Consider the following 72,089-nt stretch of genomic DNA (forward strand, 5'->3'; position numbering starts at 1 on the left):
AATACCCTGCAACTCAGGAGCACCCACATGTCATGCACGGTTTGCATCTGGCTGCCAGAGGCAGAACGAGCAAGATACACATTTGTTTAGTGTTGTGATAAGGTTCCCACCTGTACTACTTTTTCATTTGAGAGTGACTCATTTGCATTATTGCACACCTTTCCAATATTATGACAGATATTATCCTGAAAAGACTGGTGCATTTAGCTGAGAAAATACCAAAATACTGATGAATGTAAAATTCAAATTGGTTTTATTTTGAAATTGTAAGTGTTTGGTTTTGTGAAAATGCAGACATTTTCTTCACGTGAACTCTGTGCCAACAAAGTAGAATTTTAAAGTTTAAATTTAAAGGTTATTATAGGACTATATGTGGGGTTGTACATGGGCCCTGAGCTGAAAAGTGTTAGGGTTAGGGTTAGTGACTGTAACATATCCACAAGCTGATCGCTGTCATGAACCTGCTCAGTTAAAATGAACAAAGTTTCAGTGGGATCGCCACATCTGTCAGGAGTTGAAGACCTTCACAGCGGCTGTCTCGCTCTCTGCTGCTGTTTCGGCATTAACGTCGGCATTACCTAAAGCCGCCGCCGCCACTAAAGAGCAGCTAGAGAAGCCCTGTTACTATTTCATGAAATTCCTGTTTACAGGCGGAGGGCTTTATTGAGATCTCATGACAACAATATTAAAGATTACATGAGTAGGATGATTGCAGGTCTGCACCACGGTGCCTTTGATGTGTCGGGAGCCTTAAATAAACATGAGCTTACCTTGATAAGAGTCTGCCGCCGACTGCATGTCGGTCGCTCGTCCCAGCCGTTTCTTCTCGCTGCCATTGCTTCAATAAAGCAGCTCCTTTCAAGAACCGCTAACAGCCAGATTATGGAGCATGAGAGAGTATCAAAACTTAATGAGTGAATCAGTAATCTGTCTGACACACATTCTGTTTATAGATCAGTTAATGTGTCAGTGCAACAATTACAACGATGTGCGCGTTAGTAGGACAGGAAGACAATAAAAATCAACACAAATGATACTTCAGCAAGACTTTGCATGAGTATGGTTGGTCGAAAAGATCAGGAATAAAACATTTGACGACCCAACGCTCACTTGGAAGATGAGTGGGGTTATTGCTGCAGCCAGCTTTAATGTGACCGACTAAAGTTTGGAAAAATGTCCTTTGAAGGCTAAATTTTGTTTTGGTTGTTTAGCGAAACGGCTGTCAAAGTTTCTTCCCCTGCTCCATTCAAAGTTCAAGAATATGTCCGGTATTCCCTTTGACGTGGATTAGTCTAATTTGATATGAGTTTTTGGCAGAGCCCCAAAGAGGTCCCGGTGTTTTTGTGCACATCAGAGCATGTGGTTTTCTAGTAGCTTTAGATTTTGATTGATTTATGGCAGCGTTTACTTTCGCCACCCCTGCTAATGGCGTCTCCTCCCTCGTCGCAGGAGCAAACTGTCTTTGCTGTTTCGTGTTGAAGCAGTTCGATTCATACCAGCTTAAGTTCTGCTTCATCTAACCTCATTGTTTCTTTCTGGCATCCGCGTTCTCGTCAGCATCTGGCTGCTTTCCAAGGCTTCAGCGCTCATCTCTGGCTGCCCTGTCCCTCTCCTGTTGCCCCGATTGCCCCCCCCCCCCCCCCCCCCCCCCCCCCACTCCTGTCCCGGCCTTCACTGCAGCCCGATCTTCAACCCCGCTCCCGTCACCAGCCTTTAAGCTGGACCCCGACCCCGAACCCCGACCTCCTCTCCCAACCCCGGGGTCCCGGCTTCTGGCCCACGAGCTTTTTCACCTTCTCCTCCGTCCCAGCTGCTGTCGCCTCCCCGGCCGTCCGGCCCAGCATGAGAAGCCCAGCAGCTGTTGATCAATGGGCAGCCCGGGCCAACGCCTGCCCGTCCCCTCCCCTGACCTCCTACCCCTACACACACACACACACACACACATGCACACAGATGCACGCACACACTCCCCAGGGAGGCAACAGATGGGGGTCAGCCAGAGGAAAGGGGTGTGGCGGGCTCCGAAGGGCTGGGTTAGGTGAGTGTATGTGTCAGTCCTGCTCTGCGTCCGTTTATGTTCGTCAAATGGTTTATTCCACAATCAGAGCCAGATTCACGCGTTTTCTTTGTGTGCGTGTGTGTGTGTGTGTGTGTGCATGTGTGTGTGTGTGTGTGTGTGTGTGTGTGTGTGTGTGTGTGTGTGTGTGGGGCTGTGGCAGGACATTTGCTAGCCGCGTGTCTCCAGTATGGACAGGTGTTGGCGTCAGCAGTGTCCAGACTCGTTTCGGCAGCTGTTGCCACCCCCCCGCCCCCCTGCTCCCCCCCCCTTCCTCCCCCACGACAGATGTAGCCACACCACCACCACCTCTCAGCGTTTTTATGGGCCCGGCCTGTTTTGACTTTAAATATTTGCCCAGGAGGCGCTTGTTCTCTTCAGAGGCCCTGAAGGAAAGCGGGGCATGTTCACGTCGCGACACACTTTTTCACCCAACAGGCTCTCGCGGAATATGCACACCTACGTGCACCCACCCCACCCCAACACAACACCCAGCCCACCCCACCCCTCCGCACTGCAACCCATGGATACACACACCTGTACGTGCAAAGGTTGAGGGCTGGTTCTTCTTGTTTTTGGACTCAGCAGAAATAAAAACCTGCTATCAGACAAGACAAATACGCTGGTCTGATAGCATTACTTTAGTGGTCCCGATGGTTAAAAATTAGCAGACAGCTGAAAAGAATAAAAAAAATAAAGAACGTTTTAGAACTTTGATTTCATTCATGGGAAATGAGAGATGTAAGTATTCATCCTCTCATCTAAAAAAGGGAGAAATCATATTAATAACATTGTGCAAATCATCTTATGAGTTATTATATGAAGAGTGGCATAAAGAAAATCTTTAGAATTTGTAGTAACTGTGGTCAACATTGCAATAATGCATAAACAGGACAGAATTTCTTGGAAATAAAAGTGCTCGTTGCAGGTTTTGTGCAGTTTGCTTATTAACATTTACATGCTAGTGGATGGGATGGCCGTTTTCAGTCCTGGAGGATGCACACTGTGCTCAAGTGAGAAGATAAGTTCCTGTGCTGGGAATATTGAACTCCTCACGCGATGGTTCATATTCTGTCGGCTTACATTTGCCTCTTTCCCGCAGTTGCATTCAGTCAGTCAAAGTGAATTCGTGATTCGCTCTCATCCTGCTACATGATATTCCCTCCTGCTATAGGTCTGACACAGCTGCACGGCAGATGATGGCAGCGAGCAGGAATCAGACGTTCACACAGAAACAACGGCAGAGACACGGAAGAGGCTAAAACTAAGTGTCACAAGGTCACACGGGCGATGTAATATTGTGTTTTCCACAAAGATAAAACTGCGCCGAAGTCTCCGGCGCTCCGGCTCGTGATCCGTCGGAAGGAGAGGAAGAAAGAGAGCGAAGTTGGAGAGGAGTGTCGGTATAAAAGAATGATATACAGTTGGGGTTTGGAGTTGAAAGATAATTAGAACAGCAGTGAAGGATTCTGCTGCTGATCCCAGAAAAAACACCTCCGCCAGCTGGGTTCAAAGTCCAGGAGGGAGAAAAGACAAGGGGGGAGAAGACAGAGAGAGGGGAGAGAGAGAGGGACACGGGAAGAGAGAGAGAGGGAGAGATTTGGGGATCTAGCAGAAGAGTGGTGGAGCGCACCTTGTTGTGCCATCTGGGCCGACTTCCCTACCACAAACACACACATATCTCTCCTCCTCCTCCTCCTCCTCCTCCTCCTCCTCCTCCTCCTCCTCCTCCTCCTCCCAGCCCATTAGGATGGAGGATTAAGGTGGTGGCAATTACAAGACGCAGCCGACAGGAGCGTACCTGGCAATACATTTAACTGTCCGGGGACGAGAGGGCGAGGGGGGGGAGGCAGGTCGGCAGGGGGGCGGCAAAGGAGGAGGAACAAATGAGATGGGTGGGGAATGAACATTAGTAGAGGAAAAAGGACGCACACACATACACACACACACACACACACACACACACACATCATGGTTATTGTGATAGCAGCAAAAAGAAACTTTCCTCGTGGCCAGCTCAGTCGACTCGTCTTCAAAAATGGCAGAATGAGCAAGTAAGTGCCAAACAGATGCTTGTACAATTGCTGCCATGCCCCCCCCCCAACACACACACACACACACACACACACACACACACACACACCCTCCATACTCCCCTGTACTTTCTCCTACCAACTCTACTCCTCAGTCCTCACTCCCCTCCTCCTCCTCCACCCTCCACCCACCTAGCGAGCTGGGGGGGGGGGGGGGGGGGGGGGGGGGGGGGGGGGGGGGGGGGGGAGTACAGCTATGGATGGCGCCCATATGGCCGCAGCTGATGGGGGTGATTGTCGGTATTGTTCACTTTGTCAGCGATCCTGGGGATGCGGGAGAGAGCTAATGATAATGCAGAGTGCAGATGTGCTCCGGAGCAGCCCAGTCGTTAAGCAACAACAGCTTGTGTTTTGTGTGTCCCTGTGTGTTTGTGTGTGTGGACAACTCAGTGTGTGTGTGTGTGTGTGTGTGTGTGTGTGTGTGTGTGTGTGTGTGTGTGTGTGTGTGTGTGTGTGTGTGTGTGTGTGTGTGTGAGTGAGTGAGAAGGAGAGTTACAACCACAGCTGCCTACAAGCATGTCTGGCTTCTTGTGAAGACCCTCTGGAAGACCTACAACACATATACACATATACAAACCGCTAAGTATACGACACACACACACACGGGACGCCTTAGCAGGACACGCAGAGTGCAATCACATTTTAAATCTCAAAGTTTCTGATTTGATAGTGGTGGTGGTCAGATTTTTACTTTTCAATCAGCTGTATACTATTTTTTACCTTTCTGTGCAGAATTTGCATGTTCTCCCTGCTCCCTGTTTCCTCCCGGCACTCTGACATTTTACTTCAGTCCCATAATCCGGGGGAAAAAAAAACGGCTTGTTAAAGCGATACTTCAACATTTTGACAAATTGGCCCATTTAGCGCAATTCCTTAGTCATTTCGAACAGCATACTTCCTTTTTTTGTGAGGGCGAGCTGTTGTTTATTCAGAGGCGAGTCGGGGAAGGTTTTCGGGACGGACACAATGGAAGTGGATGGTATTTTTGTTCCCCCTCGTCAAACTCATCAAATACACAATCCAACAACCCCAAAACACTTTGGTGGACACGTTATAATCCACACATTCACTACGCTGTGAAATATTAATGCAAAATTACGAGATTGAGTTGTTTATGCGAAGATTGCTAAGACGGAACTACTTACTAAACATGGCGTCTGGGCGTAGTGATTTCAAAAGAAAAAGTAGTTCCCAGTATTTGCTTCAGTGTCGTAACGCTACAATATTATTTGTTGGTGTTCCACAGCGTAGTGAATTTGCGGATTATAACGTGTCCACCAAAGTGTTTTGGGGTTGTTGGATTTTGTATTTGATGAGTTTGACGAGGGGGAACAAAAATACCATCCACTTCCATTGTGTCCGTCCTGAAAACCTTCCCCGACTCGCCTCTGAATAAACAACAGCTCGCCCTCACAAAAAAAGTAAGTATGCTGTTCGAAATGACTAAGGAATTGTGCTAAATGGGCCAATTTGCCAAAATGTTGAAGTATCGCTTTAAGTTAAATATGTGTGGATGTGTGAGCAGGAGTCTGTTTCACCTGGCATATAAATTAATGACTTACTGCCCTGGCAAAAATTGGTCAAAAATTCAATTCAAGGCTCTCATAGTACTATGTAATATGAATTCAAGAAGTCAAAGTTAAGAAAAAAAATCACAAAAATTAAAACTGAAGACTTATTTCCATCTGTTTGCTGCTTCTCTGCCTCTCAGAGTAATCAAAAGACACAAGAAAATCAAACTCACTTTATATTTCTTAAGCCTTATCAGCCGAATACAAGGATCTGATGTAATGAAAAGACGCTTCTGGCCTGATTTGCTGTGGCTCCTGACGGCCGTTATAATAAAGCTGAGTTTCTCAGTCAGGGAGGTGGTGAGACGCACAGGTCGGCTCCACACGGCGATGTTTCTGTAGTAGGAGAAAGACGCAGCTGGAGTTCAGTTTTTGAGGCATTTATCTGTTAAGATGTCAAAAACGGAATATAAAAGGGAAAAAGGAAGAAAGGACAGACAGGCTCTCTGAATCCACATGAGCCGCTCCATCATGACCCCTTCGCCTTGTCATGACTCTGAATTTACCCACCGCTCCACAATAACCTTTCATAATACACGTCAGTAACAAAGCATCGTAATAAACTTTGATAACTGATAATGGTGACTGGTGTGCGTTCGCCTGCAGCTGTACTGTCAGTCAGGAAACTCTGCTGCCATTGGTGTTAACGAGGGAAACCATCCACTCAGAAAGTGTCAACGGTAACAATAATTAGTCACAGAACCGCTTTGTTCTTTAACAGTACAACTCAAGCTGAGAGGAACTGGATTTTTTTTTTTTTTTTTTTTCAAATATAGAGCGTATGGAAGAACTTTGTGGCCCTTGTTTAAATGTTCTGTCTTGGTTTGTGTTTTCATTCGTTTGTCTTTTTCAACATCTGATTTCCTCATGGCCACTGTTGTTTCTTTGTCAGCCGTTTTTTGGGATTTTGCCTGTCTGGTTTCCTGTTCCACGTCTGCGTTCTCGAGCAGTTTCTCTCTCTCGTGGCTCCTCCAATCCAACCTGACGTTGCATTCCACCACCACGTCTATAAGTCAGCCTGTCCTCTTTGGTTTCGACCTGTTTTATTTCTGTTGAACCTGTGCTGCTTATTCTCCTCATTCTGATTGTCTTTTTTAATGTATATTTATCTTTATTCATACAGGCAATCTTATTGAGACACGTTCTCATTTACATGTTAAAGCACAGCATAAACTTTCTACATTCATTACATAACGCTGCAGACAGAGTGAAATGAAGACACGAGGACACCTTTGCTTCAGTCTTGATTTTGAATGTTGAAAACGACGTTTGGATCCTGGATGCAGGAAGAGCAACAAGGCCAAGCTGACTCAGTGACCTGTTATAGAAACCAGTGTAAGAAGAAAGATCCTTCATCTGAATGTCATTATATTATGTGCAAAGTTTCAATCATTTGTTTTCATTGACAGTAAAAATGGAGATTTAATGACAAAATGATAAAACTAGCCAATTTGTTTACACATTAGTAATGTAGCAATGATTAAAAAAATACCCAAGCAGCAGGAAAGAAAGAAAACACCTCTTTCAAAGCTCCAATGTCTTCTTCTGGTTTGTTTCTCCTCTCCTCCCTCCTCTCCTCTCCTCTCCTCTCCTCTCCTCTCCTCTCCTCCTTGTCGTCTTCTTCCCCACCACCATACAGATGGTCCCAAGCTGCCTTCAATAATCCAATGCACAGCCATGCCAGTACACCCCAGGCTACACCCCTGATGCTACACCACTCACACACAGAGACAGTGCCAGCTCCCTAGGCAGGACCCCTGTCCCTCCCTGGCCCAGATCGGACCGCTTTGGTTCAGTATGGAGCGCTAACACTGGGCCGCGGGGCTCTACATGGGCCTGCAGGGTCCGGCGTTGGGGCCGCAGTGGAAAGAAGCTCGGCGGCTTGGCTGCCGTATCGTTTGATGATGACTGTTATTATTATTGCAGAAGCTGCAGAAGCCACATGTGTGTTTTTTTTTATTTTTTTTTCATCATTTCACGCCTCGTCCGGAAGATAGAGACGAGAAACTTCCGAGGAGGACAAATAAGTGATGTTGAGTTTTGCAGAGGAGGCGGACGAGAACAGGACGGAGGTAAATAAAGAAACAGGAGGGACGGAAAAGGAGGATGGATTCGCAGAGGGAGGGATGGACAGAGCGTGGCGGATGGGGGGGAGGGATGGAAGGAGGGATGGAAGGAGGAATGTGACAGATGGGTCGTGCCTGGCCAGAGCTGGGAGGGAGCGGAGAGGTTGGCATCACAGGGTGAGAGAACACACACAAACACACACAATACACACAGAGACAGCACGCATACATGCGTGTGCGCCGCCGAACTCCTCTCATGCACACTCTCTGCTGTCAGGAGTGTTTTCGGTGTCTTTCCTTGTGTCAAGAAAACGTCGACCGTATGATAAATAGACAAATAAATGGCGCCGTGGACATGTTTCGACATATTGTCTGCATAAATTGAGTTTCTGCTCCTGCAATCAATTTTTCTCCCTGGCAGGAAAAGATAATGGATTGATACGCTGAATCTATTTGTGCTTTTTAGCTTCAAAATTTATCAAAGTCGACCATGACATCGACGAAATGTTGTTATAGGGAACTCGACAGACTTCGGACATGAAGGATCACTAAAAGAGCAATAACCTGTTCGAAACTGGACGCAAAGAAGTTTGCATGTTCTTCCTCTGCGTGTAAGCACTTCTGCTGCCATCCCACACTCCAGAGACATGTGTTTGGGGTTCATAAGTGAGTCGGTGGCGGCCGCCGGTGACCTGCTCAGGAAGTAGCCTGGCTGGTATCGGCGCCGCCGCCCCGTCGACCTCGCTTGGATGAAGCCGTATAGAAGATGGATGCAGCAGAGAGGAAGAGCGAGCGAGCGGCGGCGGTGCCAGCGCGACCGTGGTGGACTGGTGTAAATTTAAATGTTTGAACTGTCTGTGCTTCTGACTCCTTGTGTAGGAGGGTGTTTTCCTTATTTATTCCTGAGGTTTCACTTGGTTCCCCGGGCCTTTTGTGAATTCCTGCTCGGTTTTGGTAAATCCTGAATGTTTACTTTCTGCCCTTTTACCTTCATTTTGTCTTGTTGGTCCTCCGGTTCATTTCTGTTAAAACAGCGCGGTACCGGGAACCGCACCGCCGCTTTACATCCAGCCTGGATGCTCGGTGTTTGCGTTCCTTCTAATTTTGTGTCATGCTTTAACTTTTTTTTTTTCTTCTTCTTTTTAGACTAGATCCATTTGTCATTTGTTTTGGGTTTTGGTCTTTTCTTCCTCCTTCCTGCAAATATTTGCACAGGTGTGTCATGTGTGCACTTTTTTCTCTGACAGAATTAAGTCGAATTACACACCAGGCGTTTTGTTCAGAGTCGACCGCGCCACACAGCGCCGGCGATAGACTTGCCTTTTTGTTGCCTTTGTTTCTCTTCAGTTTCAAATCTTAAACATTTGAACTTTGAAGTTCAACTTTGCTACGAGCTGACGGCCGGAGGCCAGGCACACACTGCGACTTATTTTCGCAGATTTTGAAACATTTTTTTGCGTCTTGGGCGGCGCTGCGACGCGACAAATTAGACCGTGAAGCCTGTGATAAAATACGGCGACACATCAACGGGGTTTTGTGTGTGTGTGTGTGTGTGTCCCTTTTATCAAGTCTCTGCTGTGCCTCAGTGGAACGACAGACATGGCAGTGAACTTTCCTCTTCCACAGCGCCACAGCTGGATGACTGCTGCTCACTTGTCGTGTGTGTGTGTGCGCGCGCGCGCGTGTGTGTGTGTGTGTATATATCTCAGCAGATGCCCGACGCACACACCCACTGAACGGTGCTGTAGGAGCGACGCCTCCCTGCGTGACCCCCGCCGTCAGGTCACCGCGTCGACGATAAAACGCTGAGTTGTGCGAACGTCCCGGTGCCAGCAGTTTCCACCAACACCCCGAACACACCCTGCTAATGCCCCTTATCTGGCAGGCACACACAGCTGGGAGAGGATGGCAGCGGCGCCGCCGAGGAATAAAAGGAGGAGCTTTAATGGCTCCGTGTGTGCAGCTTCATTGTTGCTTTAACCCTAAATCCAATTATGCTTTGACTCTTTATCCCAAATTGCATTTGTCCTCAATTGAGTCCTTATGATTGAAAGATTTGTCCCGATATCTCCATCCTCTCTCTCTCTCTCTCTCGCTCTCTGTTTTATTTTTTTCTTTCTTGGTGTCTCTTCAGAGGAGAGTTCATGGCTGCTCTCCCTCCAAACAAGAGCCACACAAAGGACAAGTACTGTTTAATCCCATCGCAGCCCAGCCCTAAAGACAGACCAGCTGGAGGCCTTTGTGTGTCAGTGTGTGTGCTGGATGACAGGTTATATGAACCTGTGTTACCACCACTGTTGCATGTGTGTGTGTGTGCTCTTGCAAGTGTGTGAAAAACGCAGGAAAAAAAAATCCTTAATGCGAGTTTTCTCTGCAGATATATAGATTATATGAGTGTGTGTGTGTTGTGTTTGTGCACGGAGGGGGTTGCAGGAGGGGTGACTGGGGGGCCCCCCTCTCTCACCGACACACACACACACACACACACACACACACACACACACACACACACACACACACACACACACTGATATTCAAGTTCGAGTTGCGTCGCCTTTTGTTTTCGGGCGAGTGGAGGCGGGGGAGGAGGGCGCGGAGGGGCCGGCTGGATGGATGGATGGGTGGCTTGCTGGGACACTGTGCCCCCCGATTTCCCAAAAAATCCCTCCCCCCATGTGAAGCCCTCAGCCCCCCCCCCCCCCCCCCCCCCCCCCCCCCCCCCCAGCCAGTGTAGTGCCACTGTATTGTCTGCTTGCAGGCGGGCCGCTTGTTGCTCGCCTTCTGTCCTGCTGTGCTGAGTGCCTGACAAAAGAGCTCTTTTAAATATGGAGACAATCCTGGATCACTTGCACACACACACACACACACACACACACACGTTTGTCGCCGCTTTCCTCTTTTTCTCCCTCCGTCAATTCTTCCTCCGCGGCGAGACCTGGCCTGGGAATGTTTCCTTTTTCATGGAGAATCAACAAGTCTCAGACATGAAAAGGATACAGGAGGCTTTTCTCCCCCTCGGTGCTGCGTAAGCTTTGAATGAATGCCTTTGTGGCATGGTCGTCTTGTCGAGGCTAAAAGCTGGAATCCTGTTTGTTATGGAGCTTTTGTTCTTACTGTACATTTAATCTTTTTTTTTTTATGCACAAGGAATCAAAAACACACAAGAAAATGAGATATTCTTGGTTTAAACTTCTTTTTTTTTTCTCTCTGGAGATGCATGAACATGTGTGTCTGGTATGCTTTAAAGAACAATTTTTAGATGTGAAACATCTGTCTCGAGCTGATTTTTGGAAGTTGAACCCAAGTTTAAAGGAGGCTGCGCTCCCAGCCAAACCTGCAAGATGTCGGCTCGGAGACGAGCAGAAATCTGGCCGGAGGAACACGACACGACAGTCAAACATCAGGACGCTTCCACATGTCCACATGACACTCTTCTCTTTATCTCCTCCTCCTCCTCCTCCTCCTCCTCCTCTCCCCCTGGTATGAGAGCCCTCCCTGGCAGCTTGGCAGAGTCCGCTCCCTCACGCAAAAAGCGGCAGAGTGCAAGGGGCCCGGGCCCCAGACAGGAGCCCAAGCTGGTCTCAGCCTCCCAACATGTTGAGCTGGCCCGCCTTGGGCACAGCCAAATGGTTCTGCAGCTGCCCCTTTGTCCCCCTTCCTTAAGTAAACAAAGGACAGAAACAAATTAATGACCTACATTCACAGCAAACCTCGCACGGCCTCCTCGCGCCGCAGAGCCGGAGCGGGAGAAGGAGAGCAGTTGTCTACAAGCAGATGTTCACTCACAACGATGCAGATTGCAATTAATGATCGCCGAGCAGCGCCGGGCCACAGGAGCGGGCTCATGTATCTGCCGTGTCTGAAGTGACAACTGAAAGCATTGCTGTGAGCAGGTAGCTCTCGAACCCTGACTTTTTACATCATTTTGATGTTTTTCCTGCAAAAAAAAAAAAAGATTTTTGACAAAAACCTTGAATTTATTTAATATTCAAATAAATAAAACCATAACTGCCTTCTTTATTTTTTCCAAACGCCTCATTTTCAGTAACTTTTCTCGAACTCCGCTGTAGCCTTTTCCAACACTTTGAAGTTTCTTAGACGGGGACGCGAGTCGTTCATCAGACGGGGAACAATGTCATAAAGATTAGGGCTGAGCTTATCGTGTGAGTGTGCGTCGGGGGCTTACCGAGGAGACCATCTGTGGCCTAATGAACGCTGCTCCTTGGCCTCGGAGTGTAAGGGGCTCTTAATGCATCTGTAAGAGCAGGTTTACCGAGCAGCCAGACATTAGCTAAAGCTGATTTCTTTACTGGAAAACCCCGTGCTTCAAGACCTTTGGAAGGAGTGTGTGTCGCAAGGGATTGGATCTTGACAAGCTGCCGCACTTTTTATTTCTCCTCGGCCGGCCCTGCAGATACACCGGGACCGAGCACGGCGAGCGCGCGCGCAGGCCGTGGCACGCCGTGTCCAAGCGCGGCTCGCCGCAAGAGCTTCGAAAGCACACCGACATGTGCGCACATGCACATACGTAACATCCACCCACACTGCAAGGCGGACAGGGACAGGATGCCAAGGCCTCCTGCTGCGGCCCCTTCTGCAACCTGTAAACCCTGCGTCGCCGCACAAAGCCGGCCTTCTCGGGGAGAGATGTGCAAAAAAAAAAAAGGAAAACCAGCCAGGAGCGTTTTCACAAACACAAAAATAAAAAATAAAAACTTTACACGTCGGGGTGAATTTCAAGATTCTTATAATTTATTGCAGTTTGCACACAATTTAAAAATGTCAACAACAGCACGCCAAAAAATTACAAAACTAAACACAATTAGAATTTACTCCCCTTGAGAAAAAAAAAGAGAAAAAAAAAAGTCAACCCAACTATGATTGTCAAAGCTAAAATGACTAAGGGAACAAAAAAATAAAAACAAAAATAAAAATAACGCAAATAAAACTTGTAATCTCAAAAGGGAGCAAATATGTCTCAATCAAAATCATCTTTTTTTCTATTTTTCCCAGACAGTGATTGTCCTTTTTCAAAACAGACTCAGCCATTTCACGCCCCACCCAGCTACCCCCACCCCCCCCGAAACCCACCCTCACCTGCTTTTCCATAAACTATATCCTTTTTTTTTTTTTAACGTGTTTTTCTATTTTTAACCCTCGCTTTGACCCCCATCCCACCCCTTTTTTTTTAAGTTTTCAAGTAAGCACAGCAAAAAAAAAAAAAAAAAAAAAAAAAGAAAGAAAAAGAAAAAGACTAAGGAACTGATGGAGATGTCTTGTCGGAGTGGTTTTACTTCACAGCGTTACTCCACCCCACCATACTCACTTTAAAAAAAACAAGATTCAAACAGCCCGGACTACAGCAGTTAAGGCGGTCAAGTACAACCAGAGGAACAGAGTAAATAAAAAAAAAGAAAAGAAAAAAGAGAAGGGGGGGGGGGGGGGGACAAAAAAAACCCAGCAGTAATGATGAAAACAACAGCATGGAGGGAGCCCATATGCAGACGCGCTGCCAGTGAAGAAACAACGTTTAGAGACAGAAACGAGACGACGTGGTGCAAACTGCCGCAATGTCACCCGCACTGTTGCATTGGCAGAGCCTGTAGGTGCCACCAGATGACGGGGCGGCGCGCACAACCACCCCCACCCACCACATGCACATCAGCAGCGGGGGCACGCACACACACACACACGCACGCACGCACACACACATCTGTGTGAGGAAGGGAAGGGGGGAGGCGGTGGGAAAGGGTGTCAAATGTTTTTGGATTGTATAAACGCTTGACCTTTAATTCGAAATTCAAAAATCTGAGATATTTTAAAAAAGGAAATGAAGTACAAACTGATGTAGCCCCCAAAAAAACCCAAAAACACCACATTCACATAGAAAGAAAAGGAAATCCAATCACAGGATCCGAATATAACATAAATGTTCTGATAAATTCCATGAATTTACAGGGTCTTAACAACCATTTCTTCATGCTACACAGTATCAAATACTTCCATAGCATCGGAAATGTTTCTTCTTCTTTTTTTTCTCAATAAAGGCATCTTTTCAGCACAATAAAAAAGCTGATTTCATGTCTTTTAGCTTTAAAAGGTGCATTCAGGCATGCCAATTTCTCCCCCATCTATCTCAAAAATAAGGACTGTGTTTGAACACACACACACACACACACACACACACTCACATAGAGAAATTTTTCGACACTGGCTGCGTCTAAACGTCTGGATGCTCCGCCCCGACCCGGGCGAGTCGTCCGGACCGGCTGGGCTCGGCCCGCGGCGACGGATACCTGACCCTCCAACCTCTGAGCGTGAGGCTCAACTCCCCCGGTGTCCTTCACACACTTCAAGCCAAGCCACGAAGAAAAACAAAAAAAACCCGGATCCGTGGAAATGTTTGATGGCTCGACCGAGGACACGAGGAGCAGAGAGGGAAAACAAACGGAGACGTTAACGCCTGAGGAGGAGGAAGAAGAAGTGCTGGGTGGATGAAGATGTTCAGTAGGTTCAATTGACTGGTGCTAACCAAGTCTCACACACACACACACACACACACACACACGAGATCACACACAGCGGCACACAGCAGATCAGTGCATATAGACACAGGCTTAAAAATGCTTCATCATATCGCTTCAACATCCGACGGAAACACGTTCGGTAACATTCTTCTAAGAGCCCAGCGACAGACCTGCGACGAGGAGGAATTACAAAAAAAAAAAAAAACCAAAAAAAAAAATTAAATAAAAACCTTTCACTGTTCAGACCCTCGCCCGACCCTCCCCGATGCAAAAACCACAACTCAAAGAGGTTTAAGACAAAATCAAATTCTCATGCATTTTTCTCCATAAGTTGTGAGAATAATATTCAGTTTTTCAACAGACTGCACCGTGAAGAAGTATTCACAAAGAAAAGAAGGAAGGAAAAAAAATAAAAATAAAAAGAAGAGGAAAAAGCCTGTTGTCAGATATTTGATCAATTACAATGTGTACAGTAATACAGCAAATTCACATTTTCATCTCAAAATATACAGGTTCTGGACGTCATGCAACAACAGCAGGTCCCATTACAAAAAAAGTAACAAAATAATAATATTATTAATAATAATAGTAATCATTAAGTTAAAAAATTGTAAAGGATTAAAGTTTAAAACTATAGCGGAACAATATACAACAACCTTAAATTAAATACCTTTTCAACAAGAGATGTTTTAAAGACTGCCAGCTAGATTTAAGAAAAAAAAAAATCTATCCATAACAATAATAATAATTATCTGTAAAGGTCTTTTCATTTTTAGAAAATACTTCAAATTGATTGGAAGTGAAAAAGGAGGCTGTGCATTGCATGAGTGCCATCGGTTAGTCTGTCAGTCAGCTTCCCCCCCCCCCCCCAAAAACACACGGCGCCGAGCGGGGAGCGCTTCGCCAGCGACACCTCCATGCCAGTAGGAAAGAAAAATCAATACACACACAAACACACTCACACACACTCGCGCACGTCAGGTGAAATTTTTGCCAGAGTAGTGCAGTAACGACGCGGCGCGGGCACGTACGCACACACACGCATCTTCAAAGTGTGTGTGTGTGCGCGGCGACGGCGGCGAACTCGTGGTGATCACAGTACCCGTTTAGTGTATTGTAATGCTTTTTTTTTTTTCTCTTCTTCTTCTTCTTCTTCTTCTTCTTCACTTCAGTGTGTTCGACCTGAACTCCTGCGGCGGCGTTCGCCGTCTGTGGGACCGGGGCCGAAGCGCGCTGGCCGGCGCCGGAGTGTTGTGTCTGCGATGGAACACAAACAAGAGCGAAAACTCTCCGAGAAGGCGAGACATTCTCGCCGGGACCCGTCGTCCTCAGACGCAACTCGAACCACCAACAGAAGAGAGACTGACGCCAAATAAAATAGAATTAAAAAGAAAAAAAAAAAAAAAAATTACCCCAAATAGCAACAACTGAAACAAAAACTCAGTAGTAACATTTTCATGTGCTATTAAAGTGCAATTGAATGAGATGTTGCAACAAACAAGAACATGACTCACTTAAACCCCGAATGTCAAACTCTGCCACCTCCCCGCCGCCTCCCCGCCGCCTCGCCGCTCGCCCCTCTCTTTCCCTTTTTGCCAAACCCAGCGGTCCGTCTCTACTTCCACAGTTCCTGGGAGCTGTCTTCGATCGCCCAATCCCTGACATTGGGCAGCGCCAGCGGCTCGCTCTTCACTGACAGCGAGTTGACCAGTTCGCAATGGAACTTGCGAATGTGTCGGTAGAGGTCCCCGGACTGCGTGAAGCGCCGCTCGCACCACTTGCAGGCGTGCGGCTTCTCGCGCGTGTGCACCACCGCGTGGCGGCTGAGGTTGTGCGAGTACTGGAAGCTCTTGCCGCAGGTGGTGCAGGTGTAGGGCTTTTCGCCGGAGTGTGTCCGCTCGTGGCGCTTGAGCGTGTACATGCAGGAGAAGGTCTTGCTGCAGATGGTGCAGGTGGGCACGTTGACGTCCCCGGCGGGCTTGGAGCGGATGCCCTCCTGCTCCCGGAAGTGGGAGCTGAGGTGGAGCTGCAGGATGTGGGGGGAGGGGAACACCTTGTTGCACAGGGGGCACATGAAGATCTGGGTGTGCTGGGCCGACAGCATGTTGGAGACGTAAGGCAGCAGCGAGCTATCCATGCTGGCCGCCTCGGCCTGGGCGCGCTCGCTCTCGCCCCCGAGAATGTCCTCGTCGTCGGCCGAGGCCGGGGCCTTCTCCTCCCGCTCCAGCTCGGAGGCCAGCGACGCCTCCCGCAGCGCCGACAGGTGCGCCTCCAGGCCCAGTCTCCGCTGGGCCGACAGCGGCCCGCCCACGCCGTGGTGGCCCAGGCCGCCGTTGGCGGTGGGGACGGTGGCCTTGGCGAGGCCGCTGTGCTCCATGTCGTAGTCCCCGCCCCCCAGCTCGTCTTCCTCGTCCGAGGCCACGCCCCTCTCCACCTTCACCCTCACGGCCAGCGGGCTCTGCAGGCTGTCCGGCGTGGCCGCCCCGCCGAAGTAAGACTGGTGGTGGTTGCTGTGGTTGCTGCCGGCGAGCGGCTTGACCGACAGGTCCAGGACGCAGTCGGCCGCGTCGTTGGACACCCTCCTGCCCCGGTGTCCCCCCCGGGAGCCGGCGGAGCGGTGGGACCTCTGGGACAGCGACCCGGTGGAGCTGGTGGGGCTGCCGGCCGGAGACAGCAGCTTTCCCCCCTCCCCCGCGCCTTCGCCGGTCTGCGTCTCGGCCTCGCCGTGCCCGGGGCTGGCGGTGGCCGCGCCCGGCGTCCCCGCTCTGTCCGCGGCCGGCAGCCGCAGCCACAGCGGGCCTCCCTCCGCCTTGGCCTCCTCCTCTTCGTCGCTGTGCAGCAGGTCCGCGGTGGCGGGCCGGCCCGTCGAGCCGTCCGACAGGCTGTCGGCCTTGTCGGAGCAGCTGGAGCCGCCGTCGTCCTCCCTGCGCGTGCTGTCCGCCTCCGCCGTGGCCTTCTGCTTCAAGCGCTTCTTACACACCTTGACGATGTCGTACATGTGCAAGTAGCTGGCCGCCGCCAGCACGTCCTCTACGGGAAGGTCCTGGAACTGCAGCTTGCCCTCGTACATGAACTCCAGGAGCAGGGAGAAGGCCGGCGCCGTGACGATGTCGCTGTTGAGGTGCACCACGTCTCTCTTGTCCAGCTGGTCCTTGTAGAACAGGTGGAAGTACATGCTGCAGGAGGCCAGCACGGCGCGGTGCGCACGGAACTGGGCATCGCCCACCAGCACGGTGGAGTCGCACAGGAAGTCCTGGTGCCGCTGCTCGCTCAGACACTGGAGTAAATGTCTGCTGTGATCTGGGAACTCCATCCTGCCGTCCTCATAACCTGCAGACGCAGAGACACGGAGACATCGAGTGAGGAACGTCAACATCTGTTCACCTCAGCTGATGTCCTACTTCCATACCAACAGTTATTTCTTAAATTTACATGAATTAAAAATAAATAATAATAATAATAAAAAAACTTAAACAAGAAAATGTAGAAATGGAAAAATAACACAAAAAATATAAAAAAATAAATGTACAAAAATCATACTGAATAAGTCAAAAGTAAAAATTCGAACAGTGATAATTGTTTCATTTCCATCGTCGCTGGCTTTTCTGTTAAGAGAATAATTTCCACTGATTTATATAAAATGACACCATTTTTTTAAAAATCAACAAAACGTCGAAGTGAAGAAAACACCCACAGACGCCGAGTGAAAACACCCGCAGCGGAGGAAGGTAAAGGCAGTGAAAACAGCAGAAGATGGGGGGGGGAAAAAAGGGACATTTTTTTCACCCGGTAAAAAGTTAACAGAATGTTACTAAAAATTACAACAGATCACGCAGCACAAATACTGTACGTATTCTCATGCACTGGGGACGCTGACCTGTGCAAAGTCATGACTATTTACACACAATCACAGCGTCAAATACCAGAAATAATTCCTGCAGTCACAACAGATTCCTCCATCGCTTTGTTTCTGCAGTAATTCAGCATTTTACGCAGAAAAACGGGAGAAAACAAATAGGTGTAATTTCAAAATGACCACATTTACATTAATAACAAGCGATAGCCAAGAGAGAGATTAGAAACGGCAGGTGAAGCAGCAGCGACAGATTCTTCTTCTTCTCTGTCTCTGCGCTCACTCTGTATCTCTCTAACTCCTCTGCCTGCACTCCTGGATTGTCGCTGCTCCTACGCTGGTTATTTTTATTAACCCACTTTGGCCTGGCCTGGCACAGCCCTTTTAGGTAACCGGCTTTCAGCTGCACACGCTGTCCTCACGTACACAACATACACAAACACACACACACACACACACACACACACGCACACAGCTCCAGCCTACCTACAACCACCTCCACAGGCTAAGTCGAGCAGGAGAACTGGCCAATTGAAACAGTACTGTCAAAAGCAAAACAGCTTGTCCCTTGTTTAACCTGCGAGCGCAGGCTTTAGGTGTAAGATTAGACTACGGGGGGGGGCGGAAAAGGGAGGAGGAAATTTAAATGCTGCCCTACAGGTGTGCTCAAAAGAGAAGCTAAAAATTATAAAGCCGATAAATTAGAGAAGAAATAACTGAGAAAAATCTCTGCTTGCTGAAAGCAAAGAGTAAAAAGAAATTCGCGAGAGAAACAAAAAAAGAAGGGGGAAAAAAATAAACAAATAAATAAGAGTCCCACCTGTTAACCAAGTCGATTTGTCCTGCCTGAGAAAATACATTGGTCCCGCTCTGCACTGTGTTAACCAAAGCAGTTAAATCACCTCATTTGAATGAAGCTAAACCAAGAATGTCAGCGTGTGTGTGTGTGTGTGTGTGTGTGCGTGTTTGTGTGTGTATGTGCGTCTGCCTGGTGTGTATGTGTGTGTGTGCTCGCCCTCCGGCTCAATCAGACTGCTTTTAATGAGGGGGACTTACGGAGGACAAGGGTGTACCACCTTCCAACCTCCCCTCCTCCTCCACCTCACCCCACCCCTCTGTCCAGTCAAACCCCTTCGCCGCCACCGCCGCCTCCTCCTCTTCCTCCTCCTCCTTCCGCACACACACACACACACACACACACCGTCCGTCACTCACACACTCCTTCTCATCTGAATCTTGCGAGGAAAAACCCCGCACATCCGCCCCATAGTCGAACCTGCCCTCTTCCTCCACCCCCTCCACCTCACCACCACCACCCAGAAGAGAAGATTTACAATACAATCACTGTAAGTGCCCTGCTCGTCACAGCATCAATCCTAATCCTTAAAGATGGCTAAAAATAAAGACGCCGGTGGCGGCGGCGGCGGCGGCGGGGAGGGAGCCGACGGTGGCAGCAGCCCGCACGCCCGCCCGCCAGCCCATCACCCGGCCCACCCATCAGCCCGGCCGGGCCGCTGGACGCAGGCAGAGAGGGAGAGAGAGGGAGAGAGAGAGGGAGAAAGAGAGGCGGGGAGGGAGAGGGTGAGGGAGAGGCTGGGACGGCCGGGGAGGGAGGCTTACCCACATCTGATCCAGCTGACGGGGGCCATATGGCAGCTGCTAGCCAGATAAAGAGATTAAGACTAGGAGGGAGTGCGATTACAGCTGTCTAGCCAATTCAGGCAGCTCAAATCTGCAACTTCTAAATTAGTCTCCTCTACTCCAGCCGACAGGAGGGGGAAAAAGTGGGCAAAGCAGACCGCACATGCTTTCAAGTAATTTTACAGCGGGGTCAGAATCAACTGGATGGAAAAAGCAGATTAAATAATAAGGATTAAATAACGTATTTTACTACGGCACATTTTTACTACAAAAGTGTTTATTGTATTTTCTCAATTTTGACTAATTCCTTATTAAATATATTTAAAAAAAAAAGTCTGACTTAATGCGATGAATGAACTAAACACAGAAAAACTACACAGATCATAAAATATATATTCTTTCCACACTTAAATTAACAAGTGTCCAAACAAAATGCCTGACAACACAGAAGCAGAGTTTAAAACGTGGCTTTCTGTCTCTGAAACACACCGGCGAGTCTTCCCAGACTGCAATTACCCCTCAGATAGGCAGCAGCGCTCACTACTTTCCCCGTTCACCACTGAGGCACTCTCACACAGTTCTCATACTGATTTGACACTCCGGAGATCCCCAACAACAAAACAAAATAACTACTTCGCTACTCAGGACTCTCCGGCTCTCTCCTATTTACACACACAGAGGCGCGCACGCACACACACACACATACACAGACTCACAAAAACAATACCTGCAGCAGTATGCATCAACTTGATTAACTCCACTGTAGCAGAATAGCCGGGCTCTCTGGCTGGGAATGGCTGTGCACCTCTCTGTGTACGCCTCTCTCTCTCTCTCTTTCCTGCTCTTTCTCTTCCTTGCTCTGTCTCTCTTTGAATCAATGAGTGGGTAGAAGAAGAAGAAGAAGGAGAAGAAGAAGAAGAAGAGGGAGGCAGAGCAGAGCAGAGCAAAAAAAAAAAAAAGCTCGCTGTTCAAACTGCAAGGGACAGATGCAAAGTGGAGGAGATGTTGGAGGGGGAACGAGATACCACCTCCCTCCTCCTCTTCCTCCTCCTCCTCCTCTTCCTCCTAACTGGCGCTGATCGGCAGCCACAAACACACACACACACACACACACACAGACAGACACATATACACACACACACACACACACACACACAGCACTAACTCTCCCAGGCTGCCGCTGAGACTCACAATAAAGGACTGGGGAGGGGTGGAGGCGGCGGAGGGACGGAGGAGGAGGAGGTGGGGTGGATGGCAGCCTGTCAGCTGCTCTGACATCATCCTCAGATGGAGATGCTACCTCCAGCTGTGCTCTTTCTACAGCCATATGCTGCCTCCTCTACACTCCTGCCACCAGACTCCTCTTTCATTCTACCAACACCGCACAACTTTGTCTCTCTTTTTCCCCCCCTTTATTTCGCTTTCTCTGGGAAAAAATACACACACAAAAAAAAAAAAAAACACAGTGTCTACTAAACGCTGTGGGATGCTGATTTGGAGTTTACTCACCAAAATTATTGAACCCCATCCGCCCACTTGCCACCAAACTGCAAAGTTTATTTATTAATTTATTTTTTTTTAATAATTCGGAGTAAAAACTTTCTCCAAGAGTTTCTGATTTTCTTCAAACACACCTCGCTTTCTCTCTCCTTCCAGTAACCATAAACAAAGGCCGGCACTGCACATTTGCAACTGACAGACTCATGCAGCTGATATTGTTTTCCACTTCTTCACGGTTCAGCGCCACAGCCTCCCCGGTCTTGTGTTCATTCATTCACTCCCTCATTCATTCATTCATCCAGCTATCTGTCTATCCACTCATCTGTCTGTCCATATATCTAACCCCCTGCTCGGACCCCACCAACCCCTCCCCAAAAGAGAACCAGAAGAAGAAAAAAAAAAGGAAACAATGAGAACAAGACTTAAAGAAAGAGCCCAATGAGTGCCAGACAAAAGGTACACAAGGCTTTAATAAGCCGGGGAGAAACTTCTTACAGCTGCTGTATTTCGCTTTCGATTTATGGGGAAGTGTTTGGATTGAACTGTGTGAATTTTACAGCATCAACTCGAAACACATTTTTCTATTTTCCTCCGCTGCCCGAGCGTAATTAATGAACTTATTAAAATATTGAACGCTTATCCCAGCTGCGCGTGGATGTGGAGATATTAATTATAGTTTTTATTTTGGTTTGGAGCGCGTGGAGCATTTATGACTTAATTATATATATTTAGGTGTAGTGTAATTAAACTTGGAAAAAAAAAACTAGTTATCCAACTTGAAGTTATAATTAACTTCACCGCTGGAGTTTTGCGTAATTACGCACTGTTTTTTTAAAAAAGTGTATTTATATTAATTTCCACAGCGCTCGTGTGACACATACAGTTTGATTAAAAATAAAAACGAAACAAAAAAAAAAAACAGATCTTATGCAGCACAAGTTTTTTTCTTGTTAAATTTCTTCTGTTCGGTCGCGGTGGAGAGTGTTTCCAAAGCGAGGAAAAGGTGCGTAAAAAAAAGTCATGTGTCCGCTGATAGACTGAACAACACGACGGGACTGCAATTCATTTCTCACAACACACACACACACACACACACACACACACACACACACTGGAAAAGAGGAGAGCAGACACACACACACACGGAGACACAGTGACCCACGCAGCTAGCTATAGCCCGATCCCAGCTAACAAAAGTGCGGCGGACAGGCTCCCATATTGAGCTATTTACAGTTGTTCCGGAGGCCCCGGTGCTATGACAACAGCTGCTAAAACACCGCGGACACACGGCGAACACAGCAACTATTAATGCGTGGAGGCGACGCGGTCATGCTAAGGAAGGTTTAGCTACTTTTCCCCCTTCGCAGCCCACCCGCTCCCTCTCCTCAGCCTCCTTTAATCGGACTCCGGTGTTAAGAAGCAGCACTTACAGACAGCCAGGTCCGACGTCTTCCCCGCTTCCTCCGTCAAATCCCCGTCTTCTCTCCCCTTCCGACGCCAAACTAGACCGACTTTGGACTAATTTCCATCGCAGGCTGCCGAGGCGAGCGGGCGGGCAGGCAGGCGGAGGGGGACGGGGAGTCTAGCACTCTGCGGCGGCCAGATGTTTCCGAGCTGTTGCTGCTCAACTCGGGGCTGGGAGAGGAGGCGAGTTGACTGGCACGGCGCGGAAGCCAATGGTACCGGCTCGGAGGAGAGCGAAGGCAAATTGGAAGCGGCCCTCCACCGGAGGAGAGGGAGGGATATGTCTTCTTCTCTTCGTCGGCGTAGGTTGACGCCGGGCAACAACAGCGGCGGCGGCGAGCACGCAGCGAGGAGGCAGGAGAGGAGGAGGAGGAGGAGAAGAAGAAGAAGAAGAAGAAGAAGGAGCGGGGCCAAACCAACTGGTTCTGCGAGTCAGTGCAGGCGGACTGGCGCAGCGCGGCGCGAGAGAGTGGAGGAGCGGCGCGAGGCGCGCTGGGTACTGTAGTCAGAGCCGGGAGGAGGGGGCGCGCGCGCGTGTGCGTGTGTGTGAGCGCGTGCGGCTTGGAGTGTGGAGAGGCGGAGCCTCCGTGAGCAGGTGCACCACCTTGATAGGAAAAAAACAAAAAAACAAAACAAAGCAAAGCAAAGCCTGCTGCTTCCAGTGGTGAGTGGAGGAAGCATCAAACAGCTGCTCCACCTCCACATCAGGGTGTCTCTCACACACACACTCACACACACACACCTTTTTAATCCTGAGTGGTAAAACAGTGCCACATTTACCTTTAAATGTAAAGTTTAATCCCAGGGGGAAATGACTTTTTTTTCACATTTTTAGCATGCTGTGGACAGCCACGTAAGGGCGATGACAGGGGCCAAGGGTCATGCTCAGGGAGCCACAGTGATGACCTTCTGGATCCTCGATGCCCAGCCAGTTGCTGTCCTTCGTGCCAGCATCGCCATCATTCCTTGTTTTAAAAAAGGAACAGTGTTTTCATTATTTTCCAACCTCCATTGTTCAAGTTAGTACAGATAAAAAGCAATATTTCTAGTTTCGTTATGATCATGAAAGAAGAAGACTACGTTGTTTGAACTGAACGTATGTGCAGATAAGAAAGGCTCCGTACATGCTCACAGATCGACAACTGCTTAATTACAGTAATGATCAGTGATCAGTTCATCCATTCATAAAAAAAAACATGGGAGTTTTCTTTGTTGCTGAGCCCACATGCTTCCAGACAGCAGTTTAAAAAGTTTCAGGGTTTTTTTTGCCACTCATAGAAGCCATTCACACCATTTTATTGACAATTTATTTACTTAACAGATGCCTCGTAAACAAAAGTGCATATTAATCACCGAAAAACAAAAAGCGACAATAAGCTTGATGTAGCAATTGCTTCAAACAGTCACAAACTATTTGATGAACTTGACCCAGATTCTGATGATCACTCCAACTGTATATGAATATTATAGGAAACAAATAAACACATGAGTCGACTCATGCTTTCACTTTATCTAAAGCAACATCCACTTTTAGGGACTGAAAAAAGCGAACACACCTCTGAGCTCCGGCCAAGTTTTAGAGTTTTAGATTAAAATACGCGGCAGGTGTTGATGCATTCACCACTTTTGAATGGAAACTCGGAGTGCGAGATGACTGTGGGTTTGAGGCTGACGCTGACAGATGACCGGAGCCGGCCTCAGCTCCGTCAGCTGAAAACACGGAGCCTCAGTGACTATGAAACATCTACGCTGTGTTCATTTCCTCCACTCCACAGCTGAATTGCCACCCCAAATCAAGATTTACAGTTTCTGAAGTGAGTGCTCAGAACAAAAGCTGAATGAAAGGAATAATGAAAAGAAAGTAACTCCTCATGAAATGACTAATGTAGGCCAAACGGCAGCCTCGCATACAAAAAAGCTAACAAGCTCTCTCGCTGGCTGACAGGTTTTTAACACCCGGTATATCCTCCGAGAGAATCGTGACTGGCACTTTTTCTGGGAGACCTATGACTGGCGGAGCCTTTGCTGGAGTAACACCAAGGCTTTGTGTGGTAAGGCCTGTTTAACCTGTAAGTGGCAGTTTACAATAAACAGGCTGTTGCGTGTATTCACACTGGACTGGTCTGCTCCGCCACTGACAGCTGAGTAAAAATCTCACAGATCCTTTTGTTTATCTCTGCACAACACGGGACCTCACACTTTATCCGCAGCCTTATGTGAGATTGTAATTTTTTTTCATATATTAGCCTATGTTTTGATTTTTTAGATTTCTGTTTTACGGTGGCTGTCTTCGGCGGTGTGAGGAGCTGCAGAGCCGGAGATATTTTGGCTGCGAGTTTCCTGTTTGACATTTCAGAGAAGACTACACCAAATCTAGGACACAGAGCAACGTCAACAGCAATCCCCCCCCCCCACTCTGTCCAGAAGAGAGTCACTTAAGGGGGAAAAAACGTTCAGGTGCGCACACAAGGCAGAGATTCACAGCGATACCAGGAACACAAGTTAATCAGATAATAGTCATGAATGGAAAAACCTGAAGGAATTCTTGCATATATAATTCCGGAGATCAGCTGTTCCACCCTGTTGCTGTAAAATCATATTTAATGAGTGTTTAAAATCCTCTCAGATGTGGGTCACTGGGACAAAAACCTTTATCAAATGTCTGTCTGCCTGTCATGGGAGCTTTTGACATGAAAAAGTTTGGGCAGCTCTGGTTGCCCGAGTGAGCCTATTTACATCCCGTGAACCTGTCCCAGTAAACTAATTGGCGTTACTAATAGATGGCTGGATGAACTGCGGGCCTGTATGGTAATGAATTCACACGATCTGGTGTCATAGCTGAAGGACTTGTTAAAATGCAAATGAATGATGACCCTGTTATGTGTCTATCAATTTGGGGGATCCGTGTTTCCAGCGCATTACAATGAGGCCCTTGTTTCACGCACAAAAATACAATTAGGCCCACGGGAAGGAGCGGTTCACAGAGGGGCCTGTACAGAAAATTGGATTTAAGGACAGGCTTTTTTATTTATTTTTTTTCAAAACTATCAACTAATTTGAACAGTAAGTGTAAAATCATACAATCGTTTTGGGGATAATTGCAGATTCCGCCGAGCGTCAGGCTCCCGTTTAGAATAATCTGCTCTCGGCTTGCAGCGAGACGTGACATGTGGAGGATTCGCCTCCCTTCAGAACTGCTGCGTTCTGTAGCTGCTGCACGTGAACAAAGATGCTCTTCAAGATAGCCTTGAATGCACTGAGATATCATCTGAGCGCTCGTGTGTGTGTGTGTGTGTGAACATATGAATGCCTCAAGAGAATCCCGTGCAATCCTCCCAACTTCTCTCACCTTTCCTGTGCCCCGTCCTCTCATCCAAACACTGTTCTGCCTCTGACAGAAGCCAGAATTCGGCTGTGCACGACAGAGTGAAAGAGAAAGAGAGAGAAAAAAGAAGAAAGAGCAAGAGAAATACACACCAAGTTTGATGTTTGAATGTTTGAAATTACTACTGATTCATCCTTTCAACATCTGAAAACTAAAGACAAAGCAGAAGGGAGAGAGAAAAAAGAAAACACATGAAAAGGCCAATATAGAGAGCGCCGAGCTTGATTTATATTCCTGTTTCTTCAGCTAAATCTGTTTGATTTCAGTGTTCATTTCAGACCTGAAACTGAGAGGGAATTAAACGCTCTCACTGGTTCTGACACGTTTTTCCACTCTCCGCCTCTGGAGGGCGCTGTGGATGCCACGATTCAGACCGCCGGTTCCCTCCACTTTCAGCTCAGTTTGAAGGGAATTGATGGGAAATGTAATTTATTACGATTATAAAGGCGTATGTGTTGCAGGAGCTCACGCACGGATTAAAAACATCGGATACTTCTGGAGGAGCTGCTCACTGAGCTTCTAAATAATGAGGTGTATATTCACTGCATCAGGGAAATGCTTCAAGTGCAGTACATGGAAATTAAAATCTATGTTTTTTGTATTTATTTTGTATCTAATTAAGATTTCTATATCATAATTTTCCTATGTATCCGATTTATACGAGTATAAGTGCTCATTTCCCTCTCTTCACTGTTTGCAGTGCTTAAAGTGTTTGATGTTAATACTTTACTTTTTATTTTAGCCCTCAAAAGCTGTTCTGAATGCAGCTTTTTGCTGTTGTTGTTGTTGTTGTTGTTGTCTGAAGCAAAGAAAAAGCATTTTGTGAATCTGGCAGGTTGAGTGAAAACCTCTGGCCATACCTGAGATATTACGACTGGATGCTTCACAGGTTCTGGCTCTCCTTGCCAGCATTAATTACATTTTGCTTGTCAACATTTCCCTTTTTTTCAAAGGTTTTGAACACAGACAGCTGTTTGAAAACAACTCTCCAGCACCTTTGAAAGGGATTCTGATGAGGAGACTTATTTTTTTTCCAGAACTGAAATCCAAAATAAATCATTTTTCCGGACGTGCTGCGGATGATTTACCTGAAATATGCACAGCGCTTGGTTTAACGTTAATTAATTTGACAAACGTAATGACACACAGGATGTAAGGAAATTTGTGTTTCTTTGCCGTAACTATGCTTCTTTGCAATGAATCTCATACCTTTGGAAAAGAAGTGATTATTTCTCTTTAAAAAGGTGCAACATATAAGTATCATGCATTTGTGGCATGAGCAGCAGAGCTGCATAAGCAGGTTAGCAGTCGACTCTTGTTTTGATGCTGACAGACTCTTTGATTTACACACATTTAGTGTCCTGTTTATATTACACCCTTTCAAGAAAAAAAACCCCCTAAATCCTTCCATTTGTTGCCAGTCAGCTGGGAATCTGACCTCCAACTTCGGCAGATTTGAGAATCAAGACGTTGAAGCCTCTGAGCACTCGGTGTAAATTACTCAGAATGAGCTAAATGTTCTGAGTGGAAATGTTAATTTGCAGACATATCTCATCTGGTGAATTGTTCAGCTCAGTTTCAAAGCAGCGGGGTGCAAAATAATGAAATAAAGCCATAAAAAGATGTTCACGGGGGCCAGAAAGTTATCTCATTATCGTCCTTCTTTTGTCAATATCTTGAGCTAAACATACTGGTCCTAAGTATAAATCCGGGGTCCGCTCTGACTCCATCTCTCACTATTGGGTCCCCTTCGAGAAGAATCGGCGGTTGAGACTGTTCAGTACATCTACTGCGTTTCTTCATCATGTTCCTCCTCGTCATGTCCCACAGCGTCCCCCGTCAAGCCCGTGGTGACTGCTCGCAGGACGGGAGACGCTGGCTGGCTGGCGGAGCAAGAGGAAGGGAGAGAGGGGGGAGGGGGGGCAGATGTTTGAATCTCAGCCCTGGGGCGGTTAAGATTAATCCATCCTCCAAGGCAACGGCAGAGACAGAGCGTCTGAAATTGACTGTCAGTAAAATTGGCTGACCTCTTTCTTCACAGCATCCCAGACACTTTAATTCTCTCTCTCGCTCTCTCTTTTTTTTTTCTCTCTCTCTCCATGCCAAGGTGTGCAAAATTTCCCTCACCCATCACAGATCCCTGGAACAGGAACGCAGTTGGAAGAGAAAGAACACTGAAACCGGGTGTGCGAGGAAATAACAGAGATTATGCACACCTGTCAGATAAGGTTAATATTTAGAGTGAACGTGGAGGATGAATGCGTCTTAAAAAATGTTTGGGCTGTAACGAGATGAAAATGTTTGCATTAAAGTTTGTGTCGGTTGTAGACTGCATGTTCTCACTATGCATGCATGTTTCCTCTGGTTACTGTCACAGGCGGAGGGTTTATTGTTCCAAAATGTACTATCGTGCAGGATTCTATCAATGCAAGGTTTGACATTTTTCTTTGAAATGCATTGTTTCATTAGAAAAACAGTTCAATAATTCTTCGTAATTCAAAAGAAGCAAACTTTACTCTTCAGTTGGACTCCGGCAAACAAAGTCAATACAAACTGCAAAGCGTTTCCTCCGTGACACCCGACTTGGTTTCAGCTGACAGAGGGAGGAAGTGCGTCCATATAGCTTAATGATTTGATCATCTGGCCCAGTGTGGCTGCTGTTGTAGGCGGTCTGGAATGCAGCCATTTTGACTGAGTGTAAAATATTCATGAACTATCAATGGTTGCCCATCTGACTGGCTGGGGAACAGCTGCTGGGTCTCTGTGCCTCTAGAGGTGCAGCATCTGTCCATTTGAGGACCGCGAATGTGTGTCTGTGCGAGTGGATGCTCGCCTTCCACATGTGTGTTTTTGTGCGCCTTTCCAGACATGCATGTGTGTGTGTGTGTGTGTGTTTGTGTCTCTGTGTGCGTGTGTGTGGAGAATGCACATCCTGATGCGTGTGTGTATGTGTGTGTGTGTGCATGTCTCAAGGGGACCAGACATCAGGAGAAACAACTGTGTATTTAACTTGCTTATCTCCAGATGGTGGAGGATCGTTTTGGAGATGATCAAAAAGCAAGTCTCAGTTTTATCATGATCTGTAGGATCTGTCAATCAAGACACACACACACACACACACACACACACACACTCACACACACACAAGCTTGTATAAATGCAATACGCACATGCAGACACAGATAACCACAAGTGGCGAAGTTGTCTCTGTTGAGTGTGTGTGTGTGTGTGTGTGTGTGTGTGTGTGTGTGTGTGTGTGTGTGTGTGTGTGTGTGTGTGTGTGTGTGTGTGTGTTTGATATGTGAAAAGGAATGAGTCTTTTGAACAACTGAGGCCTCTGTCATCTTATACGAATTTGCATCCCGGTAGCAGCACATCATCGTCAGTCTGTGTGTGTGTGTGTGTGTGTGTGTGTGTGTGCGTGCATGCCTCTCTGCATGCATGTGTGTGCACGTGCCTGAGATTCACACCCCTTTGGGTGAGGCTTGCAGAGAACTGTGCAGCTTTGGCTTTGGTTGTATGATGGACATCTGGAAGCTAAATTGGTTAATGGCGCCTCCAAGCCAACAGCCAGCCGCTGAGCTCAGAGAGGTGTGTGTGCGCGTGTGTGTGTGTGTGTGTGTGTGTGTGTGTGTGTGTGTGTGTGTGTGTGTGTGTGTGTGTGTGGTGGGGGGGCTACATCTGGCCAGCTGACCCACAGACAAAACACTCCTGCTGGACACTTGAAGAGGCTTCACCATCCAAATTCATTTTTCGTGCCGTCTTCAGAGGATACTCCAGAGCAAATCGAATTTGTTTTGTTCAGGCGGACTAACTGCTGCGTTCAGGACCATAAAGAAGCAGCATGTTCGACTCGGATTCACACAACCCTCTCCACCGCTGCACGCGACTGAATTAAAGTTAAACTTTGCGTGTTATTGCTGACATTATTGATTTGATGAACTATTTTGAAGCCATTCCTTCGATCACATCCATCATTTATGTGAATAATTTTCCACACTTACAGTATATATAGAATATAAGAGCTGAGCCGCATAAACTGCTGTTAATCTCCACAAGCTCCAGACAGTCCCGGAGAAAACAACAAAGAGATATTGGTATTTTTGTGCTGTCTGTGGATGATTTCTTGAACTTCTAATAATAATGACAGGCTTTAAATAAACAGTGTTTCATTTTGGTCATTTGCTTTAGAAAACTGACAAATACGACAGTGTGGTGGATGTTAAACAATCAAACCTTAAACTGGACGTCATTTTGAATCAGACACCTATCGCAGGCCGTGTATTATATTCATATTCATGCTGAATTCTTCGTCAGTAATTTGTGTTATTGTAATCAGTAATGTGTGGGAAGTGAAAAAATGAATGCATAACCATTTGCAAAAAATCCAACAAGAAATGTATGCTATTCAAATAATTTCTCAGCTATTGAAGGAAATGATGGTATGGAAGGAGACTATGATTCGAGGTATTAAAGCATGCATAAAATTATAGTGCCCTAAAACAGGTTGAGAAAATTCAACCATTTTCCTTGAAATATAGCAAAACACTGCAAAGCTTCACACTTTTATGGAGCCCTGAACACTAATAACCAAAAATACCAACCATTAACATCAATTAACTTCAGATTTAATGGTGATTAAACACAGTATTACCATGAAACTCTAGTATTTTAATGCAAATATTTATCTACAGCGTTTAACATTACTTCATTATGTAATCTGACAGGATCATTTTTGAGTATTATAGTAACAGAAGTGATTCAGTAAAGCAGCAATAAAAGGAGTCCTGGGGGTATCTGTGGGAAACGTTTTCTGGTAAACATTCGGACCAAAAGACCCCTGAGTGCATTATTCTAATGACACAAAAGCAAGCTTTGAAGCAGCTGTAACAATCCATAGCAGAAATGTTGCATACGAGGATTTTAATGACGAGTCTTCGTCGCGTTTTACATTTGGAACAAAAAACAAAAACAAACAACCCGGCTTTTAAACTGAGTCCCGTTGATGTTTTATTGTCCTGCTTGAACACAACTAGAACCACGCGTGCAGCATCCAGGTATGGAAACAGTCGGGTTTGCTGCAGCTGCTATCTGTCCAGGCAGAATTCACATGCAAACAATGTGAGAGGGAGGGAGGGAGGGAGGGAAACGCTAACATGGACAGAGCTTTAAATAAATACAAACACAGCAGATGCAGCCCGGTCCAGGCCAAGAGAGCAAAAACAGCAGTGTGATCTCCTCAAATCTTTATTGTGCGATCTCAGAGATCATGTTAAAATGAAACGAGCTACTGTAGCCTCTGTTCTGCCTGCCTGCCTGCCTGCCTGCCTGCCTGCCTGCCTGTCTCTCTGCAGTCCAGATGTCAGAGGAACTTGCCAACAGCTGCGGCAGGAAATGAGCCCCCAGGCAGTGAAAAGGCTAATACACTTCCACACAGAGACACCAAAACAAAACATGTGTGCGCGCGCACACACACACACACACACACACACCGGGATGATCTCAGAGAGACAGTGGATGACGGAAACTGCTCCGAGGATGACGCCAAAGCTTTGCAAGGCTTTTCCTCCAGATCAGTCAAATCTTTCCACGCGTGTGTTTGTTTACACCTGAACTGCTGTTTGTGATTGGACTGAGTTTTTCCTAAAACATTTCTGTATCTTCCTGTGCCTTTCTTCCCTTCTGATTTCATCAATTTTGCGTAAAGTGTGTGTGTGTGTGTGTGTGTGTGTGTGTGCATGGTCGATGGCACGCCAGCCTGCCAGCCTGCCTGCCACAGCGCCAGCCCCCAAGCCAGCGGGAACATTTGCCTTGTGGCTCCAATTCCCAGGAATGCCTAACCTGCGCCAGCTGTTGAGAACATGTTACCTGTGCCAACAATGTGCCGGCTCGGCCCACCACATCAACCCGCCATTCTGTCTCCATCTGGGAGCGAGATTGGATTTGCGTGCGTGTGTGCGTGTGTGTGTTTGTTTGTGAGCAGCTTTACTATGTCTTTAACTCTTCCCACATCTGTATTTGCATTTGCATCTGCATGCATGAAGGCACAGCGTCTCTTGTGTCGAGCGCGCAGAGCGCCAAATCATACACCAATGTACGGAGGTTCCTAATACGGTGTGTGTGTGTGTGTGTGTGTGTGTGTGAGTGAGTGTGTGTGCGCCTCCATCTGTATGTGGCTGGGCCTCCCTTGCCTGCATCTGGAGCAGCATTGAAGAGGCTTTCCAACAAGGCCAATGGCGGCCGGCCTGCCAAACCGTCCAGATGTTAGTTCTGTAAGCCTCGGGCTAAATGGAGAAAGCCACACGCTCATTATTCAAGACTAGTAAATTGCAGCCGCCTTTTTTATCCAGCAAAAAGTGAGACCATAAAAGAGAAAAGGACGGGAGTGAGAGAAAGAGGAACCAGATGAGAGAGAGAGAGAGGGAGAGAGAGAGAGAGAGGGAGAGAGAGAGAGAGCTTCTCAGCTTAATTGATCTTTGTACTGCCAAAAACAATAAGAATCAGTGGTGGGAAGTAACAAACTGCAAAGGGATCCCACAGATATTCTAATGGGTCTGTTCTTTTAAGTTTGCATTTGAGTGGCGCTTTCTTTCATTTGCTTTGTTAGAATGGCGTGTCGTGGTTTTCGCTCACACCTCACAGCGACAACACCTCTCTTTAGGGTTCGCAGGTTCTCCATGTGCCTGTGTGGCTTTCCTTCACCAACAAAATGAGCCGCTGCTCCCTTTGACCAGTCCCGGCTGCAGTCTGTTCCACCGCCACACCTCTGTGATTTGTGTGATCATAAACCATAATAAAAAAAGTCAGTATTTGTGTTTTCCCTGTGAGGAACTGGAGATCTGTCCAGGATGGAGCGGTCAGCTGGACTCCAGCTTCTCTGAGACTTTAACCTAAATATAGTGAATGACATTTTGTGACTCATATGGATGAAAGTAACTGAAATCTATGGCCTTATTGATGAGAACTCTTTTTTTTTAAAAATTGGTGCCAGTTGGTGGCAAATAATTCAGAAAATCTGTCTTTAGTTCCACAAACCCTGTACAGATGGAGAGGGCGCATCATGTCTGTACTATAGGGTTCTGATGTTGCTCTAAGTTATAAATAAAGGCTATTGAAGTTATGTTTTTCAATCACATTGTGAATCGCGGGACTTTAATTCAATTGGCCTGAATGAAATGTGAACAGTTAAATCTAATTTCTCAGGCAATTAAGAATTTAAACATTTTCAAAAAATGCAGAGAAACTTTTAATAATATTTTATTTTGTGCATTTATTCAGGAGCAGTATCGTAACTGAAATTAGATGAAAACATTCAGTGGAGGTGGGGAGCTGCTGACCTCAACTGGGGATATTGTTGGACGGTGGAAGGAATACTTCGAGGACCTCCTCAATCCCGTCGCCACGTCTTCCGTGGAGGAAGCAGAGGCTGAGGTCTCAGAGGTGGACTCGTCCATCACCCAAGCTGAAGTCACTGAGGTGGTTGGCAAGCTCCTCGGTGGCAAGGCACCGGGGGTGGACGAGATTCGGCCTGAGTACCTTAAGTCTCTGGATGTGCAGGGACTGTCTTGGTTGACACGTCTCTGCAACATCGCGTGGCTGTCGGGGACGGTGCCTCTGGATTGGCAGACCGGGGTGGTGGTCCCCCTGTTTAAAAAGGGGGACCGGAGGGTGTGCTCCAACTATAGGGGGATTACACTCCTCAGCCTCCCCGGGAAAGTCTATTCCAGGGTACTGGAGAGGAGGATCCGACCGATAGTCGAACCTCGGATCCAGGAGGAACAATGCGGTTTTCGTCCTGGCCGTGGAACAGTGGACCAGCTCTATACCCTCCATAGGGTGCTCGAGGGTTCGTGGGAGTTTGCCCAACCAGTCCACATGTGTTTTGTGGATTTGGAGAAGGCATTCGACCGTGTCCCTCGTGGTGTCTTGTGGGGGGTGCTCCGGGAATACGGAGTCCGGGGCCCCTTGTTAAGGGCCGTCCGGTCTCTGTATGACCGGAGTAGGAGTCTGGTCCGCATTGCCGGCAGTAAGTCGGACCTGTTCCCGGTGCATGTTGGACTCCGGCAGGGCTGCCCTTTGTCACCGGTTCTGTTCATAATCTTCATGGACAGAATTTCTAGGTGCAGCCAGGGGCCGGAGGGGGTCCGGTTCGGGAACCACAGGATTTCATCTCTGCTTTTTGCAGATGATGTTGTCCTGTTGGCTTCATCGAACCCGGACCTACAGCATGCACTGGGGCGGTTCGCAGCCGAGTGTGAAGCGGCAGGGATGAGGATTAGCACCTCCAAATCCGAGGCCATGGTCCTCGACCGGAGGAAGGTGGCTTGCCCCCTCCAGGTTGGTGGAGAGACCCTAGCCCAAGTGGAGGAGTTCAAGTATCTTGGGGTCTTGTTCACGAGTGGGGGACGGATGGAGCGTGAGATTGACAGGCGGATCGGTGCAGCGGCTGCAGTGATGCAGTCGTTGTATCGGTCCGTCGTGGTGAAGAAGGAGCTGAGCCGAAAGGCGAAGCTCTCGATTTACCGGTCAATCTACGTTCCCACCCTCACCTATGGTCATGAGCTTTGGGTCATGACCGAAAGGACAAGATCCCGGATACAAGCGGCCGAAATGAGTTTCCTCTGTAGGGTGGCTGGGCGCTCCCTTAGAGATAGGGTGAGGAGCTCAGTCACCAGGGAGGAGCTCGGAGTAGAGCCGCTACTCCTCCACATCGAGAGGAACCAGCTGAGGTGGCTCGGACATCTGTTTAGGATGCCTCCTGGACGCCTCCCGAGGGAGGTGTTCCGGGCATGTCCCACTGGGAGGAGACCCCGGGGAAGACCCAGGACACGCTGGAGAGACTATGTCTCTCGGCTGGCCTGGGAACGCCTTGGGATCCTCCCAGAGGAGCTGGAGGAAGTGTCTGGGGACAGGGAAGTCTGGGCATCCCTGCTGAGACTGCTGCCCCCGCGACCCGGCCCCGGATAAGCGGTAGAAAATGGATGGATGGATGGCATTCATAAAAGTACACAAAAGTACTTTATACTTGCATCAATGTGAGTATTTGTAATTTTCTAAAATCTGAGAGTGGCTGTCCTGCGTAAAATAAAGGCTGCAGGTTAAACCTCATTGATCGGCTGATTGGACTCTTGTGAGGGGAGCTGATTGATTCTAATCTCAGAGCCAGAGGTTAAAGCCCACCGCTCCTCCACTCTCCTTCCATCACTTCCTGCCGGCCGGCACGCTGTGGTCCACACCTTGGTAAACACCAGAAATAGTAACATGTACCAGCCCTGGAATCTGCAGGGGAAACGAAGGACGAACAGTAAAAGCGTCGGCCTGCAGTCTGGAAACATTTCACTCCGGTTTACTTTCCGAGCTCAACCTGGCCGTCAGATCAATGCCGCCAGTTCAAAAATGTTCACAGACATGACCGCGGCGCTGATTCCTGTGATTTAAACGTGAATGGACTTTGGACTTTGTGAATGACATGGGCTCCGCCAGGCGCTGATTAGATATCTCACCTCACTGAGGAGGTCAGGGCTTGAATCCTGGCTGGGTTTTTCTCTATGGAGTTTGCATGTTCTTCCCCACCTGAACAGTGGTTCTCTCGCCATGCTCTGCTTTCCTCCCTCCCAAAGCAAGACGTTTCACTGAAAAGAGCCCATGTACAGAGCTGACACCGGCTTTTTCTGTGTTAGTTTTACATTTAAAATGAGTATATCTTGAAAGTTGAATTATACTGTTGTTGAAATATACTTTATTTATACTCAGGATGTTAAAATAGATCTATACATTTTTTGACAAACCAAAAAACATAAAATAACTCAGAAGATTGTAAAAACATCAGGTTCAGTGAGGTTATTTACCCCCAAATACTGAGTGCATGTTTTTGAAACTTCTGGACTCACGAAAACAATTTTAACGTAAGCAGATGGACGTTCAACTGGAAAATAAAATCTCAGACTCAAGGTCACCCTCTGTCCCGTCCTGTAAGCCCCGAACCCTGCAGATTCCAAACAACCGAGAGACGACATGTCCCCATAATCACCGGAGCGATGGAGAAAAATTAGCTCTGTGTGTGTGTGTGTGTGTGTGTGTGTGTGTGTGTGTGTGTGTGTGTGTGTGTGTGTGTGTGTGTGCATCTGTGAGGTCACTTTAGCTTTTTTGGTCAGATCCATGTGTGTGGACTTCCACAGAGCTTAGAGGAGCCCCCCCCCGCCCGCCCCCCCCCCCCCCCCCCCCCCCCCCCCACCCCCACCCCCGCCCCCACCCCCGCCCCCCATATGGCGAGCCGCCTCATCGGGGCAGCATGCAGCGGGACCCTCCCCTGCGCGGGACCTCCAGCCAGCCATCAGACTCACCGAGTAAACAACAACTGGACACAGGCTAACCGCGCTGTTTTATTTAGACAGAATATAATTATCTCCTAAATCTGTGACGCAAGTGCACACACGACCTCGGTATAATCTATTTCTCACGTGAATTACCTCGGTCATATGTCAGTATTTATATTTTCACTGGTATCCCAAAGTCTGATTACCATTTTTGTTTTCGTCAACAAACCCATGAATGCATTCGGAGCTCAGCATTTATGACACTGACAAAGCTTTCAGTTGATGTGACATTAAAATGGGACAGTGCTGAAATCTGCCTGCATTCACGCATTTTTCATAAGGAGCTCGAACTGAAACCAGCTGACCGTAACTGAAGGTAGGGTAACACGGACAGGCATGCTCAGGATCACACACATGGACAATTTATATGCAGAATCTAAACTCGAAACCATGCTTTTGGCCATTAGGAAGAGAAAAAAACATACAGGGAGAACATGGAAACGCCACACAGGAAGGTCAAACCATGGATCGCCTCACAGTGGGGTCGCTGTGCTAACCATCCCCCCCACTGTGCAGCCTTTCCGACTTCTTTAGGAGTTAAGAAGAAAAAACAAATCAAAAGAAAAGCCGATTGACAGTGTTTGCCGTGTATTCCCCACATCACGCTGCAATTTCCCATCGCACACAGCCGAGAGAACAGTTTGGAAATAGAAGCTTCAGAACGGACAAAAAAAAAGAAAAGAAAAAAAAAAAACATGACCGAGAAAGATCTCCCCCCATGACAGACATCTTTCTCACATCTGTCCCCCTCTTCCTGCACACAGATGTTACACAGCAGTTTGTTCAGAGAAGGAGAAGACGATTCCTCCTGCGCCTCCCCGAGGAGCGCGTAGCCTGGGGAAAATCACATTTACACATAAACTGTTAATGTGTCTCTGCCAGAAACCAACGTGCACGTCCGTGCATGCCAGCGTGCATTCGTGTGTGTGTGTGTGTGTGTATGTGTGTGTGAGGACAAAAGAATGTGTCAAGGAGGTGCAGACTAGAAATATATTAGGAAGTGGCAGGATTGGAAACTGAGGGTCCTTGGGGACCATCAAAAGCTTTGAAAGCGTGTGTGTGTGTGTGTGTGTGTGTGGGAGGGGAGTTGCCGCCGCTGCTCTTTGTATCCTCTGGCTGTGCTCAAACTGTGTGTGTTTTTGATGTTGATCTCACCCAGTTGTTGGAAAGCCAAACACAGTCTGTGCTCCCAGATGTTGACAGATGTGCAGCACATAGCCTAACTTCCTCTGAAACTTGCACGTACAGTGACACACACAAACACACACACACACACACACACACACACACACACACACACACACACACACACACACACACACACACACACGGAGCGGCGACCGTAGCACATATCCTTCCGGTAGACTCACTGGAGACGGCCTCCCTGGCCCGTGTGAGGCATTCAGCAAATACCGCAGCGTTTCCTAAAAAAACCCACCTCGGCCCCGGCGGTGAGCCGCCGCGCTCCTCAGGGACCGGCGTCCTCTCCGCCCGCTCCAGATGTGCTGTGACTGTCTAAAACACACGGAGAGGGCCTCATGCAGATGTGTTCGGCTCACCAGCAGACTCTGGATCCAGCGCAGCTCTCCCTGGTGGCTTGCAGTGGTTTTTGCACACAGGCAGCTGTGTTCACGCAGAGAGGACAGGGCTGGGGTTAGTGGGGGTGGTGGTCGTCCGTCTCAGATCAAGAGGGGACGGCTCTACCAGGGCTTCAGGACTAGTTTTTTCCAGCCCGTTGAATTCAAATGTCCATTATGACCGGCAAAAAGCAAAGAGAGGTGTTGTTTTCATTCATCAAAAAGACCTCACTGAAAAACACTCATCTCAAAACCACTTTGTAACTGATTCTATTTTTTAATGGGTATGAAAAGCATTACCATTGATAACCTATGATCTGGGATGCATGTGGATGTAATTACAGTAAATACTGGTTAGAGTGAAGTGATTTCAGATCTGTTTTTCAATCTTTATCCATATTATCTGTGTGTGGGGAAATATATGTTAAACTTTTTCTTTGGGGTGATTGTTTACTCACTTACTCCAGTTTTAAATTCCATAAGAAAGTAATTAAAAAATATTCCCTTAAAAGTAAAGATTTGGCTAAATGTTAAATTAGTGAATTAACAGTTTTACTCTTAATGTGCGGATCATGAAGGAAATTGTATACATCTCTAAGAGAATAAGAACCTGGAACAAATAAATGTGCCTGTTGTTTCTGCACTGCTTGAGACATGTATCTTACATTTTGAGTGTTTTATTTTTAAAATTCGACGGTTTATGTGTTCATTCATATTTCAAGGTCACGCCATAATGACAGCAGCTGACCTCTGGAACAAAAGTTTTGCCCTCTTCCTCCCTCTCTGTCTTCCTCCCACTGCTTCATTGACTGAGCCGCAGAGCTGAATCTGCACTGACGGCGCCCGGCGGAGCTCCAGCATGCAGCTGGAAGGGAGCTAATATACATCTGAGAGTGAGACAGAGAGAGAGAGATGTTCATTTCGCACCGCTCGGAGCCCGGAGACGTTTGGGGAGGGCTTCCTGACTGGCTCCCTCATGCAGTTAACATCTGCCTGCACACCTTCATCAGCACTCGGCAGATCAGGCAGCCGAGGAAAAACCGCCCAAGTCCTCTCATTTAGTCTAGCCACTCTGCAAACAAGCGGCCTGGTCCTGATCCTGAAATATGCACTCTCATTCTCACAGCCTCTGCCAAGCGGCTTATGACGCCACCGTCGGGCGTCAGAGCAAACCTGAGCGGAGTATCAAGAGCCTTCGCTTTGTGGCTCGGCTCGCGCTTTATCGCTATTCCTACACGACCGGGGCAGCTGCCGCTAAGCAGCGGTCAATCACATAATTGCTCTTACCCCCCTCTCATAAATATTCCGGCCATCACATGCTGTCTGAGATACTGGAATTACAGCCTGCTGACGTCGAGGCTGCGCATAACTTTCATCTCAGTGGGAGGTTCAGAAATGAATGTGGTTCAGAAGTTTTCCAGCTTACAGTCTGAAGGCCTGTGAGCTCCTTGTCGCGTATGAAAATCTCTATTGTGCATTATAGGAGGGAATAAAAAAACTGGATAAAAGGAGCTTCAAAGGAGAATTTGTATGGTTGAATGAGTGTGAACTGAATGCGGAGCAGAGGAAGAACTGCTTACTTCCAGCACAGAGCAGCAGCAGCAGTGGGATGTAACGCAAACTACTTCTTCTAGGATGTGATTTTACTGATTTTTACATAAATGTACACCTATTTACTTTATTAATGTTGAAACAATAAGTTTTCATTGAGTATTGTCACAATTTGAATTGATTTTGAAGCCTCAATCCATTCATCGACCCATCAATCCGTCAGTACATGGCTCTTTATCCACTTCGGGAGGGCTTCGGGGTGCTGGAGGCAGTCCCAGACGACCAGGGCCGACGGACAGATCCGCTCCATCACAAGGCAAAGACACAGTTCAAGAGTCAGCAGTTAGCTTCAACATCCGAGCTCCACCCAGAAACTCCTCCTAAACCCACCCGGCAATACGAGGTGACAGTGCTGAGCAACACTCTGCGCAAAGAAAACATTTTGAATGCTTTTGATAGAGGATAAGATTCTGGTTTTGACAAGGACAAGTCCTGCTTCATCTCTAAAAAAAAAGTAGCCTCTGAGTAGTTTTTCTCTTCCCGAATGCTTGTCTGAGAAATGTTTTGAACATGAATGTTTTTCATTGCGAAATAGATTTTTTTTTTTTATCTTTCAATTGAGTACAATTCAGGCAGTGTGATAAAAGTTGCACATGAGAACAAATGGTTCAGAGCTTTTTCTCAATGTGAGGGCGCAATACTGCAATGTCTTCAATCTGACCTTTCTTTTATTTGCTTAAAGTTCTTCTTAACTGTGACGGGGATGTGTGAGCGCCGTCTGTGGCTCTTCTGTTGTCCATGTGCTGAAGAGAACTGCCCCTCCAGTCACATCTGATACAAACTAATCAGCCTGCAGCCGAGTTTAGCATAACTGCTGCACCTGAACGAGACTGACAGCTTGTACAAATCCGCTTTGTGTGCAGAGTCCGTTTACTATTTATTATTTATAATAAACTACAAATTTGGCATGGAAAATGTATATGTCTGACAAATAAATCACAATAAAACCTGCAACTCAGATCTGACATTATTCATTATAGGGTTAGAAGATACCTAGCGATGAAACTCCTGTAAGAAATTACAAAAAAAAAAAATGACACACATCAGAGGAAAAGATGTAAATTGGATACTTTCAGTTAAAGATTTATTGACTGCTGCCTACGCTGTTCGTGCCTGTTAAATTCAGCTGCAGGAGGGCTGTAAAACCACAGGAAAAATTCAAATAGCACAGTTTGAAAGACAAACCGAAGTTTATCAGGACGACATTATAGATAAGCACTTTGTGGATGATATCAAAAACATGTGTGACATTGCTCCATCCAATGCAAGCTGTCGCTCCCTCCCAGCTATTTCCAATCATTTTGAACTTTTGCTTGCAATCATTGCCTGTAGATTGCTGATTATCACTTTAATGAAGAGGTTAGTGCTGTGTTATCACCACAATTGTAAAGTTAATCAAAATCTGCTTCCACTGCTCTGGCCTCGAGCCCTTCATTTTAGGGCAGAGCAGCTGCACGCTGCCGAGCGACCTGAGAAACCAGGCTGCTCCAACCTGGGGGTAGAGGCATGTGTGTGCACGGGGGTGGGGATGGTGTAGCAGGGCAATTTGTGTCTGTGTGTGCATGTGCACGGTGGAGGGTCGAGAGGGAGGGTGGGGTGAGGGAGGGGGGTTCAACCTGTGCACACATGAGCAGAAGGCATCCGAAGAGACACAACGCATATGTGAATGCCTGAACATATGCATGGAAACAACAAACAACCGCACAGGCGTGTTCATAACTCCGAGATATAAACCGACACACTCCCATGAAACCGACCTCATCTTCTTATCGATGATGCTCACTTCGCCGTATTCCCCCAAAATGTTTTGAGACGTCGTCTCATGATGTGTAACAAATTAAAAAAAAAGTTGGGATAATTTGCTGTGTGGTGCAATAAAATGCAAGCAAGGAAGGATACTTTTTAAAAGCTACTGCAGTTTGTGGAGTTGGACTGAAAACACAAAGCATTTCTATATTTATCTTCTTCACGATTTTATCAAACTGAGTTACGCTAGCTGAGAATTTAGAGTCATGGATCATCTAAAAATGATGTATGATGTTGATGAAAACATTGGTAAATCTCACAACGTAATGTTCTGTTCCTCTCCTCACTGCCACACCATCAGGAGGAAGATGACACGCAACAATGTGAAAAAAACAGAGTTAGCAGACCGAGGCTGTGATTAAATATATATAAATTTCATCTGGTCATCTGCTAATCCACGGACTCCATTTTACACCTGAGTGCGAATAGTTGACCCAGAACGGAGCCGAGCAGAGCAGAGCCGGCGCTGGACCATACTGGCTCCCAAGCTGTCCTGCTGCACGGCACACCTTCAGCGCTGTGGCTGCAGCTGCTCTGTCCCGTCTCGCGTGTGCATATGTGTATCTGCATGTGCGTCTGCTCGTGTGTGTGTGTGTGTGTGTGTGTGTGTGTGTGTGTGTGTGTGTACGCGGCCCCCCGCACGAGGTCTGTCCGACCGCAGCTGTCCCTACCTCTATGCGGGTCTCCGGGGCGAGGCTGACCTCTCTCTCCTGAAGCCACTTCAAAGAGGCCGGGGACGGGCCGAAGGTGCACGGGGTGCCGGCCCGGCCAGCACGGCTGCTGCTTCCCTAGGCTTTGGGAGCTGGGGAACTGGGGCTGGAGTTGAGGGCTGGGGCCCGGTGTGCTACAGGAGGTGAGGGGAGTCACAAACAAGGGGTGATGAAGGGGTGGCAGAAGGGCAGAGACAGGAGGCATGGGAGTTTGGGTGGGGATGTTATTACAGTTGAAAGCTGGAAGTTTGTCTTTGTGTTTGTGTGTTTGCCGTTCGGCCCGGACAGACCTTCTGCGCTCTGGTGTCACTTTGGGGTGTGTGTGATTCGCTCAGGAATGCATCGTCTACCCACATGGGAGTCAGGGGTCCAGCTTGGTAAGAACTGATGGAACTGACGGGCTCCCAATGGAAAAGACAGATTACTGGCTGCACAGACAAATATAAGCCCAAGAACATTAAAGAAAAGAACATTAAATCTAGTTCAAAACCTACATTTTTTTTGTGTGCCATGGAAGTGTGTAATGGTCAAAATGTTGTCAAAAGGCAGGCCTAATGCTCCAAAAAAAACGTTTAAACCATAGGGACAAATAAGTAATACAAGATCAAGAGAGACAAAGAGAAGAAAGAAGTTCAACTGGATGAATGCAGAAAGTGTGAGGACATTTTTTTCTTTAAACTTATTATTTTGTTATGATTTAAATGTTTGCTTGACAGTTCTGTAATATCTCCACACTCACAAGAGACACGATGGGCTGCCTGATGATGGCACTTATTGTTTCCACAGGATTATTCCCTCCATATTGCTAACCTGTGTCGCTGCCTTCTCTTTCATCCACTTGCTTCACCCAGGCTATTAGCAGGTTACTACACTGAGCAATGACTCTCATTCTTTTATTTTCCATACACACACACACGCATAGTTGGTCTTTACTTAATATCGTGATATTATAACAGATGCTAACTTAATCAGGTCTCCCTTGAAAAGGTTTTAATTTCAATGGGAGGTCCCGCTAAAAATGCTCAAAATAAAACCAATAACTGCAGGTATTTCATGTTTTTGCTCATATTCTCTCACACACACAGACACACACACACACACACACAACCGAAAGCATAACATGGCTGAAGTTCATAAACATGCACCATATGGTGCACCTGTGTGCGAGGCCACGCACGAATGAGCAAAACATACCTCCAGGAACCTACTTTAACGTGTTGCTGTCGCACAGCTGATCTGACTGACGGGACGGATTCACTCTTCCACTGTAAAGACTGTTCATAATGACGCCTCGAGGGAACCCGGAGCTAATACCACGACTGACTAATGCTCCGATTACAAGATCTGTGTTTATCCCGGACTCTCTGAGATGACGGTCATGCAGAGAATGACGTCTTTGCTGACACTGGAACTGCTTCATTCCAAGTATTTTTCCTTTTGATTCCTACAGCACAAACGCCATTAAACATGTCAATTTTTATAGACTAATATCACCAAACTAATACAGACTAATAATGGGGGAATATGTGTGGAGTTTACATGTTCTTGATGTCCCCCTGAAAATCATCAGACATGGTTTAGATGTCTAACTTTTAATAGTCAAAGATCCTAAACTACTGTGTTGTGAGATTTGGAGAAGATCCGAGTTTCAATTAAGTGAATGTGACCAATAATCATAATAATGGAGATATCTGTTCAAAAAAATAATGACACTAACTTCAACACATTCATTCGTATGGTTCGTGTTCAGTTCATAGAACGTTCAAGCAAACCGCAATTTTGATCAAATACATGATACACAGGTATTTTTCAAACGTTGCCTTTATAATATCATAGAACTGTTTTATCCAACGGCCAAAGTGACATTCTGAGTTGTTTAGTAAAGTGTGTGACTGTGCGTCGCAGAACACGTCTGGCCACAGAAACAGAAACAGAAGGGCTCCCTTGTGTGGCTTTATTCTTTTTCATGCTGTCTCTTTACCCTCACCTCTCTCTCTCTCTCTCTCTCTCTCTCTCTCTCTCTCTCTCTCTCTCTCTCTCTCTCTCTCTCTCTGTGTCTCTCTCTCACACACACACACACACACACACACACACACACACACACACACACGCACACACACTGCCATCAGCTGGCCTTCTTACTCGCAGTCCTTCGTACAGAGGGGGCCACAAACCAGCAAAGATGTGCTGAAAATTCACCATCATTCCTCTCTAAACTGCAGCAGTGTGCTGGGACAGCTGATCCCGCTGACTTTAAGTGACCTGTATTAGAATTCCAAAAATGCTCTGTATAAACAAATCCCAGCCTTACGTGCTCCGAACACTTTGGTGTACACTAAACTGGTCAGCTGCTGTGTGGAGGTTCCAGTCATATGCTGCGCAGCTGTCTGCTCCGTCTGGCTGTTAACAACACTTAAATGACAGCAGTGTGCTGATGTGATTGGGCCGTAGATTTATCGCTGACCTTACTGACTTCAAAGGTAGGATTCTTATTCGCTCAGACATCGGAAAGCCACGGACATGTAATTATGGAAATATTGACTGGAGGAGCTGACAAGGTGAAAAGTCAAAGCTGTGTTCGGTTTGAGGCCGGCAGTGCAGACGGAGCGGCTGCAGCGAGGGGAGCAGGTCTGTGATCAAAGGACTGACTTGATGAAACTCCAGTGAGGAGCTTTGAGTCGACACAACCACGTGAAAAAAGTGCAAACTCCTGTTGTGTTTGTATGGTTTGCTGTCGTTTCCCATGTGAGACCTGGAGTCCAGCCTGGAGCTGACACCCCTCCGCTCGTAGATGATCAATTTAGATCTACACATGTCAAATAAAAGCAAAGTAAGAAACTGAACAACGCAGAGCAGACCTAGGAAACGAGCCGTTGCTTTAACCCTATCAAAGAGGGAAACTCCAGACTTTCGCTCGGCTCCAAGGACAAAAGTTTGAAAACCACTGGTTTAAGGATTTATAGCAGTCTTGTGAGTGATTGAGATGTAAAATCAGTTCTTACTTGCAAAAGTAACAAACTTAACAAAAGCAAAGCATTTACTGCTTCCCTTTACTTTGTGTAACTCACAAGAAGTGTGATCATATAAAAGCCACTTCAGGATTTGAAGGTAAACTTTATGTGCTCTCACTTGGGAACAACTCCACAAACCCTGCTCCCAAAGAAGAGACATTTTAAAATATTCATTTTTCTTTAAAGATTACTGACATATTAAAATGCTGGGGTTTCGTCATAGAATGTGATCTTGGGCCCCCTGTGCTCAAATAAATGCTCAAGAATTGTACAAACGACTCTCTGCTTGTTTGGCATCCTGTACAGTTAATGATTTGATCCACAGTCTTCCAAATATCTTGGTCAAAAACATTTTGTTATATTTTTTCACAATATTTGTCTTTTTGTATTTTTTTTCATATGATGGGCCTGTAATGTTTATTTATTCCTCTAAAAAAAATTATCAATGTGACATAGTTACTTAGTCACATTGTCACACAAAGGGCCTCATGCTTAATTGGTTGTCAACTTTCTTTCCAGATTTTTGAAGCTTCTGTCCCAACTTTTTTGAGATGTGACGCTGCCATCAGACACAACATTATCAAAATGTTTCTTCTTTGGAGGATATTAATGACCTACTTTTAACATCTGATAAGTTATCAATATTTTACTAAGAAGGAAACATGGATTTGTTTTCATATTTATTTTTTGTCAGACAGGTAAATATTCTACCTATGTGCACAGTTCATTTTCCTCTCTCCATCTCACAATACATGGAAAACTTAAAATAAAAAACATGTGAAGTGTGTGTGTAATAAAGCAGGTCTGCATCCTATTGAAACATAAACAGATCAACTTGTGTTTTTTTTTTCATTTGACAACTACTTTGTACAGTACTTCTAACATGGAGTGTTAATAAATCCAACACTCCAGTCCAACACTGCACAAATGGCAATTTATATCTCAAACATAATTATTATCAAGGTAAAATGACCGTCATGCAAAGTCCATACGTAACGAAATATCACCTTTTTTAAACAGTATAGCAAAAAACATGTGATCTTTTTATTTATTCATGGGCATGAATATCAAAAGATGCTTCGGAAAAGTAAAGGTCATTTATGTATTGTTGACATTTTATTATGTGCTTTTTTCAATATAAACTGAAAAAAAAAGTTTTCATGACATTTCTTCTCACGTATTTCTTTTCACATTCAATTTTGTCCACCGGTGTGTGAATGTGTGTGTGAATGGGTGAATGTGATCCTGCAGTGTAAAGCGCTTTGGTCTCTGCTAATGCAGATGAAAAAGCGCAATGTAAGTGTAGTCCATTTACCATTTAGTCCATTCAATTTTGTCCAAGAGTTGTCAAGTTTGTTTGGTTATAATAATAACAGCAGAACAAATTTTATGATTTTCAAAAATGACTTTGATTTAAGAAAATTGATAAGGACAAAATGCATTATTAAATAACCATACATTTTAGGAAACTCAAGTAGAGAGAAAAATATAAATACATTTATATACATACTCATGTAAAGAACGTAAAGAAAACAGAGAATGATCAAGGCGCTATGAATATTGTCCCTTTTTCACGTCCGCTCCCTTCTTTTCCCCTCCTCCTCTGCCTCCATCCACCGCAGGTGACCATCAGATGACACCTGACAGGCGCTCCGCTCTTCCGCGCAGATAAGCCGCCGACACCTGAACTCTCGCGATATTTGGCTCGTTAACGGGCCCGGTATGAGTTGAGCTTCACGGGATGTTGGAATGGGATGATGATGATGCTGAGAGAGCCGCGCGGCGGAGGAGAACCGGCTGATCTGAATCCGTTAGAAGCCGTCACCGGGGAGGACGAGTCGAGACGAGACGGTAAGCCACGTATAGAATACATCCGTGCGTGCACGTGTGTGTTTGGTTTATATATATGTGCGTGTGTGTCCGGACGCAGAAAAAAAAAGGGGGTTGCCGTTCCCCCGGTGACGTCACTGGCTTCACGAGAGTCAAAACAACCGTTGGCTGCGGTAACGGCGGCTCCTCGGGAAATCCGTTTGCTTCGGCAGCCCGCGGCCGTCACGCGCCGCTTTTCCCCCTTTCTCTCTCCCTCTGATTCTACTTCGAAGCCTTAGCTTTTAGCTTTTAGCATAACTCGCAGACAAGAAGAAGAGGAAAAAAAAAGACGAGTAGAATATTCGGAACAGCGGGTGCACGGGGATATCACCGCACCTGCCGCTACAGGTAATTAACGGTTCGCCGGGAGCTCCGCTGTCATAGCGGCTCGGTAGACCGGCGCCGAGGCTCGCTCGCTCGCCCCGTAATGTGCGCACGTCGCAGTGTCATGAGCGGGCTGCCTGGCGGGTCACACGGGGAATGTCGTTACCATAACAAACGTGTGTGTGTTTTACTGTACGTGCGCCATGCATGCGGTTTTCCGCCACGCTGCGTCAGTCTGACGGCCTCCGTGACGTACTTGTAATGCAGAGCCGCTTCATGATGGCCAAACACTCACACGGTCACCCCCATGCCTCCGGCTGAATAAGACCGGCCTCCATCCTGTGAAGGAACTCTACATCCTGCTGGTTTTCATACCTGCGGTGAAAAGAAACTGCTTCATTTGACTGCATAAGTGTCCACATAGAGGGCGTGTCCCACACAGAGCAGAGGCTATCTGAACCACCACAGGAGCAAAAACGTGTCAAAGATCCCCCCACTAGAGAGAGAACAAGAAATTGCCCTGCCCTTTTCCATAGTAAGCTGGGATTGGCTTCCAGCACCCTGCGACCCTGCAGGATTAAGGGATACAGCGGAGTATACATTGATCCATCTTCTGCACACGTTGTCCAACCTAGGATTTCTGGTTGGTCGCTGATCCCGGGTGACAGTGAGTAAAAGACAGAAACAGGTCGCCAGTCCTGGGTACTTAGTCCTCCTGAAAGTAGCCCAGAGCTTAACACCGAGTCCTGACACTTTGTCAAGTGGAGCTGCCGACATCAAATCTTGGTCAGTGTCCATGGCATTAATTTCGTTACTAATATATATTTGACTGTTAGGCTTATTTTAAAAGCGCTTAGGTATATCCAGCCAAAAAAAAACAAAACAAAAAAAACTGTTCACTGGGTTCAGAAAAATGACACATTTGTTAAATTGTCATTGTTTCTTCTACTGAATGAAGATCTTTATCTCACTATCATCTACCACATGGACCTAGAGCATATCCAAGCAGACATTGTTCAAAAGGCAGGCTGCAAACGCTGAGACAGAAAATCTAACATTTACAAACACATTGACGTCCATGAACTCGAGAGTCACTAATGAATATAGCATGCAAGTGTCTGGTTTGGAAAAAAGCACAGGGACAACATGCAAGCCACACTGAAAAGACTGGCAAGAAGGTCTACATGATATCTTTCATTTTTGAGCTGATTAATTCATGTTGATTTATTAAATTTAACATTTTGAAACAGGTATATGAACAGCAGTTCAAGTCCAAACTATTAAAATCGAAAGGTAAATACATTTCAAACAGATGTCATAGAAGCTCTGGTCATAAGAGAGATACCTGCTGGATACCTGCTGCACTGTGTGGTTACTTATGTTTGCATATTACACACCACCCACAGCACATTAACTATGTGCTTTCAGATAAACAGAAATACACTTCAGGGCTGTTTAGAGGGGAGATCTGTGGACATCAGCATGGATCTCCTGTGTCACTTGCATATCACATAGATAATTCAAAGACATTGTAACTGAAAGGCATCCTATGTGTGCACAGTGTAACACTTGAGGTGCTGCCAAAGGCTGGCTTTTATTTTAGGCAGAGGATTGAGGTTTTGCAACTGCGTCAGCCAAAGATGGTGTGAGGACACACTTTGGTCAGGTCAGGTGAAGTGTGCTGTTTGGACAAGAAGGTGGTAGAAGCAATGTTCCTTTTTGAGGTAATTGCAATAGAATAGAAATGCCTTAGTTTATTGATTTTTCTCACGCACATTTGAACAAGAAGTTGACTGGAAGCTTTGGGTTGTAAAACATGGACACTTCTCACGTGGCCCAATTTAAAGGTGCATTAAGGAGTTTGCATGTTTTATGCGAAACAGCGCCCCCTGCAGGCCTTGGGCGTAATGCAGCTTAGTGAAAAACTCGTGCCTGTGGCTCGCGTGCACGGAAGAGGGGAACTCCTTCCACGCTCTTTTTGTAGTGCTCAAGTAAAATGTAAGTTTCTTTTACCTGGTGGAGTCTGTGCTGGAGTTGTGGCAGTGCTAGAAGCCAGTCTTTTCTTACTTTCTGGAAGATCCTGCTCAGTTGTTGCTCACTAAGCATCTGGTGGAGTAATGGCGGACAAAACGAAACTTAACCAGCCGGAGCGCGCATTACGTCATTCCTTTCAAATTCTCCCAAAAAAAATTGTGGTGCCGGACCGGCACTGCAACTTTCAAGTGACAATTTAGCGCTGTTAGAGGTACTTATAATTAATATATCAGGGCACATTGTACACATCATTAAAAATGTGTAACATATTAATGGTGGAAAATAAGTATTTTTAAGGTTGAAAAACTCCTTAATGCACCTTTAAAGATCAGGGCATTATCTGTTATTCATTACACACTATTTTTTGTCTTTTTGGCCCCGTTATTGTCAGCTGACTCCAAGAACGGTTTCTGTTGAATAGTAATTACTTTTACATACAAATGTAGGAATGGCCATGGTTAATGGATATCAAAGCTATCTTCTGTTTGTGTCTTTTATTATAGCTGTGAAGTGTGAGAAGCTTTTGGCCTCTGTGACCCTGGAAGCAAATGTGCCATTCGTGCTGCTCATGCACTTGGCCCAGATCAGTGCGAAACTGTCCAATAACAGCTAAAGGTGGTGGACATAAAAAGCTTCATGTAAAGAGAGCTGTGATGATGAATTAATTTTGAATAGAAGTAGACACACCTAAACGCCATGCCATAAATTTCAGGTCCAGTTCATATCTATCATTACTGTTCTGATAATTGATTGTCTGATATCCGCTTATTTATTTTTTATTTCAATTTTTTCTTTTTCTTTCCTTGCTTCACCATCTCCTCTCTCATATTACTTTTTTGTCCTTGTTGTTGCCTCTGGAATGAAAAACCATGAAATAAATGCTGTCTGGCAAGTGCTTCCTCTGGCATGGCTGGTTCACGATGGCAGTGCATATCACCATAGCAACAGCCACCCTGGTGACAAGGGGTTGCCACTGTCTGGACACTCAGCTCCTCTGTTCTCCTCTCCTCTCCCACCTCACTGAAGTTTCATTAAAATCACACATAAGTGTTGAAGTCTTTTTTGTACATAATAATTTGATCCCTTCGGATGTAATTGCAAGACACTTGAATGCCCTTTGTTTTTCTTGATTATTGGAAAAAATATTAATTTTAGACCATCATTTGACTAGAATGATGAATAGAATGTAGTGCTGTGGGCCATAAGTAAGCTGGTGAATATATATAAATCATGTCATGTAAACACTATCTGATTAAAATTTCTATGGAATCAGAGGAGGACGAGTTTCCAACAGCATGATTAAAAAAAAATCAAAAATACAATTTGTTTATTAAAACCAAAAAGGTGAACAACTATAAAAATGTAATGCTTGACGCATACATGCTATTGTGATTTAAAGAAATGTCGATGGCAAAGATCAACTGGTCAATACAGCAGATCTCACAAATGACCAACTTCACAGTGCAAAGCATGATGGGAATGATTAGCCTGTGATGTGGATGATTTTCTTGGTTGATTATCATCAATATCGTGACGATATGTTGTAGTGTTTTTGTCTAAGATTTTTTTACATACCCAAGACAGTGATGGTGTAGATTCTTGAACACCATTATACAGTACAATTTGATTCACATATAATATATATATATGTGTATATATATATATATATATATATATATATATATATATATATATATATATATATATATATATATTTATAATAACATCTTAAAATGTTATTGTAAAAGAACATTTCATTCATTTTCATCTTCATTTCCTTTCTATGTGCTCAACCAGCGGTTCCAGACAAAAATTAAAATTCCAGTCATGCAAAATGCAGCAATAAATAAATAATAAAAAAGGAAAATTAATGAAGTTCATGTCGTGTTATTCTTTAATTGGATCACTTAAGCAACTAAGTAATTAGACTCATTAATCTTGAGTTACAACCTGCAGAGCTTTTGTGACGGTTGCTGCCCCATTTGGTGTTAACTGCAGCATAAACGTGTCCTGAAACCGACGTGTTTGCAGTGAGGCTCAGCTGAGGAGAAACACATCTCCATCTTTATTAAAAACAGTAACTGAGTCAGTCCTGACAAAGAAGCGTTTGAATGCAAAAAAGAAAAAAAAAAAAAAAAAGAATTTTAAAGACACAACAATTATGGGTGAAATTAGGTAAAAGCCTGAGCTGAACTGTGAAGTACATCTTGTACCCAAGAAACTGCATCTGTTCACCTGGTTTCTGATTGGTCATGATTCTGCTGCCTCAATGCTAAAAAAAAAAAAGCTCTGTGTCACCTACTGAGGTGTGTGTGTGTGTGTGTGTGAGGGGGTCGGTTCCAGTCTCTGCTCTGACACTGCAGTCCCTCCGAGTTGTCTGCAGCGGTGCAGACGCTAGCTGATCTGAATACTGATTCCAGCTAATAGCCACGGCGGCTAGCCCAGCCGTAGTGCTGCTCTTCATTCAAGCTGAGCGGCATGGTGTTGTTGCGCGTTGTGTAATACAGTGTAGTAGGGTGCATTTGAGGTGAACGCGGCAGCTATGCAGCGAGCGAGCGAGAGGGGAGGGAGAGCAGGAGTGAGACGGCGGAGAGGTGCAGAGATTTGCAGAGAGAACGGGAGTGTGAGAGCATCCCTAACCGTCGCCGTTGCTATTTTTAAACCAAGTTCTACTCCAGTCCTGAGATGCTCTCCAACCTCCCACATACAGACGAATCAGCCTACACACACACACACACACACCCACGTTAACAAAATAATTTGAAATCCATCTAAGACAAAAAGGTAGACTTGTTTCTGTACAACCATAACAGAATATCTGTGAATGGAGTTAATAGATGGCAGCTTGTTGTCTCTCCATCAAGAGCCCTGCAATAATTCATCCTGTTTATCAGAAAGCGTGCTGGCAACAGAAAGAGGAACTGGGTGAGGGCAGGCTGCTGGAGGCAGAGGAAGCATTTGTCCACAATGTAAATTGTTTTTGTGTTAGGTATTGTGAAAAAGATAAGGGGGTGAGAGACAGACCGGCAGTGGAGGAGAAAAATAAATCCATGTTTTCTTTTCTTTTTTTTATTATGTTTTTTTTTTTTTTCTCCTTTCACTTCCTTCCAGGCTGAGTCACTGCTGGTGAGGAGGAAGGTCTGGAGAGGGAACGAGAGGAGAAGAGGAGGAGGTGGAGGAGGAGGGGGAGAAGAAGAAGAAGACGAAGGGAGGGGAGGCAGGGCGATAAGCCACAACAGGAAGCAAAACGAATCATATACACGTAGACATACACACCGCGTGTTCGCGCGCGCGTGTGTGTGTGTGTGTGTGTGTGTGCGCGCGCGTCTGAGAGAGGCTGCGCGAACAAGAGGGTGAACGGGAAAGGAAGGGAGGGAGAGTGACGCGGAGGCTGGGAGAGCCGACCCCCCCCTCCTCCTCTCCTCCTCCTCTCCCTCTCTTTCTCTCCTCTCCTCCTCTCCTCCCCTCCTCCCTCTCCCTCTCTCTCTCTGTGGAGCAGGCGTGTAGCGGCATCAGACTCGGCGTGAAGGAACCATGAGCGATGTCACCATCGTTAGAGAGGGATGGCTCCAGAAACGGGGTAAGAACATCCAGTACCTCTCTCCTTCTTCTCATTCTGCCCTCCTCTCTGCCTCTGCTTCCTCTCCTCTTCTCCTTTCGCTGCTCGTCTAGACTGAGGGCCTGGCCGTGCCTGTCCACATGTGCCGGTTGGAGGATGTGTGTGTTCGCGATTGTGTGTGTGTGTGTGTGTGTGTGTGTGAGTGAGTGATCACATGGATGTCGGATCATCCAAACTGTGGCTGTAGATATGTGTGTGTGTGTGTGTGTGGTCGTGCATAATGTGTCTCTTTATTATAAGCTTGGATTTCTGTGTGTTTGCCAAGCCTCTATGTGCCTCGGTCAATCTGAGTCTGACAAAACAGTGTGTGCACAGGTATGTGCATCTGTGCATGCATGCAAGGACTTTTTTCATCCTAGCCTACCAGTCTGCGAAATCAAGTTGGTTCTGTTTCACTGAGGAGCCGTTGAAGGTAATTGTGTCTTACGTGGGCAGTAAATTGTTAGAAAATCCTGACTGTTGTCACAGAAAGTCATATGACATGAGGATGAAGGATTGGTTGGGGTGGAGTTGGGTTGGGGGTTGGGGTTGGGGAAGCACTGACAACACATCCTGTTTACAACCAAATGAATGAGAAATGGGGAAATGTTGTAAAATAGCTGAGACCATGTAACAGATATAGTACTTCTCTGTTCCCAGACGTTTGCACACTGAGTGGTTGCTGCAACAGGTGAAAAGTCATTTGTGGGAGGGCCAGCCCAAGTTCCTGAAACCAAAACGTTGATACACACTATCTCTCTGATGGCACTTCATATGTTTGTTGTAAGAAAACAGTTTGATTTGCTTGTGTGTGCGTTCCTGGCACTGATTCCACCAGGCACTTTTTTTTTTTTTTGTTTTTGTTACCAATGTGTGAATACGTGTGTCTTTCAGAGAGAAAGCCTTGAGGGTAAAACAAGGGGGATTTCCAGAGTTCAGGCCAATGAGCATCATCCTCTGCACTACGCGATGGTGTGTAGGAATGTGTAACAGAAACTGTTGGACAGGAAGTGACATGGACACATAACAGACTGAAGGTTTCTGGGTAATGTAGGCACACCTTTGTGGCACAGCTTGAAAAGCTGGACCTCACGATGCCTCTAACTGTATGGAGTGGGAGCTCTTTGTCTCTCGCTGTGTGAAACACACAGAGGCAAATAATCAGTGTGTTGCTGAAGTGGAGTGGGGGAATCTTTGTGTTGCCAGCATGCCAGTGTTATCCTCAGACAGTCGTCTGTGCATATTAAGAGGAACACATCGCCCCCAGTCACGACGCAGCGATATCAGTGTTTGTCAGAATGAGAGAGAGAGAGAGAGACAGAGACAGAGAGAGAGAGGGATGGAGGTTAGGGGCGGAAGCATGGGTGTTTGTTTGTGTCAGGAATATGAATGCTTGTCTGCATCATATGCTAAATCTTGGTATCTGTTTGTGTGGAGAGCAGCAGGGTCAGAGTGCTGACTCACTGTCCAGGTCGTGATACAGCAAAGACTGCAGTCTTAGTCATTAAACAGCGTTTCTGAAAGAAGCGGCAAAAGATTCAGGCAAAGATGGGAATAATAATAATTCAGAAGAAACACGCGGACACAAGCTTTTGTGCAAATCTGAATGAATCTACTTGTGTTTTCATTGTCTGGAATGTCGTGTACTTTCTTTCTTATGTCAACAAATCGCTTTGTTTTGAAGTCAGTGAAAAGAGGATGGATTCAGACAGAATGAAAAAATGAGCGGAAGGCTAAAGAGACTGTTGAAATAGAAGAGAACTGAGAGACAACATAATAGATCTTTGCATAAAAAGGACTTGCTTGAGGCCTTGAGGCTTCTAATCAAATCAATCATGAAAACTTTTTTTTCACTAAGTGCTCGCTCTGCATGTGCCTTTCCTTTCCTAAATCACACTGGTCCAGCCGATGAGTCATAACATGTCTTCTATCTTCTTAGTAACTCAGTGTTGTTTGTAAGCTGTTCAATATGTTTTGTAGTCGAAACTCACTTTTAGATCAAGTCCTTATACTTTCTTGATGTGACAACTGTTTTATGCCATACTTCAGATGTGGACTTCACTGTGGTTGTTATGAAGCAGTTTCAAGAGTGAAGATACCACTTCTTTAAAACATTTAGCGAACTTCATGACACTGTTGTTCTGAGTCGCTTGGCTAATGGAAAATCACCTGACCGACTGATTGATTGGGAGGAAGTGTTTCCTCCTCAAAGCTCATCATATTGGTGGTGGTGATGATTCCAGTTCCCATGGGGACGCCTGCCCTTGCATGTTTTATGAAGGAACAGTGTTTGTCAGTAAGTCTGTAGCTTTTCCTTGACAGACGACTGGCCATTCAAATATAGCATAATGGCGCCCAGGCAGTGATCAGATTCTCGGCACGTGTGGGTAGTAATAACAGGTCGTGTTGCATGCAACCGCAGGTAGTGCTCTGTGCATGCAGCATGTACAACTCAAGCTTCAAGCATATTATAAAGTTCCATGAAGCAGTAATTTAATCAATCGAAGAAATTGGAAATGCAATCATAAATGCAATCAAAATGTGTGAATGTGGTGAAACAAAGATGCATTATTGTGTCTAAACTCTACTGGTTTCTCCACCACCAGCAGCAGCCATTCATTATGATGGAAGGAAATACACAGCCGTATGTCCTCAGATGACTGAGCCTCTCAGTACGCTCTTGCCCACTGCCATAACAATTATTTCCTTCCTTCTTTGGTGGAATCACAGCGGGGAGAGCATTTGGCTGCATCATATCTTTATCCTAGAAAATAATGAGCAGCGGATGAAATCCCATAATCTGTCAGAATGTGACATAAAAGGCAACAGACTTGCAATTATACCAAAATAACGAAGGTTTTTAGATGTGTTGTTCTGTTCTTAATGATAAAGGTTAGAATGATACTTCTGACAGTTTTAAAAACTGTCGTGGATTCATGCAGATGCAGCCTTTGAAGGACGCTTGATTTTCAATCCTGAGGGTAACAACCAGAAGTTGGCCTTTCAGTCAGGCACAAGGCTGTGTTCTTTAGCCTTGGAAAAAAAAAAAAAAAAAACAACAACCAAGGCTACCCTGCTTAATTTCCAGCAGAGGCAGGAGTTTACCTTCTGTCAACCCATGTGAGGCCACAGAGGTCACACTCAGCCACTGTGGATGTGGATACTGTTACCTCCAGCAGCATCAGCCCACACAGCAGTCAGCACAACAGATGGCCAGAAGGGAAGAGAAACACTGAAGGAGACAGACAGGAAGAGCAGCATCATCTTTTCTTTGACACTGTCTGCGTCCCTCAGAGGTGTTTTTCTACAAAGCTACTAATGAGAGGCGATGTAGCCGTGTCAAAGTGGCGCGAGTCTTGTTACAGACTCGTTTAAAAACAGTCTTGGATCAATGGTTCTTTTTCTCCCGGTGGAGTTTAGACGTTTACAGATGAGAAAACAAATAAGCCGAGAGGAAGTTCTGCATACCTAAAGAAGCATTTTAGGAAATGATACAAAATTTCTCAAAGCCTCTGTGGTTGAATCACAAGGTTTTGATCGTGTGTGTGTGTGTGTGTGTGTGTGTTTTTTTTTTTTTTGCAATTGAGTTTAATCTTTAAAACAACAGTGACATTGAAATTCAACATTGATTTCTTTGCAATAATTCTACATTAAAAAATTTATTAGGGACCGTCTTTATAGATGCACAGCTTTGTATTTAATGCACGTCATGCAATGCTGTCAGGCAGTTATCTTATATTTGTGTCTTGCTGTCAATCTTCTCTTACAGTCAACATCTTGATATATTGTGTTAGTTCCACATAACATACCATAATATGCAGAAATATAATCACACTATACACGCTGTCAGCACGAGGACAGTCAGACTGCCTTCAATTGATATTCAGTGTCTCTTTTCATGAAAATACATTAATATGTACCATCTATCTTATGAGACACTGAACTAAAATGAGAAGCTTCACACCTGTCCCTTTTCATGCTCTCTCCTCCATCCTCTATCTGTACCATTTAATCCCTTTTGGGAGCTGCGTGTTCTATACTGTATCCACCAGAGTGCTGTGGGGTTCATTGGGTGCAGTGCAGTGCAGTGAGGCAGCCATCTTGGCTCAGTGAGTTCAGTGAGTTCAGTGTTGCTGGAGGCTGGCTGGCTGGATCAGGTGGCAGTGCCAGATCTCTGATATCAATCACCAGTCGCTGCCGCCGCTGTCTACTGTGTCGCTCCGCTCCTCTCCTCTCCTCTCCTCTCCTCTCCTCTCCTCGTTTATACTTCTGTTTCGCTCGGTCTCTTCATCCCTCCCTGGACTCCTTCCTCTTTCTATCCCCTCAGTTTCTCAGCTCCACATGCAGATACAGGGCAGTAGCAGACAGACAGTGCAGGCTTTGTTATGAATGGCATCCTCTTGCACATCCGGAGGAAGTGTACGCTCCAGTGTGGCTTTACAAACTGTCTCCATTGTCCTAAGAATGACTCACTCCACACTGCAGAGAATGGCAGTCAGCCAGACAGTCGGACTGACAGACCGGTCTGCAGAGCTACAGACAGACAGCACGGGGAAGACAGACAGGGAGTCAGATAGCTTGTGACAGATACTGCCTGCACAGGACAGAGGCAGACAACTTGTCATTGGAAGAGACCTGCAAAGCGCTGCTACGGACAGTAAAGTGATAGATAGACAGGCAGCAGACAGTGTGTCATTTTTGTTCCGAGTCAAAATATGTTAGAATGAAATGTTTATTTGGCACTTTGCACATAAAATATCTGATTCGAATGTCGACTGCATTAGAAAGGATGTCAGCTTCAAGTCTAGGGAATACTCAACAGGAGGAAACTGAAGAGCAGTGAGCAGTGTCTCAGTTGAAAAAAGGCCTATGTGCCGATACACTGCTTTATGAGCACACGCTACATTGCATAAGTTCGCCCTGCTCTGAGCTAAATACCCCGAAGCACTGTAAACTCAGTATGATCAGTATTGAGTGAGGCATCCTTGTGAGAAAGCCATGCAAACACAGACGGATTAATGGATGGGTGTGTGAATGAACTAATGTGGAGTGAAGCCGTCGTGGATAAATGAATGAATGAATCAATGAATGGAGTGCTGATCGCTGCAGATGGAGAACTTGGATGGAGGAAGAGAGAGAGGGGGTAAACAGAGAAGAGGTTGAGTAATGGGATTAGTTTGCAGCTCAGGATCATTAAAATGCTGACCTCAAACATTGGATCACAGAGTAGACAGTCACATGCAAACACACTATAGCGGTTGCCTTTCATTGTGAAAATTATTGAATCGTATTCATTATCACCACATTGCACAAAGCTGTGTGTGTCAAAATCCCAAATTGAGAAGCCCCAATAAAAAAAATATTTCCCTTCATTGAAACATTTTCACACGCTATACATCATCACACCTGTTACTCGATTAGTAATAAGTGTGATTAGAATCAGAGTCTCGGCCAAACATATTGTATGTCATCTGCTGGTTATAATGAATCAAATAGCAGAGCATGATGTTATTGCAGTTTGGAATAAATTTAGATTTCGCCCTTTTTTATGCAGTATGTCTTCATATGATAAACAGCTAATTAAATCAAGCTTGTTTGTGGTTTCAACAATATAAAACACACCATTTGGATTTCTGTCACCATGAGTTCATCGTCAAATTTGCCTCAATTATTCTTAGTCTTTTTAGATACCTGCCGCAATTTGCATTCAGAACTTATTTAAATTTCCCATCCTCTCAAGTTTCTCAATAGCCTGTATTTGATGACCGGTTTTCCACAAGGGTCAGGTGCTTGTGCAGCGCTTCCTTGTGATGTCTTGACAGCAGCCTCCCTGCCCTCACTTGACAAAACAATATAAGTTAAAGCGGAAGCCAGACTATTTAAATGTGCTAATGCAGAGATTAGACCAAGGGGATAGTGTGTAGTTTAACATCTTGAGGTATTGTGGGCTAGTTGGAATAGGCTTTGGGCTGATTAGAGGAGGCAGGTTACAGTGGGGGTTGGTTTGGCTGATTTAGGCCAAGAGATTAGTGACGAGTGGCCAGTGTATGTTTAACTGGCCGGAGAGAGACCCAAGAGTACCGCCACTTTCTGTTCATTCAGAACGATAGTTTACATTCATGCCTGTTTGATCGTTTATGTTTTGTGGAGCTTTGCATCAAACCTGGTTCCCCAGTATTTGCGACACTTGTAGGAAAGGACCACTCTGTTGGTTAGTTCATCTAGAGGGTAGCAACAGTTTGTGTTGTAGAAATGACTTTCTAGCTGAAAAACAGTGTGCAGGTTCCAAGTCTGTAGGTTTTACACAGTTTTTGGAGTGTTGAACCACTTAGATTTTCCTAAAATGTTTATCTGACTGGTTTGGTAAAGACTCCTTCTGGAAGTCTGAGGTTATGATGAGCTCTTATTTGAACCTAATGAAGTTGGACACTGTTCATATTTTCCCTGTGCAGTTTAAAGCAGAGCAGCGGTCTGCATCTGTTTGCCAGAGGCGTCTGGACAGCCATAGTTTCTCTCAAACATCAGTTACATCCTCGATAGGTTTCCTTCTCTTCACGATGCCAGTTCAGCACAAAGCAGCACTGTACTGCTTCATATCAGAGCATTTGTAGAATAACCTCTGTTCAGGAAGTTCATGTGAAGACCAGCGAGAGAGCAGCTACTTTCAGTGACTTAAGGTATTTTCTAAATGCCACTCCGTGTCTCTGAATTGATTGTTCTGTCTGGTCGCTGCCAGATGATGAGCAAAGATCACTATTGACCTTCCTAGTTCTATAGGTAAACAGGAAGGTGAACACTGTTAACCGTTGCTGTTAAATGAGACTCCTGTGACAATGATATCACGTAGATGCAGTTGTAGTCGTAGCTTGTGTCGTGCAGCGGATGCCTTCTTCCTGACTCCCAGCTGCAGTGAAGGCTTCTTATCTGGGGCGGTGTGTTACGTTCGATGACTTTGTTTCCACGAGTGAAAAAAGGGCCGGTCTGGACTACTTTCTGTGGCTGGGGTTTGGGATTGCTCTCGTTACGCCTGACTTTATAGTCGAGCCGCCCGCCGATGTCTCAGTGGTCAGGTTAAAGGGACAATCAGTCTATTTTTATCTTCCTACCTGTAATCTGTCTCTGACAGGATTAACTAATCCATGAGCTTCGGCCTGCTGTGCCACACACAGACGCTGAAAATGTGAGCCACGAATAAATAGACGCTTTCACAAAGATGTACAGTGAGGACACTGTGTACCGCACAGGCAACGCACAGCTATGCGTAAAATGTGATTATGATTTATCGCGACAGATAGACGGAGACACTGTTTCTGTGCTTTTTAACAAAAATGAGATACCACCCAACAGCATTAAAAGGGCTCTTTTTGTGCGTACGTGCTTGTATCAATATTTTTTTGTGCGCGCACATGCATGTTGTTCAACGTCTCAGTTAGTTTGCCCGATAAAAACAGAGGAAGAAGAGACCAAACACTGACAGAATTTTTCATCCTCCCTCCCTCCTCCTCCTCCTCCTCCTCCTCCTCCTCCATCTCTGGTTGCCAATCTCCAGTCATTAATTAGCTGCCCATGATAAAATTCCCCATTTCCAATCTGACACTGGTGTAGAGCAGCGGACGGCGGTGGTAATCATGTCAGCGAGGCTTGGCTCAACGTTCTGAGGGGCTAAATGGCCCCCATATGGTCCACTGGCTGGGGCCTGCTCCTCACTATGCTCTCATTAAACCAGTGCTTAATATACCAAGGTAAAGACACACACACACACACACACACACACACTGAAATGCACACACTCCACTGTAAGAAAGAAATCAAGGCGTCTGACGGGGGGACTGGGGCACAAAGGGACAGGAGGACAAGGAGGTGGTGTTTGTTTCTGTGTTTGTGTGTGCATGTGGAGTGTGTGTCTGTTCTGCGAGAGACTAACGCCGTGCAATTGTTGACTTGCCATCTGTCATCAAGCAAAGAAGCCTATCTTTGCGTGTGTATGCGTGTGTATTTAGCGGGGAAAGATGAGACGGAGAGGAAAGAAAAGAAAGAAACAGTGAGTGAGGTGCAGATGTCTCGCAGCGCAGCGGCTGGAACATGAGGTTGAACAGCAGACTGCTGCGTGAGAGGAGGTGGAGGGGGAAAACACAGAAGAAAAGAGGACGAACATCTGCCATTTTCAGATATTGCTCCGTGGTTTGAGTGTGTCTATACACAATATCTTGAGTCTGAATAGACGTGGGAATGGCCTTCTCATCCTGTGCCTCGCCAGAGCGAAAATTGAAGGCTGTATTTACACTTTAATATATACCCACGAGAACGATGGCAGACTTACTTTTGCATCTTAATCAGATGTTAAATCAATTTTAGTATATAAAATGAAATTTTGTGACAATGTATTTTTTTTTAAATGAAGAATGCACTTACTATAAAATTAGCTTTCAGTGTGATGTAACAGATACTTCATACTTTATTTTTTTTTTCTCCACTGTAGTTTTCTTCAAATGCATTTCTTTTTGACTGATCACAACGTTACACATCTTTGTTTCTTTCGAACTGTCTCAGCGTGTCGAGTGCCTGATGCCGGCCAGCTGAGGTGGACATGTTGTCAAAAACAGGCCCGGAGACAGACAGACGTTACAAACGTGACAAACACCAGCTCTCAGGGAAGGAGAGGGAAGTGTCTGTCAGTGATGAACTGACATACAGAGCAGTCTGTCACTTCAGAGCGTGACAGACAGGAAAGCAGTCACTAATTGCCATCACACTGCGATTTGTGTGCCCAAACTCTGCAGTAGTTCACGAAGTTGTCGCGCGACTAGTGAGACTAGTTGAAATGTAAACTTTCCCAGAAAAAAAAAGAAAAATTCAGTAGATTTGTGAACATTGTCCTTGAAAATATTGCATCAAGAGCAATATGAAACTTTTTTTCACAAACCTCAACAACCATAAAGGCTTTTAAATACAACTGGAGTATATTTCAGACGCTCTAATGGTGGCTGTGCCACAGTAAAGCAGTGATTTTTTAGATGAAGAAAACAAATATTTCTTGTGCCAAATAGCAAAAAGTAATGTTCAGTCGTTTAGCCAACGTGTCACAAACTTCCCTAGAATACAGATGTATGTCTGACCTATAAACCTTTCAAGATGCCTTACCTGTGGTTTCAGATATGCACACACGTTAACTGATGTCAAATTTTACATTCCCCCTCCATTTATGAGTTGTGTTTTTTCCATCACTGTTCATCTACAATATCAAGACCATGCTTTGTGCAGCTTACACACTAAGCCTAAACACAAAGGACTACATGCAAAGGCACAACCAACAGAAGACTGAGAGACATGAAAAAAAAAAGTGCCAGAAAACGGTTTTGCCTGAGATGCAGGGGGAACTGAGAGTCAAAGCGAAACAGAAAATACAAACAACAGTGCTGATTGACAGCAGTAATATATTGAGAGATATGTTTGAAGTTGATGATCTAAGAAGACAAATATACATTATTTTGCATGTAAAGTCTACAAAACTTCAGTCAAGAAGTTGAAGTATTTTTTTTAGCATGACTACTTTTCTTTCATACAGGTGTATGCACTTCTGCTAAAAGGAAAGGGACCATGTTCTATTGCCACCTGTGCTTCAAATCACCAGCAGACAAGAGTCACATTAGTGGTTATTTGCTGGGATCCTGCCTGCACAAACAAACGGGGAGACAATGATCCGAAGTGTGAGTCAATCGCTCCAGATATGCCCAGTGTGAACTCCCCCTGACGGACAGATGGGCTTACAGTGGGGCAGGTGGAGGGAGAGACAGGTAGCCAGGCGGGACAGAGGGGAGAGCAGAGAGCAGCAGTTAGTGAGGTGGAGAGCTCTTACTGTCGGCCCTTCACTGCGCCACATGAATGGAAGCTTTGAATGAGGTGCGGCTGGGCTTCTGTGTGTGTGTGTGTGTGTGTGTGTGTGTGCGCGCGCGAGCGGGGGTGCTGCTCTCTTTACAATACTTGGGGGTATATAGTACTTGATTGTTTACTCTTGCCTGCTGGGCTTGACTTGTGTGTGTGTGTGTGTGTGTGTGTGTGTGTGCGTGTGTGTGTGTGTGTGTGTGTGTGCGTGTGCGCGCGCGCGTGTGCGTCTAAAAGCAGACGGCGAGGCAATACTTCCCAGCAGTACTCTAGGAAAGTACTGTGGCTTTACAAAGGAACAAGGGGGGTCTCATGTCGTCCACACAGACACACGCAGGCACACGTAACGCCAGCTGCCGCCCACCGCCCCGGCCCAGCATTTCTGAATTAATAATACAGAGCCAACCACTCTGGAATAATGGCAAGTTACGCGCACACACACACACACACACACACACACACACACACACACACACACACACGCACAATGCGTTGCACCTGTTCACCACTGCTCAACTGGACGGGGTTGGGCTCCACCATCACAGCCACACATGCACACATCCCTTGTTGCCTGTCTGTTGTAGGCAGTACTTAGACAGCTGTGTCTATCTGCTGAACCTCCCCTTCTTTTTATGATGACAGCTTCTCTCCCTGACTGATTGGTCCAGCTGCGTCTCTCTGTTCTTTTGATTGGGTGGTTTTACATCCAATGAGGTAGAAATACAGACCAGCGTGTTTAATATGAATGCTATATTTAAATGGGGAGCATAATGAAATGCCCCCCCTCTGTGTAATTAATAATGCACAGTATGAATCTAAGAACTAAACCAGTTCTTTTTTTTGAATTTTAAAATCTTTTTTTTAATAAATTCTCAAAATAACAGCTGGGAGTTTCCAGATTCTGTCAACTGAAAACAGATGACAGTTTAAAACAATTTTAAGAAACGAATGTAATTGAGAGATAATGTGAAGTGGATTTCTAGTTATATTTAGAGATGTGTTTTTCAAGTAGATGTCATTGATGTAAAATAAATAGCAAAGATCGAGATGTCAAGACGTAATGCAGCCCAAAACGGACCAGAAAGGCAACACACCAGCAATCAGTGCGATTTGATTAGGCTGCTCGTTGGCACTGTACGCCTTTTCAAATCGCATTGGCTTCAGTGCATTTTGAAGACAAGCAGCGTGGCATTCGAATGTTATCAAGTGTTTGAACGCAAAGCCTGTTTGTTTTGGTTTGCTGAGATTGTATTTTACTTTTTTGACATGCAAGGAGACATCCAAACAGATCCGTCTTTGTATTTTCAATAGCATTTTATGCCTCAGTAGTTGTATTGTGTGTGTGGGCGGATGGATGTGTGGATACGTGTGTGTATGTGGGAGAAATACATCAAGCTGAGCTGCATTTAATATTTGTTGATCGGAGTTTTCCCTTTAATAATGTAGGTCAAGCATTTTGTTGTAAGGCAGTGGTGTCAAATATACAGTAAGCGGACCACAAGTGGCCCGCCAGAGGAAGCAGTCCGGCCCAGAAGGATGACTGTATGCTAGATAAAAATCATCAATAATACATCGATAATTCCTTATTAAAAAGTAAATATTTTTTCCAAATGTGTTCCTAGGAGCCGTGTTATTTTTGTGTAAAACTAGCAGACATAACGGAGTCCCATTGAGTTGAGTTATATTCAGCATCAAATCTAAACTGTAAACTGAATGAATTTGAGAAAACAAGCATTTTGAGATGTGACAGGCCTAAGCGGGGTTCTTAAGCAAACAAGATCACATTTTTTTTCGGTTGTTGGTTTATATTTTGTGTTAAAGAGAATAAAAGTGGGTCATAAACTTTCCATCATGTACTTATGGAAAGTTTAGATGGAAAACATTTAAATCATTATACCATGATTTCATTGTTCCGTACTGATTCAGATTAAATGAGATTGTTAGTGACCAATAAACTGAGATGAATTCAGCACACCTGCAGAAAATGGTTTTGAGACATTAGCATTACAGCACTGCTCTTTGCACAATACATTATGGTGATTAAAGAGGATGAGTGTCAGTGAGATTTGAGTTTAAAGTCAAAAGATCAAAGCCACAGGCCAGCAGTTTGTCATGTGTGAGGGGAAATGTTTGGACTGCACCCTGCATCACCTACAGAACCAGAGGTCATCCCGGGCCCAGGTGTGTCTCCTGCCACTAATGGTCTGTCTTCACAGGACAGCCTTGTGCTCACAGAAGAGCACAGAGCAGAAATTCTGCAAAGCAGGGCAGAGAGGCCATCCCCAAATCCTTTGAATTACATCATTACGGCAGAAAACTCCTCTCACTCCCTAAATTTCAGCAGTCTCTTATGTTTTTGTCTTTGGTGTTGCATGTCTATTCTTTTTTCTTTTTTTTAAAGAAAAGAAAGAAAAGAATTGATGTCTTCTGTTCAAACAGGATCCCAGTCAGTCTGCATGAAAATAAAAGCTGTGAAAGGTGACAGTGTGTCAGGCTTTTTTTTTTTTTGCTTTTTGCGTTTTCTTTCTTTCAAATAACAAAAGTTGAGATCAGATAGCAAATCTCAAATATTGGCAAAACAATCAGACATTTGCGTGTTTCAGCCGGGTATTGTACAGAGTGTAAACACATGGAGACATTCTTTTTTTAACTGGATGATGCAGCACTTAGTTCAGTGCTGTGTCTAAATCAGTATTTATCGTGTGCCTGTATCAGTTTGACTGTTTTCATCTTCCTACTGTATCGTGACATTCATGGGAGAATAGACCCATTGCGAAAGGCTGGCATTCAGACAGTTTTCTGTTAGTGGACCTAAGTTGTGTTAAAAACAGGAAGTCAGTTAATTCAGGAAAACTATTTGTTGTAAATATGAAAATGGAAATTAAGTAAGCAAATAAAAAAAAAAAAAAACCCCGTGTGGCCCAGGTGGTGTTGGGGAGCAGTTTTCACTGTGCAATAAATAATCTTACAGTGGTTTGAAGAGCCGTGGACCCTGCCTGTCCCCCAACACACAAACACACTAATACATTCAAATTTAACATGACTGAATGGCACACAAACACACGCAAACTCACACACGCACACACACACACACACACACACACACACACACACACACACACACACACACACACACACACACACACACACACACCTGCGCTCAGAGAGGATTAGGATGAGAGACTTCTTGGCTGCAGTGTGTCTGTCAGTCACTCAGCAGCTCAGTCAGCATCACAGCAGTGGCCATCATGCTTCAGGGAGCCACCGCCATCTACTGGATGGTCCTGGTACTGCACATGATGTCTGAAATGTGGAGGAAAAAGGAATGTGAATAATATCCTCAAGGAAAAAAAAATAGATAATTCAGTAGATTTAAAGTTTTTTTTTTTTTCATTTTTATGTTTTATACTGGAAACTGTGTGTTCATGGTATGGTGAATCTGCAGTATTTTCCCAGTGAGTGTGCATGTGTCTGAGCGAGTGCCTCCTTCTGTACCAGCTGGGGGAGCAGAGCGGCACCAGGGCAGCTTGCATGGGTGTGTGTGTGGGTGAGTGCATCCAGCACAGTCTACCAGGAGGCTCTGGCTGTGTGCAGCTGGCTGGGTGAAATCTCCTAGTGGCCCCCGAGGGATGGCGATACTCTCATGGGTCTCCACTCAATCTGGCTGCCCTGTGGCCGCCCTGCCCTGTCCCGTCCCGGCTCTCTGTCACTGCCACAGTCACAGCCTGCCCGGCTTTTCCTGTCTCCCCTGCATTCTCCTGCTCGGGCTTCTCCTTCTCCTGCAATCCTACATTTTCTGACATCTTCTTCATCTTCACACTGCTGCGGCTTCCATGTAGTCTCATTCCACAGACTGAGCCTTAGGCTTGTACAATTACTCCAGCACTAAACCTTTAAACCCTGCCGCAGCCCCAGCTTCAAACTGAATTTTATTCTTTGATTCTTCAAATCTTGCCCCCCCCTCCCTTCCTCCCATCCTGTCTGCTTATGCAAGTGACAAAAATGCCTTCTGAGCTTTTTACAGGGCTGCAACGCTTATGTGCCGTCAGCGATGGTGACTGTATTTAAAGCATTCATGCATACGCACACACTAACACCAGTCCATCCCCGATGTGGTAATGAGACTAATGCACTGTAAGTGGATTGGCTTTGAAGAGCCTGGATTCGTCTTAAGATGTCTGAGCAGACTGGAGTTAGAACTGCTGGGGTCGGGGTCACGCACACGGCTCGTATGCTTGTAAGCACACACTTTTACAATGGAGCTGACTGTAGAAACACTGCAAGGAAGTACCGAAGAAGTTTGTTGTGAGGTCTTTGAAATGCTTTTTTTTTTTTTGTCCCTCATAGTCAGTTTTGGGTCAGAGAGTTCAGTTCTATCCAGCTGAATGTGCTGTTCTGGTGCGCAGATGTCTGCGTCGAGCGTCTTACCGTGCAGTTCCCCACTTTCTTAACCTTCAGTGCCCTCCGTGCCACACACAATCACTCAGCCTATTGGTCTGCTTGCTGATGTTTAGCTTATCTCCGCCTCTCTTCCATCCACTGTGTTAATGCTGTTGCTCATGTCTCGCCGTCTTGCGCTCGGAAACGCCCGCCCCACGCTGCTGTGTCTTGTGGTGTCTTCACACCACCTTTGTCTTTCAGGAGATGATCCAGAAAACAACTTTCACGTCAGAATGATTTTCTGCTTTAATTCACAAGCTCACACTTCCCTTTGAACTGAATACGCAGACTTTATTTATTAGTGCTGTTCACATGCTTACTTTAACTCCACTTTAAAACGCGTACGTCAGCGCCGTCAGGTATTTTGTATTTAAAGGTGGGGCTGTGTAGCGGTTAGTGCTCTTGCCTCTTAGTGCCTCACAGTTCCTCATAATTCTCACTGAGAACATTGCTGAGTCAAATCCTGCATGGGTTTTTCTTGAGGTGCTCCTGTTTCCTCCCACAGTTCAAAAAACCAGCATTTGAGGCAAATTGATGTCTCTGAATTGCCTGTAGGCGTGAGCTTGAGTGTGTGTGTCCCTGTCTCTCTGTGTTTGCCCTGCTGACTTGTTCATGGTGTACCCTGCCTTCTTCCACTGGGATCGCCTCTCGAGCCCTAGAGCGCCGTAGAGAAGACGGATCAATATTTAAATGATCTAGTTCTTCCTGCTGATTAGCTTCTCAGATGTTTAGTTAATTGATTTATTGTCTGTTTAATTAAAATAACATAAAATACAGAGTTAATTCACATTCCTGGTGAGTAAATGTGTGATTTTTGTGTGTTACAGTCATACCCTGTACCACTCTGACATTATTCTGTTATATATATGTGTGTGTGTGTGTGTGTGTGTGTGTGGTGTTACGATGTGTTCCGTTCTGCCGGTGAGCTGCTGTGTATGTGCTGGAACGTGGCAGAAATTCCCCCCCTCTCCCTACCTCCATACACCACCACCCACCACCTCCAGCTCCCGGAGTGCCAGTCACACAGCCCCGTCTCTGCACCATCTGCATATCAGCTCCAGCCTCGGCCAAAGCATTAAATTAAATCCCTGTTTGGGTTGATTAACAAATGGCTGGTGAGCTCACATAGTTACCCAGTTATTTATTTATTTGTCATCAAGGCTTTTCCTGCTTTTCCGGCTGTCTCGTCTTCAGCTAAGACGCAGTGAACCAGCGGAGCAGAGGTGCGATGGAGTCCTGAAGGAGCGAGTGCGAAGCAGAGAGACGGGAAGAGACTGTGAAGTTGGTGCAAGTTTGTGTGTCTCATTTCTGTTCTGCTGGCTGGAGTTCAGCCTCGCCATTTGTACCTGTCTCCCATTTATTCTCTCCGTATTTCTCGCTCCCCTTTCTCCCTCTGTTTTGGAATGAATAGTTAATCAGTCTGCTAATTGAGTGACAGTCAGCGAGTGCATTGTTATAATTGTCCAATCAGAAAGCTTGGAACGGACACAGTCACAGCTGATTCATCTCTGCCTCTTACGGCTAAATCCACAAGCTGCAACTGGAGGATGTGCCAACAAGATTTATTTCTCCTAGAAATTCCAAAATGACTTTTTAAAGTCGAGTCTGGCTTTTAATGCTGAGTTTGTTCCACAAACACCAAAATAACTGCAGACAAAAAGTCTTGACGGCCAGACGCTCGCCGAGAGTCTGTCCCCTCATCACCCCGTCATGTGCTTTACAGAAACACAGTGGAAGTGCTGTTGGGTTTTTTTTTTTTTTATAGTCCTACCACACCTTTCAATTTAGTCTACACCTTTTTCAATCAGAGTTACCTTATGTTTCCCTCACCTTAAAAGAAGAAGGGAGACAAAGAAACACGTTGGCATACAACTATTTAAGACTTCAAATTAGATGGAGATGAGAGCACCTTAGAACTGCTGCTCCTCTCTGTGTTTTTTTTTCTGTTTTGAAACAATTTAAATGCACTTCAAAATTGTTTCATTCTCCTAAACATTCTCTTTTCCTTAGATCCTTCAGATCACCCACATTCTCCTGCTCACTGATATCCTGTCGTTTTAACAAGAAACAAGAGACTCCTGTTGTCTTAAGCACTGTATAGTGTAGTATTTACTAATTGGCCTTAAGGGAAAAGTAAAGTTGTACAGAAAACTAAATGAAACTGAAGTGAGGAGTCCGAGAGAGATGGTGTGGGAAGGAGACCGGCTGTTCTGTTTTCTCCAGCAGTCCAAACTAGAGACATGTGGCTCCCCAGACAAGCTGTCCAGAGTGGGAGAGCTCGCTGGACTCATTACAGGCAGGGCCAAGACGGGATAGCTTGACAGAACACCATTGGATCATACGGAGGATTGGAACGGTCCGACCAGAATTGTTTTAGTCCGTGTGTGCGTGTGTGTGCGTGCGCGCGCGCGAGTGTGTTTGTTTGGAACGGCGCGCGTGGACAACTGTCCATCTCCTCTCTCCGTCTGTGCCACCCCTGGCTGCCCCCTCCCCCGCCCCCCAGCGGACGTGTACACACACACACACACAAACACACACACATACACACACACACGCTCACAGATATGCAGACACACGCGCGCGCTGTCTGGGCCTGGCCAGAAGGATCGCTTAAATGTTTTCAGTTGTACTGGACAGCTGAGGGATGAAGTGGCCAACCACAGGCTTCCATTGGTTGGACACCTCATCTAGAAACTGACTCATAGAAATGACTGGACTTGGACCAGCAAGCCGGGCACCACTGCCAGTTTATAATAGTTTTATCATATTAACTTTCTCTTTATCTTCATCCGTTTTGACAGTCAATCAATCTCCCTCCCTAATCCAGTTTGAAGTTAACCAAACTTTTTCTTTTACAGATGATCAGTTTCCCATGTTGTCTGTTCTTTCTTTCTTTCTTTCTTTTTACTTCACAGCATGAAAGCAATATTTCCTACACGTAGATACCAGTTGTGTGGTCTGTCCCGGTTGGTAGATCTATTCCGTTCAACCTTTCTTTTCAAACCAACTCATTTTTGACACTATTCGTATGCGTCGGAACAGATTGAGGACGAAACACTTCTCCGTGCACAGCTGCTCCGTGCAGTGTCGTCTTTATATTGAAGTTCACTCATTTTGAAAGCTGGAATTGAAAATGTTGACAAACATCTGTAAGCTTCGCTTGATGCAAGCACACGGGACATACAAGCGACTGGAACATCTGTACAACACACCTCAAGGTTTTAGTGATTTTGATAAAGTTCATTTTTCACTTGAGAAACTTTGTCCGCATATATCTCCAGTTTAGAGTCGTCGAGCACTGGAGCTGATCCCAGACTCTGGACGGGTCGGCTAAGCTGATATTTATGGACGTGGCTCTTCTTCTCTGTCCGTCCCTGCCTTGCAAGCTCGTTCTCCTCCACCCGGTTTCTTCCTGAAGCCTCTCGCCCATGCAGCCCCTCTCACAGCACTCTATTTATCAGCAGCAAGTGATCCAGAGAATATGCTTTGTCTCTGAGAGAGCAGGAGAAGGAAATGGGAAAGGAGGAGAGAGTGGGTGGATTTGTGAAAAAGAGAAAAATAAAGGCTGATAGAGGAGAGGAAAGGTGTGATTCGGTAGTCCTGATGACGCACTGGCATCCATCAGCATTTTATCTCTCTGTGTCTCTCTTTCTCTCTGTCTCGATGTGGTGGTTCAGATCAATCGCACACACACACGCACACACACACACACACACACACACACACACACACACACACCACCAGCACCCAGAGGTACCGACAGGGCCTGCAGTCGCATGGTTCCTTCGACGGAGCAGGTGTTTTTCTGCAATGTGTTAACGAGCACGGCCTGCTGTCATTTCCGCTTTAAATGGATGTCACAAATAGAACACACACACTCACACACACATATATATATGCTGCCTATTCTCTCCTCCTACAACTGAATTAACCAAAACAAGGTGACCAGTTTTAACTGAGCTTTGTGTGTGTGTGTGTGTGTGTGTGTGTGTGTGTGTGTGTGTGTTTCTGTCGTGTAGTTTTCACTCCTGCAGCTGGAAATGGGAAGGACAAATGTTCACACAGCTCCATGAATTGGAAAGTCTTATTTATCGTCATCTTCTCCTGTCAGAGTTGCGTGTCCCAGTATTACTCAAGTCCTTTAATCTGTGCTCTCGAGTTGCATCCCTGTGTCTGTACTCGCTGCACTTGTCCAAGTATGTGTGAATTCACACACGCTGCACTTTAATCCATGTGTGTATTCCGACCGCTTTCAAGCAAGTGTTATCCGCCTCTGTGGTGTGGAAATGTCTGACACTTGTATAATCCGGCGGCGGGTCAGCTGCTGAAGCTGTGGTGCCACCTTAGTGCCAGCCTGTGCCAGCCAGTGGGGTAATACTTTGCCACCAGCTGCTCAGCAGATGTTATTATTTGTTGCTCGCAGTCTAAGAAGGGTTATTCTCAGTGTTTAATCTCATCTTGTTTGATCCCGTTTTTTGACCTTTTTCCACTGGTGACCAGCGGTTTGTGTATATTTGCGGTGTGTGTGTGTGTGTGTGTGTGTGTGTGTGTGTGTGTGTGTGTGTGTGTGTGTGTGTGCCTGTTTGCTTGTGCGTGAGTATTTGGTAGAGGGGTCATCACCGCAACACCTGCCCATGTATCAGCCAGATGATGTTTCTGGCATGGATAGTTTGGGTGTTATGCTGGTAAACATGT

The 72,089-nt window shown here is 45.8% G+C and overlaps 2 protein-coding genes across 5 annotated transcripts in view; one reads left to right on the forward strand and one right to left on the reverse strand.

Annotated features, from left to right (window-relative positions):
* Window positions 1-15,721: 15,721 nt before the first annotated feature.
* On the reverse strand, window positions 15,722-23,123 carry zbtb18 (zinc finger and BTB domain containing 18). Of its 4 annotated transcripts, none has more exons than XM_030106198.1 (2): window positions 22,738-23,123; window positions 15,722-17,643 (listed from the first exon to the last, which is right to left on the reverse strand). In XM_030106198.1, the coding sequence occupies exon 2, from the start codon at window positions 17,624-17,626 to the stop codon at window positions 15,929-15,931; it is 1,698 nt and encodes a 565-aa protein (XP_029962058.1). In that variant the 5' UTR covers window positions 17,627-17,643; window positions 22,738-23,123; the 3' UTR covers window positions 15,722-15,928. The 4 variants fall into 4 exon arrangements, with proteins under 4 accessions (XP_029962058.1, XP_029962057.1, XP_029962056.1 ...); XM_030106197.1 differs by lacking the exon at window positions 22,738-23,123 and adding an exon at window positions 20,535-20,680; XM_030106196.1 differs by lacking the exon at window positions 22,738-23,123 and adding an exon at window positions 18,987-19,254.
* A 23,849-nt stretch (window positions 23,124-46,972) lies between these two features.
* akt3a (v-akt murine thymoma viral oncogene homolog 3a) overlaps window positions 46,973-72,089 on the forward strand; it is a 43,662-nt gene continuing 18,545 nt past the window's right edge. Inside the window, exons 1-2 of the mRNA XM_030107319.1 lie at window positions 46,973-47,098; window positions 52,586-53,054. Of these exons, the coding sequence (XP_029963179.1) occupies window positions 53,009-53,054 (46 nt within the window). The 5' untranslated portion in view covers window positions 46,973-47,098; window positions 52,586-53,008. The remainder of the gene's footprint in view (window positions 47,099-52,585; window positions 53,055-72,089) is intronic.

The sequence above is a fragment of the Salarias fasciatus genome, chromosome 13 (genome assembly GCF_902148845.1).
Source record: "Salarias fasciatus chromosome 13, fSalaFa1.1, whole genome shotgun sequence".
Classification (NCBI taxonomy): domain Eukaryota; kingdom Metazoa; phylum Chordata; class Actinopteri; order Blenniiformes; family Blenniidae; genus Salarias; species Salarias fasciatus.

Coding starts and splice junctions, on each gene's coding strand:
- zbtb18 (XM_030106196.1), bottom strand. CDS start 19,026: ATGTATTTTCTCAGGCAGGACAAATCGACTTGGTTAACAG. Junction 17,644..18,986: donor CAAATCGACTTGGTTAACAG/GTGGGACTCTTA, acceptor CTGCGTCTGCAG/GTTATGAGGACGGCAGGATG.